We start from the raw sequence: 71,580 nt of genomic DNA on the forward strand, positions 1-71,580 counted from the left end.
TCCTGTTTTTTTTAGACATCACAATTATACCGGAGACAATCATGTTTAAATTAAATAAGATTATTATAGATAAAAAAATTCTCTCTAAATATTTAATATAATTACATAACTAAAACTTAAACTTGAGATCATAAATTAAACTAAAATAATTATATGCCAATTGATCCATGAACTCAATTGTTTAAAAAAAAAATCAGTATCAGCGAATGATTGTAAATATTTCTTGCAAATATATTCATGTAAAGAAAAACTAAATTATGATAACAAAAACATATAGAAATTTTATGTACAATCAAAATTAATCAGTTTCCACATCATTAATCTATATTATTTTGCAGTATTTGTATTGATATTTCATTTAATAAATTTTGTTTTGATACACAGTTTTGTTGGTGTTGTTTAAGAATCAATGCCAAGGATATATAGTTTATATTTTTTTTTTCTTAATCCATCAAGATATCTTTTTAAAGGCATAATCATAAAAATTCACATTGGCAAAGCAAATCATACTTTGTGAACTTGAGGTGAGAACATTTATGTTACAAGGAGAGCATATGTCAAGGATAATTTATAAACTCTTTTTTCTTTCCTTAACCTATTTAGATGCTTTTAATGGCACAATTATGATGGGTCACATAGGAGTCAAAATAGACTATAAATATAAGTCTAACAAGAGAGTGAATTAGAGGTTGAAATAAATTTAATTACTAAATGATATGATAATACATTATTAAATGAAAGTATTATCTTTTTAAAATGTTCACAGTTCATACATAAAGAAGTGAATTTTGTCTTTAAAATTGAACTGGAACATATGTATACCCTTAAAAGGATAGAGACTTTTATTTTTTGACGTCTAAGGGATCGAGTCTTAATGATGCAAAAAGAGATAGCGTTTTAATTACTTTTTTTTTTTATAAATAATCTAGTAAATCTTCACGTTGTTATAATTATTTAAGATGAAATACTTTTTTTTTGGAAGATAAAGAAGAAATACTTAAAAAGAACGCAATGGAATATATTTACACTTTTTAGTTTTCATGGTTATGTATTTATAAGAACATTGATTTATATTTCACCATCAATACTTTCATATGTAACTACACTGATAATTATTAACTTTGTATAGAAAATGAATTTTATTGATTTAACTGTTAAATTTTAATTATATATTATCTTGATTTCATTTTTGAAAAAAAAATTTGAACAAAAATAATAAAGTAATCTAACTATTCACATTTTAATGTATTTTAAAAATATTTATCATATCAATTTTTTTTATATGAATGAGATATTAAATAGTTTTTAGATGAATAAAAACTTTGGTAGATTTTGTTTAGAGTAAATTTTGAAATAAAATTATCCAATTAAAAATGATTAAATAGTGTACGATAATATAATTAATTTTATATCCATATAAAATATTTTTATATTTATTTAATAATAAGTTATTATATACAATAAGATTATTAACTTTTAGAATATTACTTAACATAAGGTGATAGTTATAGCTGATTTTTAATTGGTTAACATAAAATATAATTAAATCTTTAAGTTAATAATGTATGAAAATTAAATTTAAAAACTAATGTATTTTAATACATTTTTTAAATATTAAATATATGTGTGGATCTAACATTTCCGAATATCCCTATCGATCACTATTTTATTATTGAGACGTAAAGAAGAAATAAAATGAAAAAAAGGTTTAGAATTGGAAGGATATTCGGTTGAGAGAAAGAACGAAAGTCAATCGTGTGCATAAAGATTGATGTGCAAAGTGAGGTTTACGTGAAGAAATTTGCCGACATGCGTGCCTAAATGATAGAAGCTCATGTTGAAATGAAAGATATTTTTTTTTTAATTTTATACTAAAGTAAGTGATAAATTGCATTTTTAAGAACTGTTTTTTGAATTTTGTGAACGACAATGCCTCATACTGTCAATTGCCATTTCGAGTATTCACCCAATATTTTATTATCATTACTTTTTACTATTTTTTTCTTCATATTATCGTCATATAATTGAGTCAACAAAGAAGAAAAAAAGTACTTGGTACTTGAGTAATGTTTGATAAGCCCAAGCTCCCATAAAAGTTCTTACTATTAAACTTGGTCCTTAATGAGCAAAAATGATTCAAACATCTCCATTGGAGCGGATCTTTAAAAAAATAATGTAAAACGTGACAAATTGTGAATGGTACATGAATTAACACGTATCTCCTTATAACACGTATCTCCTTACCGTGTATCTCATGACAATGAACTTGATTTTTGACATAGTGAGTGAGGTAATTTTTATATTTAGAAAGAAAACCGGTGAACAAAATTCTCACCAGCATTTGAGCTTGGAAATATCTCAAAAACATTATAAAAAATTAAAAAGTACTGAAAACACTGTTGAGATTATAGCACATGGCTATGATCAGAACATCTTGTGGGTTCATGTGTTTGGGACCATCCTTTGATCTTGAGTGGAATTCCAAAACCGTGAGCATTGGTAGCACTAGGCTCAAAACAAACCGCGTAAGAAGAGGGAGAGAGAAATAGAGAGAGAGAGAGAGAGAGAGAGAGAGAGAGAGAGAGAGAGAGAGAGAGAGAGAGAGAGAGAGAGAGAGAGAGAGAGAGAGAGAGAGAGAGAGAGAGAGAATGAGGTGATTCCACAAAATAACTGATTACATGCTAGCTAGGTCTATGAATATTTTAGCAAATTAAATATGGGACAACTCGTACACATTGCAAACTTGTTCATCGGGACCATAGAAAATTCCTTTCCCTTCCTCAGAATAGGATTTGTGAAAGAGAAACTTAGAAGGTCGTTGAATAAGGGTCAGCATCAAAGTTGAAACCAATAATGCAACCAACCAGCTAGTGGATGAGTTCTTACGTGCCCAAATAATTATTGAGATGGCGTACCATGCACCCGAAAAGATTCTCATTTTCTATTATCATCTACATCATCCACTTTTCTCAATTCCCATAATCATATTCATATTTCTATTCTCATAAATTAGCTAGCGAGAACAGAAAGAATGATTAATTGCAAAAAACCTTCATATAGATATATATCCTACCCTCTATGACAAGCCAGGACCATTAAGTACTATAAATATGATAATATGATTGCATAATTAAATCCAGCTTAGTGATGTCGCATTACACAATCTTCATTATGATTCCATTTATATAAGAAAGCTATAGATCTATTAGTTTGTGGGCACCATCCCCTATTGCTAAATTAATTTGACATCCACAATATGTGACTCCCAATGCAAACACAAATACAATGTATTCACAAAAGTGATAGGGATTGGAGATCAGCAATGGAGTTAGCTGTGGGTTTTGGAATATAAATTTACTAGATACAGAAGCATGGAATAATTCGATCTCCACTAAAGCATGTGAGTAAAGTCATGTATGATACTTACCTAGGCAAAAAGAAGAAAAGGCCATGAATCTTATCTTACACGTACGTATGAGTGTGTGTTAACGATGAAATAGACCGATACTATATATTTATAATTAACTTATCTCTCAAGATTTGCTATTAATTATAATTTTCTACTTGAAAGGTACCTAATACTATTTTTTTATTTTTTTATTTTGAGTGTTTGACAATGTCTCGTCCGATTAGTCAACAGGAGGAATCGTACGTCTATTCTTTTGACTAAGACTTGTTTTAGTTTAAAAAGGAATTTCAATTAGTATAATCTAAAAACAATATCATAAAGTTATGAATTATGGTTAGTTTTAAAATCTCAAGTAACACAACATTCAGGTTGGAAAAAAACGATGAAAAGATTGTTTATGTGAATTTATTACGTTGCTGAAAATAAATCATCTGTGTGATTAGGTTTGGTGTGTGATTGTGAAGGTGGCATTGTTTAGCTAACTTGGCATACATACGACACAATAACTACTACTACTCATTCCCTTCCCGCGCAATAATGGAGAACGAGTGTGACCGACATCCCAATCTACCAATCATAGGGTGCCACGTGGATTCACCTGCAGGCTAAGGCTCTGACATTTTCATATATAGTTGAATGCTTAGATTTCTATACTTTTCGGTTTTAAGTACTCTTACCTACTTTGCATGTGAAACTATTGAATATCCAACAATATGAGTACTTACGATTTATTTTTTTTTAGCTCAGGAACTCAATTTTATTTACTGGAAGTTAGGATTTTCATGATAATCTAATTCAATTGATCGGACATAATCTTAAAAAGTAAATTGTGAATCTAACTCAATTTTACAAATTTAAGATGAGAATTATCTACATTTTTATTTATTAATTTAGTCTCATTATTAGTTGATGTAAGATTTTTAAAACATCTCCTTCACTTTAAAGACGAGATATCTCAAACATAAAGTTTGTAAGATTGAACATCAATGGATAATCCGATAACATCTCAATAGCGAATGGTCCAATAAATTTAACAAATCTCACTAAGATAAACTTTGTTATCATTTTAGAGGGTAAGTTATGGTTCTAACTTGTAAGGTGAGAGTTGTCCCTATTTATATACACTATTTTAGTCTCATTACTAATTAATGTAAGATCTCCAACACATCAAGGGTGTATAAGTTATTGTAAACCACTTATACATATTTTTATTATTATGGATAAAAAATATACATGATTCATAACTATAATTAATTTCATTTTATCGTACGTGATACATGTGTTTTAATATAAAACGGTTAAAATTAATTTAAACATGTGTTTTAATTATGTAGTTTTTTTTCTAGGTTGCTGAATGTTTAAATCTCTTTATTTCCTATCAACTAATATATATTAGTTAGATGTCTAATATGATATCTTTGAATATTAAAATTTAAAAAAAAATTAATTAAATTAGTAAAATAGACTATCTTCAACAAGAAAATCCTATTACATATTTGATAGGGAATTTTGATGGCGTTAGCTCTTGTAGGATCGAACAACATTAATAACAGGATCTCGAATTAGTTATTGGGCTTTCATTGGTAGGTTATTTGTTAGTATCACATTAAATTTACGTCGAGGCATATCACTTGCCCATGCCTTGAAATGAGACAACTTCTACCCCCTAAACTTTTAGTCACAAAAAAACAGAGGTCTTCTTTCAACCATCACAAAGATGTATGCAGATTTTTTTCTTCTCGTCAACAAGCAAAGTTCGACCAGCTTAACAAACAAGAACATTATTATTCGATTATTAATAGATTTTATTAAAATTTTAGAAAATCCTTATAAAATACAAATAACCATCCGAAATTACTTCATATTATCAATAAGAGTTATAGGAATATCGGGACTCATGATGACTGATCAAACAAATCCAACGAAATCTAAATTCATATGTGATTTCTAATCTATGTATTCTTTTTAGGATCTGTTACGAAATGTTGTAGAGACAACAAATAGCCGACTAATAATGTAACCAATAATTTCATGGTTCTTCTACAACAGGAACCTTTTTATTCTTCAATAGGACCTTCGAAAATTCTTCCGATGGAAAGAAAAGAGAAATTATGTGTGACGACTCGATATATTGGAATCTATAATCTTCTTATAACGTGTTAACCTAATAGGATTCTCATTATTTCATAATAGACTAAGCTCATTTAAGTCTATATCATTTTTGTCTAAAGATTCATTTAAGTTGATCACATAAAATAAAATCTACTAATAATAAATAATTAATATAATTATCTTATAATATCAACCCACATTAATAATTGGAATAGAAATTTCAACCAGCATATTTCTGTTTTTGCACGGATTAAACTGAATTTATAATTCAATATCAATGTTAGAACTTCTCTCTTATTTTAGCATATTTCTGTTTTTGCACGGATTAAACTGAATTTATAATTCAATATCAATGTTAGAACTTGTCTCTTATTTTCAAACTTCGCTTTCAGTCCATTAATTATAGGTTCTAAGATATAGATGGAGTAATTACCAATAATGCATAGCTGCAATGTAGTGCTCCCTTAATTGTTTTAAAATTCCACAATTGGTCTCTTAATTTTTATTTCATTCATAATTTTTCTATAACGATAATATCCAAGGGAGTGATCACATGCCTATCAATGAATATTTCGAATTAAGAAATCACGTACGTATTATGAAGCGCATGTTTGCATACGTGTCGGGAATCCATTTCCCATTTATGCGTCAAATGCTATAAAAGATGTAAACATTTCTCTTTGTACCTTTTTTGGATCTGCGCAAAATTATAACACAGTCGAAAATACCCACCTTTAATGACTCTAACATTCAAATTAGCAAAAGATAAAATTAAGAAGTTGGAATAGAGGGTAGGGATAGGAAGATAATATACCTTTTTTTTTCCTTGTGATATTTACATATCTTTCCATTAATCTTGAAAAAGAAAAGATAAGAGTCGTATGAAGAAGAGAAATTACCCCAGGCAAAAAGATAAGAGATGTTCAAATGTTGGAGATCTCTCAAGATTCTAATTAAGGAAGTTCCTTAACTAGGTTAACTTGTGTGAAAGTGTTAATTATTGGGTCGAATTAGACCTAAGTTGGGTCAGACCATCTATCTATTCTAAGATTAATAATAGTAATCATTGACTATATTATTTTTGTTGTGTTATTAATTCATATTCTTAACCCCACCCTATTTTAGCTTGTTGGACGTAACGAAAGTGAAGATGATCATTCTCTCACATGTAGCATATAATTAATTTGATTTCAGGGAGTGGCTAGCTACATGGTGTCTGTGCAAGACCTTCTTCTACAATCATCGCGAGATGTCAGTGTTGTCACTTTCCACTTTGCTCATTATGGCTTCTAGTATTGAAGTTTTATGGAGCCCTTTGAGGTTTCAGATTCTTGTGGCATTAAAACTTTATCCTATTTCTACGGTCATGGTGTTATTTTATTTTGCTTTTATACATTAATATCAATCATATATGGACTTGGCTGTTTTGTGGATGACTTTTCAATCATCGTGAATTGAACTATTATTGAAATCATGATATTATTATTATTATTATTATTATTATTATTATTATTATTCCTAATATTTTTAATAATAATAATAATAATAATAAGAAACAATTATTAAAATAGTACGTACGTAATGATCAGTCAAATTGATTTGTTTAAATAAGAAATTGATTTGTTTAATGAACAAGTGAAATGTAAATGTCAATTAGTACTTTCACAAAGATAAAAAGAAGAAGATCAAGAAGAAGAATATTGGAAAAAAATCAGTTAATTTAATTATAAAGGATAATATTAAAGACTTATAACTTGGTGCGTTTGTAATCACTATTTTCGTGACTGTTTTCATCCAAATTGACAACCGCCCGTAACATTTTAGTATATGAAAAATATGCAAATCCCATCTCATAATTCCAATTTTTTAATTTGTCCGTCCCTCTCAATATCAACCTCAAGCTTCTTTCATGGCTGGTGAGTGCCCCCACCATTGGATTAATTTAACCCAATATACATTGCTGACTGTCTTTGTCAATTATGACCAAAATTTCTCCATTTCTCAGAATTTTATATATTTGTCAATAATATCTATTCCTACACGAAACAAATGAAAAAAAAGATGAAATTCCAATTACAGTAATTATTAGTGCTAATTAATTACGTTTAAGTATGACTTTGCTTTAAAGAGTTAGATAATTTAGAAACGTAGAGTGTAAAAATTTAATGATGTTGACTATAAACTAAAATATACTATATACTCTTAAAAGGTAAGTGTTTACAAGTTTGATATATTCAGATTAAAAGCTAAATAATTAGTATTAGAAATAGATTGGCAGAAAGAATCAAGAAAAAAAGATTTACAATTAAACTAAAATATGACTTATATACAAAAGAGAAAAATATGAGTAACTTCTTAACATAACCTTAATTTCTAATTCCTTGTCCGTAACACAATTGTAGAATTAAGTTTAAAATGCTAAAAGTTTCCCAAGGGTGGGAACCAATATTTTCCCCCCTTCACTATGAAAGTGATGCTAAACAAACAGGCTGTACCGTGGAGTAATATATGTCATTATAAAGAAAAGAATACAAGATATTTAGAAAGAAAGGTAAGTTCGGGTAAAGTTTGACAAAATTAGTCAAGTTAGAAAAAAATAAACTCATATTTGATGGATAACATGTTATGTAAGTATCTTTATAAGTGTTTATTAAATTTTAAGATTAATTTTAATTTAAACCCTAATAAATTGTTGAAATCTAACTTATTTAAACTTTAGGTCTAAAAAAATTAGGATAACATTTGAATTAAATGTATATATAATAAAAAAAAAATGGTCCCCTCCTATGGCAAAATACGGAAGAGAGACAGATGGAGAATGTCTTGTAGATCTTGGAAAAACAAGTCAAGGCAAAATAGGATTGCATAAAAAAATATGAATAATGATGATGAAAAAATAGCAAATTGAATTGGCATGGTCCCTCACTCATCCCTAGGAGGACCCCCAACAAAGAAAGATCTTTCATATATTTAGCTTTCATTATATTTAGCTACGTCCGTCAACTGCGGGTTCTGCTACCTCTGTTCTTCTTTTCCTATTCAATCATGCCTCAATCCTTTTCACTTTTACATGCTGTTAATATACCTTTCACTTTCTTAATTTCTAAATTCAACGCAATGATGCTTATTTATTAGAACAATTATTAGAAAATTGTTACAAAACTATAAACTTGTCAAACTTTTTTTTTATATTTAGAATGGCGTGATAGATAAGTTAGCGATTTAGAATAATTGGTTCTATTTAGTATTTATTTTCCATCTCGTAATCACTGTCATTTTAAGATTTTGGTTATCTTCTTCTAATAGACATTGTTCATTTTATTATTCTTGTTTCTCTTCATCTTGAAAGTCATTTTATATTTTATAAAAAGAGTTCATTTTTTTTCTTTTATGTTTTTAATAAAGAGTTCCATGTAATAATTCCTTCTTCTAAGACAATACGTTTTAATTAATGAAAAAATATAATTCCTTAAAACTAAAAAAAAGTTAAACAACTCATATAAGCACTTTCATTCAAAATGCTTTAAACTAGTTAGTCGGTTGGGAAGAACTAAAAACATTAACTGAAACTAACAATTTAATCTCTACTAAATCACTTTTCATTTCAATTTTCATTTTTCTATCTCATACCCTTCTTTAAAGGTGGCAAATCACACTATTTGGTTTGGTTCAAGCTAGCTTGGTTTAGGTTTTAGACTCTATTAGGTTCAATAAAAAAATATTGTTTATTATTTGGACAATAACGTTATTAATTAACTTTGAAATAAACTCATATTTCATAATTGACACAATTGGATCAACCTAAACTTAATCATGGAAAAGTTCAAATTAGTTGAGTTAAAACAAAGTCTAAAATTAATTCGGTCTTAAAAAGTTAGAACTATTAAGTCAAAAAATATTTACGTATGTAGACAAATAAAAATCCTTATTCTGTATTTGGATGGAGTAATTTAGCAGGAGAATTCATTTTTTTTAGAAATTTAAAATGATTCATGATAAAATAGCTTGTTCGGATAGAGTATTTAAAAAGAGATTTAATTTCTGATATTTTTATGAATCATTTTGATTGACTAAAATAGTGAGATTTCAAATTCTCTAAAAAAATATAGAATTTGAAATTCTTTTTTCGGAGATGCTCACTCTAACTCACGTTCTTACTCGCGACTCTTTTTCGCTCAACATTCACAACTACGGGTGACCAAAGTTTTTACGGCTGATATCAACATAAGTTGTTTTTTACTGACGTTGGCCGAGGTCTTTTCGCTCAGAATTTTTTTGTATGATGTCAACCAAAGCTATTTTTTGCCGATATCGGCTAAGATTTTTTTAGATGATATTGGTTAAGGTTATTTTCTCACTGACGTCACTCATGGAAAATTTTTGCTAATGTCGGCCAAGGATTTTTTTTTGCCGTTGTCATCTAGGTTTTTTCAGTTGATGTTGACCAATGATTTTTTTGGCCAACGTTGGCTAGATTTTTTCTACTGACATCGGTCATGACTAACTTTTGAGTAAACATCTGTTAGGGTTTTTCAGCTGACGTCAGCTAGATTTTTCCAGCCAACATCAACCAAAGCTATTTTTAGTCAATATCAGTTAAGGTTATTTTTTAGCCAATGTTAGCTAGGGTGTTTTGGCTGATGTCAACTAGATTTTCTTAATCAACGTCGATTAGGATTTTTTTGCTGATATCGACTAGGGTTTTTTGGCTAACATCAGCCAGAGCTATTTCTTAACCACATTAGCTAGGTTTTTTGGTAGATGTTGGCTAGGGTTTTTTCTGCTAACACCAGCTAGGTATTTTTGACCAACATCGGACATGACTATTTTTAGTCAACATCGACTAGGTTCTTACAGTCGACATCCACTAGAGTTTTTTCGGTCGACAACGGTCATAGATATTTTTTAGCTAACATCAGCCAAGGCTATTTTATATCCGATGTTGGGTAGGGTTTTTTGCTCGACATTGGTCAGGGCTATTATTTTAGCCAACTTTGACTAGGGATTTTTCAGCCAATGTTGACCAATGATGTTTTTCGCCCGACATCGGATAAGTTCTATTGGTCGACATCGACCAAGCTACTTTTTAACCGATATTGGGTAGATTTTTTTTCAATGCCTGCTAGGATTTTTTAGGCCGACGTTGGCTAAAAATAGCCTTGGTCCGTCAATGTCGTTCGAAAAGACCCTAGCTGGTGTTGGCCAAAAAAGCCTTAGTCGACATTGGTAAAAAAAAGCTAGCCAACATTGGCTAAAAAATAGACTTAACCAATGTTAGCCAAAAAATAGCTCTAGCTGACATCAGCTGACAAATATTCCCGGCATACTTTGACAAAAAAAATCTTATTTGAAGTCGACCTAAAAATAGCCTTGGTTGATGTCGGTTGAAAAACATCACTGGTTGTGGTTAGACAAAACAACCCTAGTTAAAATTATCAATATTTTATATTTATAAAGTATTAAAAATGGAAAATATTTTTTAACTAATATTTCAAAATTAGATTGTGTTATTCTATAAATTTTAATATTAAATTTTCATCTATTTAAAATATAAAATTGAAAATTTGCATATGGAGGAAATTGAATTGCCCTATCCAAACAAAGAATTTAAAATGGAAGAAATTTGAATTGATTTATCCAAACAAAACATTTGAAAAATGAAAGAAATTAAAATCAGAGCAATTCAAATTATAGACATTTCAAATTCCTTGAAATTTTAAAATTTCTAATCCAAACACAAGGTTAATTATTTTGATTAGATGCAAATAAATACAAAGGTTTAAAGTTGTGTCTTATGAGATATCTAATCATGCTTCATACATCTACGTCTGCGTTACCAAATGATAAAAGAGTTATGACATGATCTTATAAAAGAGTCATCTTATTGCATTTAGCTCATTGTCGCAACATGTTTTATATCCACTTATTGAAATAAGTCATTTATTCAAAGATTTGTGTTCTACAACTTTAATAGAGGATGACCTGAGTAGAATGGAACAAAATATTCCATTCATTTTGTACAAGTTGGAGAAAATATTTCCCCCTAATTTTTTCGATTCAATGGAACATCTACCTATTCGTCTGGCATATGAAGCTAGACTTGGTGGATCAGTCCAATATAGATGGATGTATCCATTTGAAAGGTAATAAAATGATCATTGAATTTTATTTAAAATTCATTTGTTTAATGGTCATCAATCATGACTTGGTTTTGATTAAAATTTGTAGATTCATGGGCGATTCTAAACAAGCAGTGAAAAATAAGGCCAGGGTTGTGTTGGACAAGTGGTCTCAATAACTTAAGAGGGGGGTGAATTAAGTTTTATAATATTCCCGATTAATCAAGTTCTAATTCCCTTTTAAAATCTATATGTTCAGAATATAGAAGATAAAGATGAAGATGCAAACTATTTCAACAATATTCTTCAAGTATGAAAGAAAAAAAAATATGCGAGATAAAAATAACCAAGATAGGGAAGAGAGAAATGCAAACTCGTTTTATCCTAGTTCGACCACTTCCCGTGCCTACGTTCAGTCCTCAAGCAACCTACTGACAAACAGTCTCTTGATCACAACAATTCTTTTCATAAAGTACATAAGTTTGTCTCTCTTTTAGAGAAGATGATACAAGTTGAAGATCTTAGAAGAATAATCAATTGATTTGCAAGTGTTTGGCCAATGATTTGTTTATGAGAGAATAAGACAATAAGGTTCTGAAAAACTCTAAAGATTTTCCTAGAGAAGTCACATATTTATAGGTTGGGGGCTGTTCAAAATCGTTTTGAAGAGATGTGACCGTTCAGAGCAATTTTAAAATTTTCTCACTAGTAATCGATTACAACTTCTTGGTAATCGATTACACAATTATATATTGAGGGGTCATGACTTTTCAAATTAAATTTTTGAAGTTTCCGTTACTGGTAATCGATTATAGACAAGTGATAATCGATTACAACATTTGAAATTCAAATTTCAAACTTTTTTGAAAAAGCCTCTATAGTAATTTGTTTGTGCTAATCGATTACATATCTTGGTAATCAATTACCAGTGGAAAAATATTTATTTGTATTGATAAAAACTATTTTAAAGCTTTTATAAAATCATTTGGAAATCAAGTTTTTGAGGCCAAACCTTTTTAACCAATAAGAGATTCTTTTAACAAAAATAAACTAAGTCTTATCTTTCTCTTGATCTTGAATTTTGATTGAAGTAATCTTGTGTGGCTTACATTTTGGCATCATCAAAACCTTCATACACATACATTCACAGGTTGAAGGATCCATATGCGTGTGTTACATACATTGTGAGACAACTCATTTTTTTCTCATTATTTCAACAATTTTATGTTGTCGCTGCGCAATATTAGGAATCAAATTGCAATTGAAACTTAAAGGTGTCCACCAATGTTATCAGTGTTTGACCAGCAAGGTCGTCCTTCTGGGAATGAGTTAATTCACTGGTTAATAGATGAACAAAAAGACTCAACCCATGTTCATGTGTAGATTAACTGTGTCGAAGTTAAGCAATACCTTGAGTAAGTTGGACCATCTATGCACTTTGGGTTTCAATAATTATTTTTGTCATTTGCATTATACTCCATATATTGGCCCATCATACATGATATTTGAACAGTTCATTCCTACAATCCCAATCAAATGCCTTTACTCATAATCTACATGTAGATTTTCCTACTTGGTTCTAGGAACAAGTATGTCTGTTATAGTTTATTTTATTTTGCTATTTTATGGTAAATTAAATATAACTGTTCATACTCTTTATATTCGTATGTTATAAATGAGCCTATAAATGTGAGAAACCAACACTTAAAGGATTTATCGTATGGTCCTGAGTTACATTAAAGAATAGCACACATACTTTGTCAATGGGTACAAATTCCATACTCAAGCATGGACTGGGGGAAGAAAATGATAAATAGTGGGGTTCACATAAAGGGCCTTACAAAGGAGGTGCATATGATTTTTATGAGGTCATTCAACATATATATGAGCTAAAGTATAATACTACAAGCTATCCTAAGAGAGAAGTATTATTTTATTGTTAATGGTTTGATCCAACGAGTAGAGGAACAAAAGTTGATCCTAAATATGGCACTGTGGAAATTCGAATGGATAAAAGATATAATCTGTTTGACCCATTCACAAATGCACATAATGTAAGGCAAGTGTATTATGTGCCATATTCAGCAACATGAAGGGACAAGTGTGGTTGGTGTGTTGCAATTAAAACGAAGCCAAGGTGTTACATAGAATATGATAATGAACAACAATATGATAATGAATAAGATGATGTGTCTTACCAAGTAGAGGAAATGTCACATGTCAACGAAGTCATTGAAGTTGAAGGTATTTCTGGATTGTAAGATTTAAGAGGTGGTGTTGAAGAAGTAGATCCTGCTAATCTGTTGATAAACAAAGAAGAATCAAATCATTTGAATGGAGAATCAAACAATATTGAACGAGACAATGAAGGAGAATTAGAAGATAACTTTGAAGTTTACAATTCTGAAGAGGATTAGACATTGATGGTTGTTAGTCAGTTATAATGTTTGTTATTAGTGACATCTTTGTTTCTTGCTAATCTATTGACAAACAAAGAAGAATCAAATCATTTGAATGGAGAATCAAACAATATTGAACAAGACAATGAAAGGGAATTAGAAGATGACTTTGAAGTTTACAATTTTGAAGAGGATTAGACATTGATGGTTGCTAGTCAGTTATAATGTTTGTTATTAGTGACATCTTTGTTTTGTATTTTTGTTGTAGTACCTGAACACTTTATTAGTGTATTTTATTTTTGGTGTGAAATGGAATTCTGTTAGTTATGTAATTTTAATTCATCCTAATATTGTATTTAATTAATTATTTGTATTATTTTTCTATATACAAATATGTCATCAAGTGGTGCTGACCCTCCCTCTTCCCCCTGTCACATGACTTCTGAGGGAAAAGGACGAGTGGGAAGAAAAAATGATATGTGGTTAGACTACTACCACCTAGAGATACTCTAGCATCATCTACCCCATCTACTGTATCTATGCAGTCAGATCTTTCGATGTTGCACTTACACCACCTCCACCTCCAATTGAAGTTAGATTATCTCCATCACATCTTGATGCACGTGGATAGTCCCCGGTACCTACATCCACACCATCCCCATCCCCAATTAATGCACGTATACCATCCCCGGTACCTTACATCCATGCCATTCCCATCCCCGGCTGTAGCCAACATGCCTACAGATGAAGACATTCCAAATTTGGCCATGGAAGACCCCTCCCCCCCCCACAATGACCGTCCTATGGTTCTACTTATCAATGGAGCGTAAGTATTACAAAATTTATGTAATTATCATTATATTTGATACATCATTTGATCTTTTACTTTTCATGAATTATTTTTTCTATTTAGGTTTCATCCATCTAAGGTTACAGCAAAGACTATCACTTTGTCCATTAGGCAACAATTTGGCCACCCTTGGCCTACATGGGGAACAATTCCAAAAAGATCATCGGGAACTTTTTTTCCAACATTTTAAGGTAACTTATCCTTTTGTTAATGAATTAGTTCAATGGTTGAAATAGATAGTAATGTTGATTTTATTTTATTTGATTTAAAATTGTAAAATTGGTATTTTTCTAATTGTACCATTTTATAACTTTGTCATACTTTAGAGAAAATTTGTCTGGAGACCCGAGGAAGAGAATGAAATTAAGAAAACTTTTAACTCAAAAGTCTCTCATAGACTTTCTGAGATGTTTAGGAAAACCCAGAATGAAAATAAAAGGTCATATTGTATTGGAGTTCATGTTTGGAATGATTTGTTATCACATTGGAATGCACCTGAGTATCGTTCAAAGTATGCACATGCAAAAAAAATGCATTTGTTTAGGGTGGGTGTATACACACAAGTGACATTCTTAGTTTTTTTATCCATTGGCAGACTAACTTTGTTTGGTATGCCGTTAGAGTGTAATTTGCTTTTGGCTTTAACATCTTCCCATCAGCCCCCGACTTCAACTCCAAGTCTTTTCGCCTACAATACAAAGCTAAGTCAATCTTATCCTTCTCATTGTCTTTTGTCTTACCATTGAAATTCATCACAGTGTTAAATATGTTGTCAAAGAAAATTTTCTCTATGTGCATAACATCAAGATTGTGTCGCAACAAATTATATTTCTAATACGGAAGATCCCAAAAGATACTTTTTTTTGTCCAATGATGTCACTCCCCATATACGTGTACTAATGGTGGTGGCATACTAGTTTTTGTGACTTTTGAAAAATCCCTAACCCTACACCACACTTGTGAAGGTGTCAACATACGACAAATTTCCCCAGAAGGGGTGCTTTTACAAAGTATTTCCCCAAAAGGGGTCGTTTTAAAAAATTTAACGTGGGGGGGTTGTTTTCTACGTAATCTGCATGGGCTCTTTAGCAAACCGCCACATGCAATGGCGAGTTTGCTCTGCGAAAGCCACGTGGCCTGGAAACCGCCAGTGGTGATGGCAATTTAGGCGCAGGTGCAAGTCGCCAGCATGGCTGGCGAGTCCGTGGTTGCTTTGGGAAATCGCTAGTTTGACTAGCGGGTTGGGTTCAGACTTAGGCTTAGGGTAGGCGGTGCTGCAGGGTGGTGCAGGATGCGCAGAAGGCCAAATCGCCAGTAATGGTGGCGATTTGGCTTGTTCAAATTTTTTTTTATAAAGCAATGCAGGAGCAGGTGCTTCCTTGCTTCGTTTTTGAATATTCACTCTTCACTTCACTGCACTGCATTGCTTCTTGCTTCTGTTGCCATTGTTCTTTGCTTCCAGTGAACCCATATTATTTTTCTGTTGCTATGTTTGTATTATTGGTAAGTATGGTGTTAACTGAATTTTTTTTTTGTCTGATATATGTTTAAGTATAATTGATAAATTTTTTGTATATTGTAGGTGAAGTTTTTGTTCTTGTTTGGCCTACACTTTTTGGTTGCTTGTCTTAGTACGTATTTGAGTTAAGTTAATTTATTTTTATGTTGTTTGGTATATACTTTTATGTTATATACATATATGTTCAATTAATTGTAGTTGAGATATTAATGTTATTTAGGTTAGATTTTTGTAAGTTGTAAGTTATTAGTTGTGTTATATATATATGTTAGGTTAGTTTTAGTTAATTTATAAATATTATTTTAAGAATATTAGTTAGGTTAATATACATATGTTAAGTTAGTATTAATTGTGCTTTAGGTTAGTTTTTGATAATATTATTTTGTTTAGATTTTATAAATTAGTATGGTATTATTTGTCTTATATATGTGTAGATTTTGGTTAGTATATATATAGTACGTTTGTTTAGTTTAGGTGATAATTTTAAATTTTAAGTAGTATCCTAAAATAATAAAATTATTTGTGTTATACATACGTTGTAGTTAATTTGTTAATATGAATTGGTTTAAGTTTTTTTAATTGATATGTTATTATTATTTGGTTTAGATTTTTTACATTTGTATGATATTATTTAGGTTTTTTTTTTTTTTCTTGGAATATATGATACGTTGTTAATAATATATATATATATATATATATATATATATATATATATATATATATATATATATATATATATATATATATTGTTTAAAGTTTTGTTTCCATTGTATTTTTTGGAATTTTTTAAATTTATTTGTGTAATATATGTAATTTAATTTTAATTTTATTAATCGAAAAATAAATTGGTAATTTATTTAAATTTATGTATGTATTTAAATTTTTAATTTTGTTATTTGTATAGTATTTTAGTTAGTAATTTAGTTAGTATTTTATGTTTTTTATGTAATTTAATTTATAATTTTATTAGAATGTTAATATTATTTAGTTTATTTATTTTTAATTTTTATTGGAATATATGATACATTTTTAATTATATATATATATATATATATATTGTTTAAATTTTTGTTTCCATAGTAATTTTTGAATTTATTTTAATTTATTTGTGTAATATATGTAATTTAATTTTAATTTTATTAATCGGAAAATAAATTGGTAATTTATTTAAATTTATGTATGTATTTAAATTTTTAATTTTTTTATTTGTATAGTATTTTAGTTAGCATTTAATTTTTTTTATGTAATTTAATTTATAATTTTTTTAGAATGTTAATATTATTCAGTTTAAAGATTTTTAATTTTGTATAGTATTTTGTTGTTCAAATTTATGTATTTTGTTATTTAGTGGCATTTTAATTAATTTGTTGTAAGTCAAATAAATTTTTTTATGTTAAATTTTTGTTGTCAATTTTTTTTAATATATTTTTTTTTACAGTATCGATGGCATCTTCATCGTCGTCTTCAACAGACATACAAATTAAGTTTGGTCCAATAGAAGGAGCCGTTTTATGGATGCAACCCAAACATGTTTCAGAACATGTTTGGAATGGGGAACCAGACAGAAAATTGCATATTCGACGAGCTGTCCCCATTTATCAAGGTCAAGAAGAGATACCAGAGGAAATTATTCCTCTGCTTCGACAATCTGGCTTTTACTGGATAATGAAGATGGGCTACCTCAAAATAAATTCGTCATTAATTACTGCCTTAATTGAAAGATGGAGGCCCGAGACCCATACATTTCACATGAGATGCGGAGAGTGTACGATTACTCTTCAAGACGTCTCTGTATTATTAGGTCTGCCTGTTGATGGGGCACCATTAATTGGTCAGACTAATCTTGATTGGGGCGAATTGTGTGAAGAATTGTTGGGCGTCAGACCACAGGAGGGTGAACTACAAGGCAGTGTGGTAAAATTAAGTTGGCTCGCTCACCATTTCTCAGAAATAAATATCCATGATGGTAACGTAGAATATCTACAAAGATTTACCCGTGCATGGATCCTCAGATTCATAGGAGGTGTTCTATTTGTTGATAAAAGCAGTAGTAAAGTTTCCCTAAGGTACCTTCAATTTTTACGGGACTTTGAACAGTGCCGCACGTATGCATGAGGACCTGCCGTGCTTGCTTATTTATATAGAGAGATGTGCAGCGCCACCGATTACAAAATTAAATCAATCGGAGGTATGTGCATCTTAATCCAAATGTGGGCATGGGAACGCTGCACGACTTTGGCCCCAAAAAGGACTCCTCCTATACTAGAAAATAAACCACTGGGGCACAGGTTAGTTGTTTTAAAAAAAAATTCATTTGAAAATAATCAATAATGTAACGCGTCGCCAGTAATTATTTCATTTTTTTTTAGGTGGCTGTGACGTGGAAACCAACATATTGACAATGATGATCTAATAGTTTTTCGTCACAAATTGGATATCATGAAACGACTTGAGGTAAGAAGATCATTATGTATTTGTTAAATAATAAATAAAATGTCATGTTTAAGTCAAAACTAACAATTGTCTTATTGTATGCAGTTTCTGTGGGAGCCTTACACAACAACTGTTTTGTCGATGTTGCCTCCCATTTGTTTGGTTGGTACTGTGGCGTGGTGCGCAGTGGTGCCACTCATTTGTTTCCATGTTGTAGAGTGGCACCAACCCGATAGAGTGTTGCGACAATTTGGAATGCAACAACCTATTCCGGGGCCTCCTTTGCAACCACAGAATATCCATGGGCTAACGCTGAAAGGCAAAATGGATGAAAATTGGTTCCAGCTGTTGGCCCCATTTATCAGTCAGTGGCATAATCGAGCTGAGTTTAGGGTCGACGTTTATCCTCGACAGGAGGGCCTATTGAGTTTTAACTCGGATTACATGGTCTGGTATAGGCGAAAAACAAAGATGTTTGTCGACCAAAACAATGCAAAGACAGCTACATTGGTATTTATTTCTTTTTAAATATTTAACTTCAATTTTTTTTAAAGCATCGACATTAATTTGCCGACCCTAATAATTGCAGGGTGAAGTTGCGGAGACTTTGCAGTATATGGTGTCACCACAAGGGCGTAACACATGGACAGTGGATGATCTCGTGCCTTATGTGGAGAAGCTGAACGATTTTATCCGAAGAGCAAGAGAGGATCACTGAGCCTGTGGCACATGGTCCAGCATCAGAGCGTCGCTTTCCGCCACAACAGTTTCACATGCTTCCGTCCAGTGTGGAAACTCGAGGTTTTGACAGACGAAGGGAGATTGTTCAAGCGGAAGATTTTTCCCAACAAATGGAGCAGCGTGGCCATGGAATGTACTACACGTCACCAACATTTTCTCAGTATCATTCGCAGATGTATCAGTATCCTTTCGAAGGTCATGATACTGATATGTCTGCAAGCTCACATTCGTATGGTGGTGTTGCGGAAACACACCCTCATTTTTCATGGCCGACCATGACCCCTTCGCGGCAACATGATGCCCCAATGGCAACACCTAATGCCCCATTAGCTCCGCAATGGAATGTACCCGGAGCAATACCTGATATGGGTGATTTATTAGGTGTTGATTTGCGTCACGAGTTTTCTGCTGAGGCTGAGCAACAAGGGCGGTGACAACGGGCAAGAAGAAATCCTGATCGTGAAGCCCGAAGGTGGGATCGACCATGTGGCACAGGCTCACGCCATCACGGACACCATAATGACTGATTTTTATGTCTCTATTTAAAATTTGTGTTGTATCTTTGTAATTTGAATTTCAGACTTAATTTATGGTATCTCATAGTACTTGTTATGGAATGTGTTATGGAATTTCGTTTTGAATGACTATTTGTTATGGAATCACAATCGTGGACACCATAATGACTATTTTTATGTTGCGCATCAAACTAGAATAATAAATAAAGTCGTAAAGAAAAATTAAAGTAGACAAATGAAAATAAGTAATGGTACTGACTAACGACAAACACCATTTTCAACTTCTAAATGAAAAATTAAAGTAGGTTTACTGTTTAGGAGTTATGAGTTAGGGTTAGGGTTTATGAGTTATTGGTTAGGGTTATGAGTTAGTCTTAGGACGTAGGGTTTAGGGTTATGAGTTAGTTTTAAGGTTATGAGTTAGTCTAAGGACTTAGGGTTTAGTGTTATGAGTTAGTGTTAGGGTTATGAGTTAGTCTAAGGACTTAGTGTTAGGGTTATGAGTTATTCTTAGGACTTAGGGTTTAGGGTTATGAGTTAGGTTTAGGGTTTATTAGTTAGTTTTATGAGTTAGGCTTTAGTGTTGTGAGTTGGTGTTAGGGTTTATCAGTTAGTTTAGGACGTATGGTTTAGTGTTATGAGTTAGTGTTAGGGTTAGGATTAGGGTTTAGGGTTTAGTTTTATGAGTTGGTGTTAGGGTTATGGTTTAGGGGTAGGGTTTATTAGTTAGTTTAGGACTTAGGGTTTAGTGGTATGAGTTAGGGTTTAGGGTTATGAGATATGTTTAGGGTTTATGAGTTAGTTTTAGTACTTAGGGTTTATGAGGTAGGTTTAGGGTTTAGTAGTAAGTTTATAAGGTACGGTTAGGGTCAGTGTTTATTAGTTAGTTTAGGACTTAGGGTTTGTGAGTTAGGTTTAGGGTTATGAGTTAGGGTTTGTGAGTTAGGTTTAGGGGTTATGGGTTAGTTTTAGGACTCAGGGTTTATGAGTGGGGTTTAGGGGTTATGGGTTAGTTTTATGAGTTAGGGTTTATGAGAGGGGTTTAGGGGATATGAGTGGCGTTTAGGGGTTATGGGTTAGTTTTATGAGTGGGGCTTAAGGCTTATGGGTTACCTGCATGAGTTAGGATTAGGGACATGAGACATGTTTCGGATCCCCCACCCCCCCGCCCGACTTAGGGGGCGTGCTTTGTTGGCCCGAACTCCCCCCTGCTTCTCCCACGTAGGGGTTATGAATGGTGGTTACGCCTTCTGGGTTAGATCATCAGTTTCGGGAACGATTATGAGATATGTTTACGATTTTTAGTTACTTTTATGACTTAGGGTTTATGAGTTATGGTTAGGGATATGAGTGAGGGTTAGGGTTATGGTTAAGTAATCATAATGACTATTTTTATGTCGCGCATCAAACTAGAATAATAAATAAAATCATAAAGAAAAATTAAAGTAGATAAATCAAAATAAGTAATGGAAGTAATAAAAAATAAGGGTTTAGGGTTAGAGGTTAGTGTTTATGGGTAGGGGTTTGGGTTTAGGGTTAGAGATTAGGTTTTAGGGGGATGGGTTAGGGTTGAGGTTAAGTGGTTGAGGGTCAGGGTTTAGGGTTTAGGGGCAGTGGTTGAGGTTAAGGGTTAGTGGTTAGGGTTTAGGTTTAATGGTTCAGGGTCAAAATTAGTGGTTTAGGTTTAGGGTTTATGCTTATGGTTTTAACTAACGAATTCATTGAACCCCACAAATAAGTCATGTATGCTTATGGTTTTAACTAACGAATTCATTGAACCCCACAAATAAGTCATGTACAAAAGGCAAAATGTTTTTAACTACTGAATTCATTGAACCCCAAAAATAAAATACATTGAACAAAACGGAAACAAATACAAGTCACTCGACTAACATACATAAATCAAGGATTTGAACAACTCCCACGCTCAGATTGCATTGGACAGCGACGCCTGTTATGCCCATTCGGCTCCACATCTACTGCATTTTGTTCGGTGCTCAGATGGTTCGACCCAATCCATCTCATTTCTTATCCTTGTTGATTTTGGCCGACCTTTCGCACGAATTGTAGTTGGGTCAGGGATAAGTGTCCATGCGTCATCAGAAGGAGGAATAGCTGCTTCATTCCCAAGAGGCCACCATTGTGCGGAGTAAGCTTTTAAGATGTGCTCGTTTGTATAAACAACATCTATATATTGGTAGTAGTTCATGCTCACATAACCACAAGCTGCAATAATGTGTGAACATGGATAGTGAAGCGCAAAATACCTTCCACATTGACAATGACGACCATTCAAGTTTACTGCCCACTTTTGTCCGCCACGTTGCGTTATAGGGTTGAAGCTCTCCTCTACTTCAAACCTTGTACGTACAAGCTTATTCTTGATTTTTCCTCAGTTCTTTAACAAGCTTTGAACAATATACTTGGCCTTCATTTAACTGTCTTTGGGCTTGGCGGCCACGCTCAACAAAGTACTTTCGACACCTACTGTATGTTGATTTCATCAATGCTGTTATGGGAATGTTGCGACAATCCTTTAAAACCTTATTAATACATTCTGAGAGGTTTGTTGTCATGTGGCCATATCGACGTCCTTCTCTATCGTAAGCCATCGTCCATTTTTCCTTTGAGATGCGATCAATCCATGCTGCTATGGCTGGACTCAGTTCACGAAATTTTTCTAAATTTTGATCAAAAATGTGCTTGCAAGGAGTGTAGGCTGCATAAAATTAGTTATGAATAACAATTTTAAGTATAAATGAAAGTAAAATAAACGTGACCATCAAATATGAAATCTTACTCAATTTCTTCAACATTTCTTTTTGTTTGGCATTATTGAATTTTCGATTGAAGTTGCTTGCTATGTGTCGCACACAGTAGACATGATAACCGTGGGGAGGTTGCCACCCAAGTGCTTCGTTAGCGACAACAGACTTTATACTTGCGTGCTGATCAGATATCAGACAAATACCATTTTTATCTGTGACATGTTCACGCAAGTGTGCCAAAAACCATGACCACGCTGTCAACGTCTCAGCTTCCACCACTGCGAATGCTAGAGGAAGGACACCACCATTTCCATCTTGAGATGTGGCCATTAAGAGGGTCCCACGGTATTTGCCGTACAAATGTGTGCCGTCAACTTGTATGATTGGCTTACAGTACTTGAAAGCCTCTTTACATTGGCCAAAAGTCCAGAAAACTCTATGAAATTGGCGGTGTTCGCGACTAACTGTATTTCCAACGATAAAATCGTCATGTAGTATTTGAAAATACGATCCAGGAGAATGATTTTGCATGTGTGTTAGCCACGACGAAAGTTTCGCATATGACTCATCCCAATCGCCATATTCAATAGCAATGGCTTTCTGTTTCGCCAACCAAGCTTTTTTGTACGACACCTTGTACGCAAATTGACTGTTAATCCTCTCTTGAATCAATGAAATTTTTATCGATGGATCTTCTCTGATCATGCCTGTCAATAGAATAACAAAATTTAAATGACAATTAAGGCTAAACAATAACATAATATGAACATAAAATACGTACCTACTACACAAGTGGCAATTAAATCTGAATCAAGTTTCTCGTGATCTTGGGTCATGGTCATATTGAGACATGTGTGTGGTCCACCCCATTGAGTGACTTTCCATTAATCAGTCGTTTTAGATAGAAATGCCCTCATGTAGAAAGGGTAAGGACAATCTGCATTTCTATTCAAGCAACAAACCATATACTTGTCCCATTTGCTTTCAACCACTTTGAAACTTTGATGCACCCTCATAACATATTGTTTGACCGCATTCTTGACCGCATCTTTACTATCAAATTCCATGCCAACATATAATTCTTGGCCAACATTAAAAGTGGATGGCATCTCCAAACCACAAATGTCCTCCTCATCAGGATGGCTCCAGTTGATATTATTATAATGCAAAGCATCATTCCAAAATGGATTCTGAATTCCTTGTACACCTTATAGTCCAAAAAAAATTCAAATCATACTTATTTGACATTAAATACAATTGTCGTGAAATAATAAATGTATTGAGTGAAGTATTTTTTAAGAGAAAATCATACCTTCTGCTGGGTGAACAATTCTTACTGGTGGAATCATCTCGGGGACTTCATTGTCTGTATCTGATATACCGTCAACACTGTCATCTTCGTCTAACGACTCTTCAACATATGAGTTAGACACAAGATAATCATCATCATCATGATCATCATCTTCGTCAAGATTTAAATTGCTCATATTTGTTGGCGGTTGTGTGTCATCATTAGATACATAATTTTCACATGATGTAAGGGAATTTGCAGAATGAAACATTGAACCACCAGCCACATCCTTTTCTATGTACAATTCTAGAACTGACATTTCTTGTTGTTGTTTAAAACTTTCCAGCATCGTTTCAACGTCTTCGTCATCGCAAATTTGCAAGGCAATATATTTTCATGACACTAAAAATCTACAACTAATAGCAGAAATAATTTCATTATTTTCTAACTTTACCTTGTCTCCAATTTTTTTCTTGAAAGCATTGAAACTAATTCCACGTTTAATCTGAATCGCTTTTTTACTGCCTTCAAATATTACACCATCATTATCTTCATATACCCTTCCATTGAAATACAACACGATCATAACCGAATTCATCGTGTACCTACAAAAACAATATTTTAATTAATTATTCATAATAAATTCAAAATAGTAAAATGTAAGAAATAAAAAAATTTATAATACTATATATTTTACTGCAAACTAAGAAATAAAGAAAAATTACTTAAAAAAATTACTTGAAAGCTGAAATCTAGTTTTAATTAAAAATTACTTTAAAAAATTATAATACAAATTATTTTACTGCAAACTAACAAATAAAAAAAATTACTTGAAAGCTGAAATCTAGTTTTAATTAAAAATTACTTAAAAAAATTACGATACAAATTATTTTACTGCAAACTAAGAAATAAAAAAAATTCTTCAAAAAAATTACTTTAAAGTTGAAATCTACTTTTAATTAAAAATTACTTAAAAAAATTACGATACAAATTATTTTACTGCAAACTAAGAAATAAAAAAAAATTCTTCAAAAAAATTACTTTAAAGCTGAAATCTACTTTTAATTAAAAATTACTTAAAAAAATTATCATACAAATTATTTTACTGGAAACTAAGAAATAAAAAAAGTTACTTAAAAAAATTACTTGAAAGCTGAAATTTACTTTTAGTTAAAAATTACTTAAAAAAAATTATCATATAAATTATTTTACTGGAAACTAAGAAATAAAAAAAGTTACTTAAAAAAATTACTTGAAAGCTGAAATTTACTTTTAGTTAAAAATTACTTCAAAAAAATTATCATACAAATTATTTTACTGGAAACTAAGAAATAAAAAAAATTACTTAAAAAAATAACTTGAAAGCTGAAATCTAGTTTTAATTAAAAATTACTACAAAAAAATTATGATACAAATTATTTTACTGCAAACTAAGAAATAAAATAAATAACTTAAAAAAATTTCTTTAAAGCAAAAATCTACTTCTAATTAAAGATTATTTAATAAAAAATATCATATAAATTATTTTACTGGAAACTACAAAATAAAATATAAATCTAATTTAATTATAAAATTAATAAAAACTATACATTCAAACTGCTATAAATAATTACTTACATAAAATTATAACACAAATTATTAATTTCGAAAATGAAACGTATTATTTTGACTTCCAAAAAAGGAACGTATTATCAATTATAATTTTTTGTATATATATATAAGAACATGTCATTTTTACTTCCAAAAAAGGAACGTATTATTTTTTAACTAATAATATAAATAATTTACACCGATCATGTTTTCATATTTATTTTATTAAAAAAACTTTAGTAACCTATAAATAAAGTAGTATGTTTAAATTTAACATAATTTTAAAATGCACGTTTTTATTCTAGTCAGACATAACCTATATTAATGATACTAAAATTTGTTGTATGGTAAGTATTATTGTTTTTTTTTCCTCCTTGTGAATAACACAATAAATGAATTTATCATGAAAATTTTAAAATAATGCAAACATGAATAGTAACTGTGTGAAGTTGAGCGCAAAATCAAACAAGGGCATCTCCAAATTTCAAACAAAGGATTTATCTTTAAGCCTCAAATATCAAACCTTATGCAGATAAATCCCTAAACACTCATAGTTTTGAAAAAAAAATTATAACACAAATTATAGCCTCATTCAAATATTTAAAACTAAACAAGCAAATACAAAATTTTATACGGAATTCCTAAACACTCACAATTTTAAAAACTAAAATCTCAGTACACAGCAACCTTGAGATGAATTTCGCGTATATAAAACCCTTAAATTTGAGTACACAGCAACGTTGAAGAAGCAAATAAGCGCAATTCCTAAACAATCACAATTTTAAAAACTGAGATCTGAGCACGCAGCAACGTTGAGATGAATTTAGGAAACAATCACAATTTTAAAAACTGAGATCTGAGCACGCAACAACGTTGAGATGAATTTAGGGTATATATAGGCCCTAAATCGCCACCAGAAGTGGCTAATTCTTGTGCCCTAACTCGCTGGTGGGAGTTGCAACTCCCTTACCTGAAAAACGTGCCTTCTGGAAAAGCTTCAACCATGTGCCTCCCTCTGAAAAGTGAAACTGGAAACCTGCAAAAGCAAAACCGCCAGTCAAACTGGCGGTTTACTTACCTGTGACCAGACTCGCCAGAGAAACTGGCGACTTGCACCTGCGCTTGAATTGCCATCACCACTGGTGGTTTCCAGGCCACGTGGCTTTCGCAGAGCAAACTCGCCATTGCATGTGGCGGTTTGCTAAAGAGCCCATGCAGATTACGTAGAAAACAACCCCCCCACGTTAAATTTTTTAAAACGACCCCTTTTGGGGAAATACTTTGTAAAAGCACCCCTTCTGGGGAAATTTGCCTCAACATACATGGTGGGCTCATTCCTTTCTAATTCCCCTTTTTTGAAGGGAAAAAAAAAGAATTAGAAAGGGATGAGTTTCTACCACTATAATACAACATGCAACCATCCACACAGTCGTCAATCCTTTTTGTTTTGGCAAATCCCTAACCCTACCCCACACTTGTGTAGGTGTCAAGATACACTTGTATAGGTTACTAACCTCTTCACATCATAATTTTTTTTTTACAAACGATCTTTTATAGGTGTTACATCAAAAAGCATTTTTGAAATATACTCTAAGTATTGGTCGAGAACATTCCAATTGGACTTGCAAGCTAAAAGCCTCGCGGATATTGATAATTTTGAGTTTGATGCCCCTTCGTATAATGGCTCATTTGCCTCCACCAATAAATTGTAAAGTCTTTGAGTATTTTCATTTGGAGGTTCTTCTGTATTATTTGAGTTTAGAGCTCCAAATGTCTCGGGTTTCCTAAGAGCATCTCTTGCATTAAGATAAATTGTTCACCTTAAGCCACATATTATGTACTACTTGAAGCATCCATGTAACTGTTGTCATCATTTAAATCAACATGCGGCATCTCTTCACCATGATCAGTCCAAATCCAATAATTAGACTTAAACCCATTTTTGTAAAAGTGAATCTTCACAACTCTATCCTCCAAAATCCTAGTACAATCACATTTAACACAAGGACATCTAATCCCTCATCATTGTGATAACAATCTTGTTGACTAGCTTTGCAAAGAAACTCTTCAACCCCCTTGACAAAAGACTCTTTCAAACCGGTTCTACCACTATAACATCTATCGTACATCCAACAATGATTCGAAAGAATATAGTTCATGTTTGGTATATTTAAGAAAAAAATATGAACATTCATGAATCACATACATAATCTTAGAATGATCTTTATTATTAGTGGCAACAATTCTGATCATGTTTTAGGTGGAAAAAAATCACATGCATATAGTGTTTGTCTTTCTAAATGAACAAAGCATGGAATATAAATAACATAACCACAACCATAAATATACTTAACACATTTAGAATACAAAATTTTGAGCAACTAGAATAAAAAAAACTACAACTAACCTGAACAATGGAACGTATGTGTGAGTAAGGGAGCGATCACGTAACACAATCTCACCTATAAACCTAAGAGTAAGAGAGAAAGAAAAAAGTTTTAAAATGGTTAGAAATTTTTGCATTTAAAAATGTTTATCATGGGAAATTGCATTAAATGTGTAGGAACAATTCTGATTATGTTTTAGGTGACAATGTTATGGTAGTTTTAGGGGAATAATTTACAAGGTTCTACATGTTTAATTAATTTTATGCATTAGCAGGAATCAGAGAAGCTGGCTCTTGCAGAGTCAACACAGCTGGATCAAAAGCAAATTAATAATTGGTTTATCAATCAAAGGAAGAGGCACAGGAAGCCTTCAGAGGACATGCAATTTGTGGTTGTGGATCCAAGCCATCCACACTACTACATGGAAAATGTTCTGGGCAATCCCTTTCCCATGGATCTCTCCCACACAATGCTTTAAAAAAAAGTTTTGGTGCTTGTGTGCTATGAAAGTATATGGATTGTGTCTAAATGCAAGGCATTTATATAATATTAATAAGTATGTTACTCTAATTAGTAATGATATTTACACAGTGAAATATGTCTCAAATGCTAATTATTGCAACTTGCATGTCTTCACCTTTTCCACTTTAAATTGGAATTGAGTCTTTTAAATTTTTTTTAATTCAGCAATTAATTTCTCAAGTTTAGTGCATATCTGGGAACGATTTTGGAGATTTTTATTTTAAGTTAGAAAATGTTATTTTTATTAAAATAAATTGAACTTCACACTTCGATAAGCGTCAATGAGTTAATTTGGCCTTTTATAATTTGTCATACAAGAAGTTAATTATTTGTAAGGGATGGATCCTTTGAATAGTAGTTTTAATCTTGTACACTATTACCTTTTTATTTATATAAAGTCTAAATAATTATGCTTTTGGTGTACAAGTACATAAATAATATGCAATCTATAAATACGAGAGAAAAAAACTGCATGCAGTCCGTAAGTTTTACTTGTCCTGATTTTGAGTTGTCTTAATTCCTAGTAGTAATTGCTTTCTTTCTTAATTGTCTTAATATTTTAATTTTAAATATTAGCATATGACTAGAACCTGATAGCATATGCTTGGGTAACGTACCTATAAATTCACACACAAAAAAAAATAGTTGTCATAATGCCTTCGTTAATTAAGAATATAAACTAAAATATTTAATATAAAAATATAATTTAACTTTTAGAAAAATAATTAAAAAAATATTCATATAACTGTTGGTCCTTATAATAATTTAAAAAATAAGCTTAATTATGAATATTATATTAGGGATTCTAATTGGAATGTATGTTAGGAGACTCTTAGTCCTTATAATATTCTCTGCCTTAATTGGTCAATAGTGTTTTATATAATGAAATACTCGAGTCATTTCTAATGCAAGCGACCATATTTATAGTTGTTAATCTGGATTATCTTCAATCATTTAGTTTTGCTTATTATGAGTTATCATATTTTCAGGTTGGGCCGAATTGAGACAATCTAATAATAGGCTAGAATTTTTCTAGTCGGGCACGGCTAGCCGCACTCAGGGAAATTGCTGGTACATCTAGTAATTTTGTATTTTTCCAATTTTGCCCTTTTGTATGAGATGACCTATGGGTCTTATACAGATTATCTCATACGGATCGATATCTGTATGAGATGATCCGTATGAGGCCCACGAGTCATCTTCATACGGATCAAGATGATTCATATAAGTCCAATTCAAGTTTTTTTTTAATTTTTTTTGAAAAATATTTATGACGAATTAATTTAAAATTAATGGCTCAAGCAAGAATTGAATCTGTAACTTTTAGGTTATTAGTACAACGCTCTAACCAATTGAGTTAATGAGCCAATTATAAAATAAATAATGTTACTATACATAACACTTAAATTTCTAATGTATATTTAATGCACATGTAAATTTATATAATAAATTTTATGATAATTAATTTTGATATAACTCATACGAATTATTTAATCTATATATTTTTTATAAATAAAAAATCTTTACTATTACAAAATTTAATATATATTAAATTTTGTAATAGTAAATTTTTTTAATGCACAAATGAGTAATTTAACATATTAATAATAAAAAAATAAAACTTTAAAGAATTAAAAAAAAAACAAAAAACCAATATGGATGAAGTTCATCTATATGGTTCATACGAATGAAGTTTATCCATATGCTTTATACGGATGAACTTCATCCATATGCTTTATATGGATGAACATCATCCGTATAAATCATACGAATCAATTTGATCTGTATGCTTTATACAAATGAACTTCATACTTACGGATTAATTCATACGGATCAAGTTGATCCGTATGTGAAAAATCTGCTTACGGATCACCACTCAGCAAAAAAAAAAAACAACTTAAAAAGGAACAACAGACATTTTGGGCATTAACCAAAAATGCTGGGTGCACCAACAATACTGCTGGGTGCACCTAGCAACACCCTTTCTAGTCCTATACAGCTCTTTGCAAGCCACTAGCCCAATGGATTGACGTATTGCCTACCCACTTTTTTTAAAATATAAAAAATTATCAAAATAAATTCACCTTTATATAACAAGTTAACAAAATATTTTTAACCCCTGTAAAATAAAATATAAATATATGTTGCCATTTGTACTATAAAATAACAAAATATAATGTAATAATAAAAATAAAATAAGGTGCATCAATTGTAACAATAAACAAGTGTTAGAAATTAAAAACAAAACGCAATGTACGTAAAATATTAACTTCAAAATGGACAATGGCAACATATGTAGTATTAAATAAAATATATTGTAATTTTACCAATTATAAAATGTAGGCCAACATATAAGTAAATAAAAAAAAATCAGGCTAATGAATTTGCATAATCCATCATGAGTTGGTCCAGTTGATGTCATTCAATATTAAGGCCGATTGTGTAACTCATTCACAAAAAATTATTGGCAACTGCTTGGGGGCAGTTAGTATTTTTTGTTGGGACACCTACCAATTTATTGAAAATGTCAAAAATATTCTTATGGATATTTTTATTATAGATAGGAGGTTTAGTTTTTCATTTCTATCGTTTGCAAAATTTCACACTCTTAGTGTAAGTTGTTGTCATTAGCTTCCTTTAGTCTCCTTTTTTGAGCGTTTGTGGTCTCCTTACGTGCGTTACACGGTAGAGTTGGATGGTTATTTATTGTCAGAGAAGAATAGATATGTAAAAAAAAAATTAAAAACATACAGATTATCAATCTATACAACTCATACGGATTCACAATCCGTATGTTTATAAAATTTTTAAAAATTTTAAAATTCGCATGGCCATACAGTTATTAATAATTAAATTTTAAATATTAAATTTTGGTTACAATATTTTTTATAATTACCAAATTTAATATATTTTTAAATTTGATTTCAATCATTATCTTAACTAACAATCTTATCATATTTTAAAATTTAAATTTTGGTTTCAATATTTTTTATAACTATCAAATTTAATATATTTTTAAATTTGATTTCAATCATTATCTTAAACTAACAATTTTATCCTATTTTAAATTTTAAATTTTAGTTTCAATATTTTTTATAATTATCAAATTAAATATATTTTTAAATTTGATTTCAATCATTATCTGAAACTAACAATCTTATCATAATTTAAAGTTCGGTTTCATGATTTTTTATAACTACCAGATTTATTGTACAATTAAAAATTATGTTTCAATAATTTTATACCAAATTTTAATTATTTAAAATTTTTGTTTAAATATTCTTTGTAACTAACAAATTTAAATTATTTTTAATTATGATTTCAATATTTTTCATAAGTAACAAATTCCATATCTTTTAAATATTTGTTTCAATTTTTTTTAAAAGTTAAACAAATATAATATAACAATATTGAAAATTAATTGTTTCATCAATCTAATCTTAATTTTAGCAATCTAATCTAATCTTAGTTTTGACAATCTAATCTAATCTTAGTAATAACTAATATATTTTTTTATAAATAAAATAAATACTTAACATATAAATCATAAAAAATTATAAAATTTCACTATCATTACAAAACAACATTACACTATAAAACAATTTAAATAATAATTGACAAATATATATTTACAATGTAAACAAAAATTTCTAAAAAACCAATTTAGAAGAAAGAAAATTGAAAAAAATTATTCAACAAAAAAAAAACTCATACAGATTAGCAATTCGTATGAGATTTTTTTTCCAGAAAAATGGCATTTTTGTTTGCGACATTGCTTCAAACAACAACATCCAAAACAACAACATCCAGCACCCACGAAGGAAGAAGAAGAAGCACCAATGGAGTGAAACGACATAGGGAAGAGGAAGAAGAAGAACCACAGCGGCACGGGAAGTGGAGGAAGAAGGAAAGAAGAAGAACCATAGCGGCACGGGAAGTGGAGGAAGAAAAAGGAAAGAAGAAGAATCACAACGGCATGGGAAGTTGAGGAAGAACAAGGATAGAAGAAGAACGAAAATGGCGCATGAACAGTGACTTGTACGAACAAGACACTCTTGTTCTTTATTGGCAAAAGGTGAAGGGCATTTTGGCCCTTTCACCTTCGTTGCTGGAAGTCCCAGCAAAAATGCTGGGTGCCCAAAGCAACGACGAAAATTATTTGATTATCTCACGGCTTGTATGTTGAGAGGTCCACTTCAGGTTAATAGTTTTTTCTACATTCTATAAATCTCATAGAAATAGCCATCACCATTGACATTTAACAATCTCGTAATCTAGAACACAATGTATGTATGTTGGACATCAACAAAGCAAGCTAGGCTTAGACAATTCATTGAATAACATGTAAGGTCTTATTGCAAGCTAGGTCTTCCATAAGAATTCATCATAGTCTCAAATAAGCAACAGGCAACATAAGAATGTTCTCTGAATCTCAGAAAAATAACAATATATTCATCACAAAATTAAGCAACAGTAAAACCTCAAATCCCAAATTTGAATTAAAAAAAAATCACCAATCACCATCGTGTCCACTACATCGACACAGAAAATCTGAAAGCCATAACAAACATGCACCGAGTCTTTTTATTATCACCTTGAATATAGGAAGCTATATCTAGGTACATCATATTTCTAATCTATAAATCCAAAATGAAAATTTCGAAAAGAAAACAGGAGAGAATTAAAAGAAATGTATTTTCTTCTTGTAAGATGAAAAATGCAAATGAGTTTCCAATGCTGGAAAATTGAGGATTCCAAACAAGAAGAATTATGGTAGAGGAATTTGAAATTCCAATGAGCTCGAAGCCATTACCAAATGTTGTTTAAGAAATATAAATAGAATTTGCGTTAAACTCAAAAAATGAACACCAGAAAAAGGCCATAGTTTGTAATGGGACTTTCCTAAGTTGCATAAAACACGAAGCTCACTTACTCGCTCCCTCACACACCTCACCTCTCTCACGGTCACACACACACACACGGCAACACACATACAGTGTGGTCACTTGATATAAGATGTAAGAGCACTAACCAGCTGGCGTGGGCGCGACGGTGTGTGCAACGACAGTCACTGCTTAACGGTGGCGCTGCGATGTGTGATAGCGGCTTCGAAAACTCTTCCATGAGTGGCATAACGATGGTGGAGCTCGTGCGGTGGCAACGTGACGGTGGTGGACCTTGTGTGTGGTGGCGTGACGGTGTTGGACTCATGCGCAACGACGCAATGATGAGTGTGAAGGATTTTGAAAATCACCAAATGCAAATTCGTTGAGTCCCTCGTTAGGGTTGGGATCTTTTATTTTGGGTATACTTTTAATTTCTGATGGAAACATAATCTGTCAAAAAAATCCATTGGTAACTTTTATGTTTCCAACAGAAACATAATCTATTGGAAAAATTTGTCGGTAATTTATATTTTTCGATGGAAAACTTGTCCGTGGGTAAATTCCATTGGAAGTTCTCTTTTTTCCCCCACGAACTATGGTCCGTCGATAAATTTTGTCAGTAATGTAATCATTTCCAGTAGAAAACATTCCATGGGAAATATTCCATCGGTAATAACGATTTTTCTTGTAGTGATTTCTGCTAGATCGTGTGCATGTGATTTAGCCTCTTCGAACTTAACCACCTTATCATCAACATGTTCTTCTGATTTGATTTTGAAAACCTTGTCCATCAAGCGTTGGTATGTGGCTCCTGGAATTTTCAAGGCAAAAGGCATGACCCTATAGCAATAATTTATAGACTCTGTTATGAAAGTTGTCTTCTCTTCTCTTCGTCATGGGTAGGGGTGCTCGCGGCTTTGTTTGGTTTGGTTTTTCATCATAATGTCACCCAAACCAAACTTATAAAACATATGCGGCAACATGACCCTATTTTGCAGTTTTTACTAAAATATTGTTTCATTAAAATTTATATACTTTCTTTTCATCTTTTCAATTAAATTACATTAAAAATTGATAATAAAAATCTACCAAACTTATTAATATGTTAAACTTTCTACAATAAAAATTTATCAAACTTTCATATTTTAAACAAAACATATCTTAAAAAAGTTGTCTAAAAAAGAAAATGGTACACATTGTTTAAGTTTCATATACATAACACTACAAAACACTTTGAGACTCAAGTAATATACACATAAAATGCATGGCACTAAAGTAATATAAGTATTGCGGTTTGGTTCAATTTCAAAAAAAAAAAACCGCAAACTGAACCAAACCAATTGGTTCGAGAAAAAAATCATCCAAACAAATCCAAAAAGAACCGATTTGGTTTGGTTTTCGGTTTTTTTAGTGGTTTCGATTTTCATTTTGGATTGGTTTGAATTTGAAACCCTTAATCTTAGGGGTGCATTTGAATTTGGTTGTACCCTGAATACACATCCAGAAAGTTGTGTAGGCGATGCCATGCTGCCCTGTCCACTAGTCGGTTTATAGTGGGTAAGGGATAAACATCTTTTGGGCATGCCTTGTTGAGATCGGTGTAATTGGTGCACATCCTCCATTTTTCACTTAATTTCTTGACCATGACAATATTTGACAACCAAGTTGTGTACTCGATCTCCCAAATAAACCGAGCAGTGAGTAACTTTGTAACCTATTTTTGTATAACCTTTCTTCATTCTTCTCCTACTTTTCTCTTCTTTTGTGCTATTGGTTGGCATCTCGGCATATTTCTAGGTGGTGGCAATGATAGTTTGGGTCAATACCTGACATGTTACATGTTGACCATGTGAATATATCAACATTCGCATTCAACATATAAGTTATGAGTAGTTGTTCTCTTTTTTCTAGCTGTGTGTTAAGGTAGGTCACCTGTCCCTCTCTTCGGCCTAATTGATGAGGTTAAGTTTCCATATTTAATTTCACCCTCAGTTCCTCTTTAGTTCTCAAAGAATCAATACGATCTTTATAAGGTTCCTCTTCGGAATGAAATTCAATAGGATCCAGAGAAACCATGTCTTCATCCATAGGATTCCAAGTACCCGAATCAATCGAAAGTTTGATTCTATCTGAACTGCCCATTTTCAAATGATATCCACAGTATTCACAAATATTCATTTTTGATTTAATTTTTTTTTATAATTTAATCCATAACAATTTTCGCATTCAAGCCACAAATGCTTATATTTTTTACTTTCATCGAGATTATTAGAACTTTCTCCTATAGTGGAATCACTATCATTTGTATCATTCGTACTAGTTATTATACTAGTACTAGAATTATCACTTTCACTACAATTTCTGCCCTTAAAAAAATGTAACTATAAAAATAAATATCATTGTATTTGTCAATATCACCTAAATTGAAACTCTCAATGCAACTATCAATGAAACTAGTAATATTATTGTTAAAACTAAATTGAGTCTCATACATGTAATGATCATCATCATTCTTAGAAACAGTATTCAGATCGCTAGAAAAAAAACCTTCCATTTCTAAATAATCCAAATCCTTGTGAATTTTTTTTTCTATATCGGTTAAAATTTTAGGGTCTTCCCTTAGACTGGTATTTTCAATAGGACCAAGACTATCCATTGATTTACTTAATTCACACCTGTATTCTAACTTCCTATTAAACAACATAGAATTAAACCACCATTTTCCATCGAGTTTTTCCTCTATTTACACCAAAATATAATGAATGTATAGTCATTGGATGAAGAATAAAATAATAGAAATATTCCATTTTGAATATTCTATCTCATGTATTTACTATAAAAAAGTATATAAATCAAATAACTAGGATTAGTAACTGAAAATAATGAAGAGCGAGTTGGTATTAAAAAGAAATGATAATAAAAAAAAATAATAAGAAACATTAAAAAAAAAGCACCTCAATAGGGGTAATCTATTTATCTATTTATAAGTCCAATTACTTCATTTAGTGACTATTTTTTTTTCTTTTTCCTATATTCTATCTTTTATCTCTATACATTTTTTCATTTTGTTTTGAAGATCGATGCAAATTTCATTTCTTTTTCTGGCTATAGAAAACTACATCCTATCATTCTTTATAAACAACAAGAAATAAGAAAAATTAGGTATGAATAGACCAAGAGAGCGGGGGGATAAAAGAGAAAAGAGTTTTAGAAATCTATATACAAGTCATCCACACCCCCCTTTTTTTATTTCATTAATGAAATTTCGTTTGTTGATTCGAGCTAAGTTCCATAAAAACACCAGCCCTTTTTGAAATATCCTGAACAGTTCCTGTAGGTTAAGCGCCTCGTTCAAGGAAATATAGAATAACATGAATATTTAAATAGGTTTGATTCTTTATTGGATCATAAAAACCCACTTTCCGAAGATCTCTTCCCTCTCTTCGAGATCGAACATCGATTGCAACGATTCGATAAACGGCTCATTGGGATAGAGATAGATAAATAATGCACCCCCCTAGAAACGTATAAGAACTTTTATCCTTACGGCTCGAGAAAATAAAAAATTATAATGTATGTAGAAAATTATGATGTCAAATAGATCAATAAAATCATCAAATCAATTAAACTATGACTTAAGTATTTTTCTTTCGTATTTTCTTTTTGAAAAAAAACTCCTCATATTTATAACTCCATAACTCAAATTGGATAATTATCAAATAACTAAAAAGAGAACAAAGCCTTTAGTAGCTATTTCATTTATTGAGTGGTCTCTACTCCCCTTTCTTGCCCGTGTTTCGTTTCTTTATAATTTTTGATAATAGAATTGATGAGACAATTTGAAAATGGTATTTACTTGTTCCATGATCTTTTAGCTTTTCTTTGAATCATTGGGTTTAGGCATTACTTCGGGAATCTTCAATCTTTTCAAAAATGGCAGCAACATACCATTTTTTCTTTCTATGAAAGAATCATACAAATAGAAGGTTAATTCCTGCGGCTACACTTTTGATCAAAACAGTTTTACTAATTCCAACCATTTTTTTGAACCTTGCTCAAATTGGATCCTTTCTATTTTTCTATCAAAAATAAACTTACAAAGTTTTTCTAACTTATTAATTTTTACTAACCTTAGATACTTGCCCCTGATAAATGAATAAACTCGAGCTCCATCATGTACTATTTACATCATCAACTTACATCATCAACTGCTTTCCTGTCCCCAAAACAATAAGTTCTAGTGGAACAGAACAAATGATGTCGAGTCAAGAGCATGTTCATTTCTATATACTAGAAAAAATGGCAGATGTAAGAATCCACAGCTAATCTAATCATGTCTTTCAAGTCGCACGTTGCTTTTTACCACATCGTTTCAAACGAAGTTTTACCATAACATTCCTTTAGCTTGGATCCAGTATGTAATTGATTCAATTATGGAATCATGAATAGTCATTGATTCAATTGATACATACTAATCTATCCTTTTTAGGTCAGGGTTTTTCTTCTATATAACGAAAACTTTTTTTAAAGTAAAGACGTAAATGAAAATTAACTCGGTATTTTATCAATCTATTTTCTACTCTCTTTTTAGAATTTGTAAAGTAGAAAAATGGGAATTTAAAAATATTAGAAAAAAAGAAAAAAATTATAAAATTGAAAAAATTATAAAATTATAATAGATATATATAATGAAATGATTACATTAAAACAATTTTTATACAAAAAAGAAAGTAACAAAAACTCGACTTGTTTTTGAATCCACATATTCGAAAGCAAGTCGATTTAGATTAGAGACGAATAATTCAAAAAGGGGGATAATTTTAATTCTGATATACAATTTGTATTCCAATATGATATACATCATGAATGGATATGCTCTGGGACGGAAGGATTCGAACCTCCGAATAGTGGGACCAAAACCCGTTGCCTTACCACTTGGTCACGCCCCATTTTCGATTTTATACTAATAAACACTATTATTTATATTGGTTGTTCGTCAATTCCAGTTCAAAAATTTCTATAGAAAAATTTGTTGCTAGTATTTTTATATGTGTATCTACATATCTATCTATATCTATCTAGATATAGATAGGATAAGACTCAATTTATTGATCATTACGTACAATTCTATTAAGATATTGTATAGAAGTGTGATTTATTCAATTTTTTTTATTTCAGAATAAAAAAAGATTTTGAACTAGATAAGTTCAAATCAAAGAAGGATTTTGGAGGGTTTTATCTTATTTTATTCATTTTTTTTAGTTTTATTCATAAATTAATATTAATTTCTTTTCCTTTTTATTGTATTATATATATATATATATATATATATATATATATATATATATATATATATATAAAATACAATAAAAATGAAAATTCTAATTAAAAAAACAAAAATAATTTATATTTTCTTAAAGAACAAAATGTTTGTTATGCTTAATATCTTTAATTTGGTCTGTATTTGTATTCACTCCATCCTTTATTCAAGTAGTTTTTTCTCGGCGAAATTGCCTGAAGCCTACGCTTTCTTGAATCCAATTGTGGATATTATGCCAGTAATACCCTTACTCTTTTTTCTTTTAGCTTTTGTTTGGCAAGCTGCTGTAAGTTTTCGATGAGATCTGTAATTTGAGTAATGTCTTAAAAAAATTAAGAATTTATCAGAAAACTAAAATTCGAACATTTTAACAATTTAAAAGATCAAATAAGTCTTACAGTGTGAATTATCGATTCCAATATTGAAATTTTTGGATATATACAAAAAAATACGGACCATCTCATCATCTACATTTTGCCAATTGAGAAGTCCTAATCCTATTATTCAATTTGAACCCATCACCAATAGAATACCTAGATTATAGATATGAAAGAATATTTTTGGTAAAAGTAATTATTGATAATTTTTAATAAAAGATTCGACTCTTACTACAAATCCATTTTCGAAACTTATCTTATATATCTCCTCACAAAAATTTAATTTTTTAGAAACTTAATATCAAAAGAAACAAAATTTGTTGTAATATAAGAGAATTTATTCTCTTTCTTTGTCGTTTTTTAATTATCTTGGAGATTTTATAATGCTTACTCTAAAACTATTTGTTTACACGGTAGTGATATTCTTCGTTTCTCTTTTCATCTTCGGATTCCTATCTAACGATCCAGGACGTAATCCAGGGCGTGAAGAATAAGAAAAAGATGGATTCTGTGTTTTTCTTGCTTGTGCTGGATTTAAAAAAAATTTAGGATTTTCTTTATTTTAACATCTTTAACCAGTAAATAAAAAAATCAAACAAACAAGGAAAACAAAGAAGTCAACAAAAAATATCAAATTATCAACGGAAAGAGAGGGATTCGAACCCTCGGTACAAAAATTTGTACAACGGATTAGCAATCCGACGCTTTAGTCCACTCAGCCATCTCTCCCCAATTGAAAAATAGAATTACTTTGTTTATGTTATATCACATAAACAAGAAGCGCAAAAAATGGAGCTTGAAAAAAAAAAGACTTCTCTTTATCTTATTTTTTTTATCTTATCTCTTTTTTTTCTATTTGATTTCGATTCATTATTATATTCTTTATTCTTCTATTTTTTAGTTTCCTTTTTTCTTTTTCTACAGCCAAAGAGTCCGGCTAGTACCTAGTCGGGCTCTTTTTATTCCCATGAATATTGAATAACAATGATTTATTTGAATTGAATGTACTTTATTAAAAAAAAATACCTTCAACAAAAACAAAATCCAAAAATGTAATTCACCCCGTTTTTCAAATTTCATTAGAAGATACTCTAATTAAACATGTCAATACTCGAATTATTAGAATATTGAATATTATGCCCCTCTATTTCTTTATTGATTTTGTCTGATTGCTTTGTTCGACAAAAGATACAATAATTGTATTGTAGCGGGTATAGTTTAGTGGTAAAAGTGTGATTCGTTCCATGGACCCCTAAATAGTTAAGGGATCCCCCGTTTGATTCATATTCCGATCAAAAACTTTATTTCTTACTTAAAGGGAATCCTTTATACCCTCAATGAATGATTTGCGGTATAATATACATTATCGTAATTTGTATACAAGAAGAATCAATTCTAAATTGACAACTTGAGTTCTAAAATTATGAAACATAAGTTTTTGGAATTGGATCTATAATCCGAATTTTTTTTAGTATGACGAAAGGATCTATGGAGAGATATATAGAAAGTTTATTTCTAATCGTAACTAAATCTTCCATTTTTTTGTATAGTAGATATTGAAGCAAAATAGCTATTAAACGATTCTTTTAGTTTACTAGAGACATCTACATTTTTTTAGCTCGACAGAAATTTTATACTTTTCCTAAAGATTCTATTAAATAGAAATAGAGAACGAAGTAACTAGAAAAAAACAGATTATTATAATACTGCTCTTCTAGAGGGATCATCTAAAAAGCAAGATGTTTTAAACTTATTCATACAAAACAAAAAGGCTGACATAGATGTTATGGGTCAATATTTTGATTTTCCATCTCTTAATTTTTTCTGTAAAGGAGCCGAATGAAACAAAAGTTTCATGTTCGGTTTTGAATTAGAGATGTTAAATTGAAATCAAAATGATGAATCAACGTCGACTATAACCCCTAGCCTTCCAAGCTAACGATGCGGGTTCGATTCCCGCTACCCGCTACCCGCTACCCGCTTATATTCTCTATTTATTCTATTTGAATCTATCTTTTTTCTTATAGAATGAATCTAGAATTTTAAATGAATTTGTCAATTCTTTTTTTTAATTTCTTAATTTAGTTTTAGGTATTTATTTTAGGTATTTATAACAAATTGAATTTTATTTATTTTCTATAAATTTTCTATATATAGAATATAGAATTCTTTTATTCTTTAACCTTTTTTAGTTAATAAGGTTAAAGAATAAAAGAAAAAAAATAGAAGCGTCCATTGTCTAATGGATAGGACAGAGGTCTTCTAAACCTTAGGTATAGGTTCAAATCCTATTGGACGCAAATTGTTTGCATATATTTGCATATATATGCAAATATATGCAATTTATACCTCTACATCTTCCATGTCGACCAAAGATACCATGTTGATTGCTTTGAATTCATCAAACTCAGACATAGGGGCGAGTTTTAGGCTTGCCATGTAGCAATCTCGAGCTACTTTTAAGTTTTCATGGATTGCTATGATTGACCCTTGATAAGAAAGGAACTTCATTGCGACATGTGGGGTGGATACTATAGCCCCAAGAGCATTGACTGATAGTTGATCGAGTAATATATTATACGAGGTGCTAGCGTGCACAACAATGTACCATACTTTGACTTCTTTATGTCAAGTCTCTCCACTATCAAACTTTGTGGGTAACTTTATGCAGCCTCTGGTTCTCACCTTTTCACCAGCAAACCCAAAGAGTGGATCATCATGGGCTTACAGTGTTGACTTAGGTATTTCTAGTTGCTTGAAGGTTTTCCAAAACAAGATGTCAATTGAGTTTCCTTGGTCTACGAGTGTCTTCCTCACAAGACAATTGGCTATCTCCACGGTGATGACCATGAGATCATCTTGATTCGGATCCAAGCCCTTAATATCCAAACTTGTGAATGTTATGTCTAGCATCTTCATTGTGTTTTAAGTGACCACCATATTCACATATCGTACATTTTGCAAGTGTTTTTTCCTTGCCGAAGAGGTGTTTTCTCCATCCGTGAAGCCTCCAGCAACTGTGTTTATCACTCATTAAGGCTGCTGATCAACCTTCTCGATTCAGCCTATCACGATCTGTTCCCGGACCTTTTTTGTAATCTCGATACCTGGAGTTTTGGTATTGAGATGATGATGGTTTATGAAAATGTCTTTTAAACATCCTCGCTAGATGAGGTCTTCAATCTTGTCTTTGAGTGTCATGCACTCCTCCGTTGAGTATTCTCAGTTCTTGCGATACTAACAATGTTTAGAGGGGGCAACTCTTGGTGGAGTGTTAGGGCATTTTGGCATTACCATGACTTTGGTAGCGAGGGCTTGTTCAAGAATCCTCGCCCTACTAGCATTGACTGAAGTGTAGTAGTTGTATCAAGGTCCACGGATTTTGCATGACCACTTTTTTTCTTTTTGAGTGTCTCTCTCCATCTTTTTCTTAGGGTTGGACGCTTCATTTCTTAGTTTTCGGTTGTATTTAGTGAGCTCTTCCAACTGCATGTACTTGGTTGCTCAAGAACATAGGTCATCAAGGTCTGCCCTTGGATCCTTAGGCCTTCATGTCTTATTACCTCATTAGGTAATATGCCCTTGATTAGAAGGGTTTAAAGGGATTGTAATGTTTGTTACTAAAATAATCTTGATAATTTACTAAGTGAGATATTTTCTAGTTGTTTTGAGTTAGGAAAGTACTCAGGTATTTGGCATAGCTGAGTACTTGATTACATGAGGATCATCATTGTTGGTTGGGGGAGAATATTCAGGTATTCAACTTAGCCAAGTACCTGAATGCTTTGAGAGTTACCTTTGGTGTCTAGGTGGGGAGAGTACTCAGGTACTCGGTCTAACTGAGTACCTCAATACTTTTAGAGTTACCTTTGGTGTCTAGGTGGGGAGAGTACTCTGATATTCGGCCTAGCCGAGTACCTAAGTACTTTGAGAGTTATTTTTTATGGTTAGATAAATCGAATACTCGAACAAATGTAAGCCTTATTTGGTCGCACGTGGAGTGTTTTGGCCAATGAATGCTTCAATATTTTAAAGGTGTTATTGAGGGGTGTTCTCAGGTATTTAGTTTGGTCCAAATATGTGTACAATATAATAAGTTTGTCAATTTTTTACACTAATTACTTTAAACATCATATTAACAATGATCTTTTAATTGATTAATAATGTAATTTTTTTATAATGATTGTATATAATCATTAAACTCAGTCTTTTTAAATATGAAGGTGTTCGTTCATGATCTCACATTAAAAATCACTTTCTCTTTATCTCTTGATGCTTCAATACTTATATTGCTATTCAATACTTTTGTTATAATTGAATTACATTTTTGAGATGGACTAAAGCAATATGTGAAATTCATATTCCCCTGTCCCATTATAATATGTCAATTTTGATTTATGTTGCCCATATTACCTATCCATCTATCTATATCTATACACTATATGTAAAGAAAGCTTGAAGCTTTCTTAGCCGTAGGATCAAAATTCCAATTTAACATCAACACCGTGGATTTGATCCAATAAATGTCTAGCATACTTTAACATTTGTGAGTCTTTGGATCGAAATTCTAATTTGACAACAATTGTTGATTTGATTCAATAAATGTCTAACATTTGTGAGTCTTTGGATCAAAATTCTAACTTGAATACTTGTGGACATTAAATCAAGATTTAAAATTCATAACAACCATTGATTTGGCTATGGGCAAATATTTTGTGGAAAAAAGATGCTTAGATGTTTTAGAACCATTAAATGTTTTTTATATTAATTTGACAACATCCATTTATTTTATTTAATGCAAATCCATTAATTTTATTAAATGCATTTCTTTTAAAACAATATTAAAAAATTTAGAATAATTTTTTTATAATCTTACAACTCCAATTGATTTCATGTTATTATATTTTTAAAATACTGCTACTAATAATAATTATTTATAATATATTATTAAATAATATGTGAATATATATTTTTTTAAAAATGGTGTATATATATATATATATATATATATATATATATATATATATATAAATATTTAATAAGAGTTAACGTTAATAGAAGTTTAATTATTTACATTAAAATATATTTTTTGCACCATTTAGTATTTAAATGTTGTAAAATAATTTTTTTACACATATTTGTAATGTTTACTCACTAATTAAATTTGATTTAGTAGAAATTAATGAAAGGAATCTCAAAACTTTTAATAGAAATTAAAAATTATCATTTTAAAACAATGATTAATATAAACTGTTTGCAAAAATCATTGAATTAAATCTCAAATATGAATCTAAGGTTAACTTATGATGAATATAACATGTATATAAAACAATAGTCATTAATCACAAAGTCAAAAAGTTATAAAAGCATTGGTAACAAAAAAAAAACATTAAAAGTTTATGAAAATCATTCGTACTTGTGATAATGGTCACTCTAATGTCCAACAAGAAACGTCGTGATGACGATACAAACAAGAAAACGAAAAATGTCTACAAATTACATTCAACATTGGATATGTTATACTCAAATCTTCAGGAAACTTGTGGTGACATGATATAATTGTACTCTTTTCACTACTAGAAAGAGAACCTTCTACAACGGTTTTGGGACCCATTTAAAGATAATTTTGAATCGTCTTTGAATACGTCGTGAAAAATTAAGACTTTTTGTGATGGTTGTTAAAACACCGTATTAGAAAAATTATCATTCTAAGATGGTTTTTAGACAAATAACCGTCTTAGAATGTATTTTCTTTAAAGAAAATTGAGAATTCTGAGAAGGTTTTTCTAAAAACCGTCTTAGAATGTTTATAATCTAAGATGGTTCCTTAAAATGTCTTTTTTCATAAAAAAATTTAAAAAATTGATAATTCTAAAACGGTTTTTGGGAAAAACCGTCTTAGAATGTATTATTTTTTAAACAAAATAATTTAATAAAATTGAGAATTCTAAGACAGTTTTTCAATGAACCGTCTTAGATTGTCTTTTTACAAAACAAATAGAATGTCTTTTTTTTTTTCTTTCTAAAAGAAGTTCCTCTTTCACCCATATTGGTAATTATGCAAGTTCTTCTTTCCAAAGCCAAAGGCAACAGCAAGGCAAAATCAGGGTTACCATTCTAGCACCAACAAGAATGAACCAACTCAAAACATATATAAAGCAAGGCAAAATAAGGGTAAATTTTGAAGATGGACAAAAGGAAACAAACTCTAGCACCAATGAGACTGAACTAACTTACCTGAACAATTGACAAGAGTGAATCAATCCCATCTAAGGTAGAAGCATGCAAAGGAATGCCAATAACAGGCAAGGGAGTAAAAGAAGCAACCATACCTAAGATTTGAGGCTTAATTAATGGCAAAAAGGCACTACCTTAGGATAATTATATAAAGCAGAATTTAAATAATTTACCAGGCAAGTGAATTGCACCACTTGCACTAGCAATAATGACTTGTAAAAAGGACTCAATACAACGTCAAGAAAAAAAAACATTGAGGCATATCCAGAGTTGATGGAGAAAAAAGTCAGAACCTGTCCATCCTTAGTCAAGAACAATTCAACTGCAAACACACCAGCACTTTCAAGAGAGTTAACATTGGGTGTCTGTAAAATTATTATTGTGAATCGTGTTTGATTATATTTGTCCATGAGACTAAAGAGTCTTCCAAAACATAAAACAAAAAAAATAGTATGACTTATAATTAATATGTGGAACCTTTAATATTAATCTTTTGAGAGCTATTTTTTGTGTTAGCGGCAAAATAGGGGACAAATAAGATACAATCCATGATAAAGCTTGGTGTATTTATGTTTTATGGAGTTTTAAAATGTTGTGCACATGCTCGATGTACTAAAAAATAGTTTTTTTTACTACTATACTATGTAGTTATTAAACTAATTAACAAAATTATAAGCAAATAAAAAACATAAATATCCATTCAAACAATGCAATAAATCTATACTATGTAGATTTTTTTACTGCTATACTTTGTAGTTATTAAACTAATTAACAAAATTATAAGTAAATAAAAAACATAAATATCCATACAAACAATGCAGTAAATCTATACTATGTAGATTGTTCTTTACTGTTATACCATGTAGATATTAAAATAATTACCAAAATTTTAAGAAATAATTATTACACATGTAGATCAATAATTACTCTTTCAAAAGTTATTATTTGTCAAATAGCTAGTTATTTGTTAAAAGTTAAATATTTAAATAATTGTTGAAAAAATAAATCAATCCCTTTCTCATATGTTTTTGAATCAGTTCTTGCCTATAAACAAAACACTTTGGTAATAATAGTGTTATATTGACAAATGATGAAAATAATAGTGTTGAAGTGTAGGGCCACACCCAAGTTTTAATATAGCCCCCCCTCCCCCAGAACAATAACTATATAACTGAAATTCTTATTAGAATTAAAAATGTATGAAATTTCAGTTCAGGACAACAAATTCAACATCATATTGAGCAATAAATGTATTTGTTTACTTTAAGTTTCAATTTTCCTTCTTCATCCAACCCAAATGTGTAACTAACAATGCTTGTGAATAAGCCAAGATTTGTTGCAGCAGCTAGATACATCACACATAAAATCAAATATTTTTTTTATCATCATCCCTGAAAGCTTAAGACAAGATGAAAAACAAAACATATAATGAAATTCTTGTCGTAAAAAATAGATATATATACTTTGTGTTAGTCGGTTGCGCCCAGACCTCAAGCCTATTAACCTCATGCTGGCATAGCATTAAGTGTGTTCGGATGTAGCAATTTAATAGGAGAATTCATTTTTTCAAGGAATTTAAAATGATTCATGATAAAATAGCTTGTTTGAATAGAGTATTTGAAAAGAGATTTAATTTTTGGTATTTTATTAATCATTTTGATGGACTAAAACAGTGGGATTTCAAATTCTCTCAAAAAATATAGAATTTGAAATTCTTTTTATGGAGATGCTCACTCTAACTCATGTTCTTGCTCGCGACTCTTTCTCGCTCAACACTCACAACTATGGGTGACTAAAGTTTTTACAAACGATATCGACATAAGTTGTTTTTCACTGACGTTGGCTGATGTTTTTTCAGTCAGAAATTTTTTGTATGATGTCAACCAAAGCTATTTTTTGCCATATCGACTAAGATTTTCTTTAGATGATGTTGGTTAAGGTTATTTTCTCACTGACGTCAGTCATGGCAAATTTTTGCTAACGTCGGCCAAGGATTTTTTTGGCCATTGTCATCCAGGTTTTTTCAGTTAATGTTGACCAATGATTTTTTTTGCCGACGTTGGCTAGATTTTTTCTACTAACATCGGTCATGACTAAATTTTGAGTAGACACCTTTTAGGGTTTTTCAGCCGACGTCAGCTAGGTTTTTCTAGCCAACATCAGCCAAAGTTATTTTTAGCCAATATCGGCTAGGGTTATTTTTTAGCCGATGTTAGCTAGGGTGTTTTGGCTGATGTCAACTAGATTTTCTTAGCCGACATCGGTTATGATTTTTTTGCTGACATCGACTAGGGTTTTTTGGCTGACATCAGCCAGAGCTATTTCTTAACCACATTAGCTAGGCTTTTTGGTTGATCTTGGCTAGGATTTTTTCTGCTAACACCACCTAGGTATTTTTGACCGACACCGGGCATGACTATTTTTAGTCGACATCGACTAGGTTCTTATAGTCGACATCCACTAGAGTTTTTTCGGTCGACATCGGTCAAAGCTATTTTTTAGCCAACATCAGCCAAGGCTATTTTATAGTTGATGTAGGGTTGGGTTTTTTGTCCGACATTGGTCAAGGCTATTTTTTAGCCAAATTCAACTAGGGAATTTTAGGTCAACGTTGACCAATGATGTTTTTTAGCCGACATCGGATAAGTTCTATTGGTCGGCATCAACCAAGCTATTTTTTAGTCGATATTAGGTAGATTTTTTTCTCAACGCTTGCTAGGATTTTTTAGGCTGATGTTGGCTAAAAATACCATTGGTCAATGTCGTTCAAAAAGATCCTAGCCAGTGTCGGCCAAACAAAACCCTAGCCGATGTTGGTAAAAAAATCTAGCCAACATCAGCTGAAAAATAGACTTAACTAACGTTAGCCAAAAAATAGCCCCAACTGACGTCAGCTGACAAATATTCCCGGCATACTTTGACAAAAAAAAAAAACCATATTTGATGTCGACTGAAAAATAGCCTTGGTTGGTGTTGATTTAAAAACATCACTGTTTGTGGTCAGACAAAACAACCCTAGTTAAAATTATCAATATTTTGTATTTATAAATTATTAAAAATTGAAAATGTTTATTAATTAATACTTCAAAATTAGATTGTGTTTATTTTCTATAAATTTTAATATTAAAATTTCATCTATTTAAAATATAAAATTGAAATTTTGCATATGGAGGAAATTGAATTGCCCTATCCAAACAAAGAATTTAAAATGAAAGAAATTTGAATTGACTTATCCAAACAAAGTTTGAAAAATGAAGGAAATTAAAATCAAAGCAATTCAAATTCTAGACATTTCAAATTCCTTGAAATTTTGAAATTAGCCAAACACAAGGTAAAAGTATTGCCTCTGTTTTTCTCTTCCTACATCATAGTTCTCCATTTGACCCCAAACAGGATTATAGTGATCACTCTATCACAAATGTAGGAATTAGCCTTAGGATATTTTAAGTCCATTAGGAAAGTTAAAACCATTTTCATAGAGAAAGATGAACAAATAAGTACATGATAATGATTTTAAGATTTAAAGTCAACAATTTAATGTTCCAAAGTCCCCAGTGTAAGCACTAAGCAGATGTTAATGCTAGACACAGTATTATTACCGCATCAGCCAAAGCCTTTCCATTTTCTTGTCCATTTCCTTTTGAACCAACTTGGACGATATCTCATTTCATATTTGAAAGGTATTGAACAAGTAGAGAAAAAGACTGAGCCTCAAACTGAGCAAAGTTTGTATAGTTTGTGTCATACCATTCAGGCTCAAAAGCAAACCAACCCAAAGATGCCCTACAAATGCAGCAAAAAAATTCAATTAGTAAGAAAGGTGAACATGATGAATCCAATTTTGGTCCCTATCTTTGCAAGAAATTATTGCTCTAGCAGAATATCCCATGACAATATTTATAAAAGCCTAAAAATCTACTTTACTGTAGAGCTAACATGAAATACCAGACAAGTCCTTCCCTCCTTAGTATCCTAATATGCATAGTTATATCATGAGTAACTGGAAATTAGCTTCAAGATTTCTAGGTTAAAGATACAAATATGAAAAAAAGGATGAAAGTGAGATAGAAGAGAAAATGACAATATGAATATGAAAACTTAACTACAAAATAATCATAACTTAAAAAGAGTAAAAAGAAGAAGAAGGGAGCTATATGTGTCTTGTACCTAGAGTTAGTGACTACTCCACCCCTGAACATAGTGACTATAGGCAAAAAGAACATAATGTAGTTATAGTAATTATAAGTTCTTACCAATTCCAATTTTTGTAAATTTAGTCGAGAAAACCTGTTCCATGTAAGGGTGAAGTTATTATAAAAAAAATATATAAAGGGTGTACTTTCCATGAGGTTGGTCAATTCCTCAACAAACTTATGCTCATACTGAACTTCTTCCTCCCAATGCCTCCACTTCATTGCAGCATAACCCGTGCCATGAGCATGTAGCATCTTCTCCTTTTCAGCAACAAAGTTCTCCATTTCTTTATCTTGGACCTCAACAAATTTCAAATACGCTTCCACCCTACATCCAGAGAAGTCAAATTCACTCAAAAGCCATTGAAAAATATAAATACCACTATCCAAATAACTAGATAATAATTTTTTAACCTACTACGGTCAACCAGGGGTTTGAATAGTTTGCACAAAGTTATAAGTTCAAACCTCAAATCCATTATTGTACACACACAAAACAGGATATAATTTTTCTACACATGTACATAATAGGGAGACTGGACCAAGAATCTTTATCAGTTCCTTGCTCTACAAAATGCTTGCGGAGACGCTTCGCCTCTAGATAGCCACTAGTTGAGGCTTCAAATCAAAACACTCATCCCTGTTCTCTTTGCACAACTCTTCCCTCCTCCTCCTCCTCCGCCACGCACACCACCACCCTAAGCTCCTCCGATAGCATAAGCGTGTTCATTTACTGCTTTGCGTAAAGCGGCCACATCACCATGGGAACCCCATTTAGAATGCTCTCCAAAAAGAATTCCAAAACATAATGGCATGCTGGAGGTCGAGCATCTCGTCGTAGAGCTTGTTGATGTTGATGTCAACAAGGACGAGCTCGTCAGTAAGGTCCCGAGTAAGGATGGTATGCGCAATGGCCATTCCCACGTTGCCGACGCTAATCATGGAGATTTTGTTGTGGCGCTTGGTTGGAAAGGGAGGAGCCGCGTTGGTTACTCATTTAGGGTTTCACTATGAACAAAGAAAGCGAGAATAAGAGAGAGAGAGAGAGGGTCAGTGCACACACTGCCTGATAAGAGAGAAAGAAAGCGCGAATTGAAAAGACAACCATTCAAAGACGGTTTTGTAAAACCATCTTTGTATGAGGTTAAATTATGAAAGTTTTTTTAATAACCGTCCTTAAATTCACAATTCTAAGATGATTATTCAAAAAAACGTCTTCATTATTAATGAATTCAATTATAACTCTGCCAATGCATTATTTTCAAAGACGATTTTTGTCAATCATCTTTGTTGGCACGTCATAGTAAACTGTTTATGCTGTAGTGCTTTAGTCAATGAAAAGATACAAGTAGAAGTGGTATATTCATATAATTGTTATCAGTTATTCATGTTGCTACAGTTGCTATAGTTGCAAAAAATGGTTAGTGGACCAAACTAATGTATAATTTATGTTTCAATTTCAAATCCTTTTTTCTCTTCTTTCCATTTTCCTATTTGCTCTATTTATTTGCACATTTTTGTGACCAGGAGCTCATCATGTAGACCGAAGGTACTCGAGTAAGGAAAATCCACAGTGGCCTAAAGATGTAAGGAAACAAGAGGTAAATATCCACAGTGACCTATTTTAGTGTTTAAATGAAGGTTGCTAAATATTCTCAATATTGCAATGACATCATAAGCTTATCCGATTACAATATTTAACTAACACCTAATGTCACGTGGATAAAGTTTTCAAGATTTGTTATAATTAAGTTTAAATGCTCTTTATACTAACCAAATAGTAATCAATGTCAAAACAAATAAAAATAATAATTCAAACCAATATGCATTTATTTCTCACGAGTATGATGCATATACAATTATACTAAAATCTATTTGTATGACAGAATATTAATTACAAACATGATTAGAGAATAAACAAACTTCCTACTTGCACCCACCCTTTAATGTTACAATAGCCACAATTTTTTTTTCTACTGAAATAAAAGGTAAACAACACGTAAATGGTGATGGTCATATAGTTGAACCTACTTGGCAAGTCTACTAAAGTTGGAAATCAGGGAATAAATGACCCAGGTGATATCAAGCCCATAAAGGCTTTCAAAAATAGTTTCTCTAATCTTCAAGAGTATACAGAAAATAGTTAGTCAATATCCCCTGTCTATTAGCTAGGTAGATTGCTACAAAAAAAAAATGAGAATTACACTCCAACCACATGCACCAAAGAGTCACATACACAACGCATTGCCACAAAAATCTGGCTTATCTATGTTAACCAAAAGCCAACAAAGTAGTTGTCAAAACCTGGTCCAAGGACCAAGGGCACCGTAATGACAAAAATGAAAAACAAAGACTTCCATGAAGAAACAGTTACATGGCACCGTAATATTTGATTCCATTCAACATAATAGTTATAGACAATGCTCAATCTTCAAAATTCTTGCTTCCGGTAACTAAAATCATAGCAGTGTCCATAATTTATTCTAAAACAAATATTTTACACTATTAAACAATTAGACAATGCTCAATCATTTATAATATTCCTCTCGAAACAATTTCTTTGCCACTTTAAAGGTTTAAATAACTGCATGAGTATCAAAACGGGAACCAGATCTTCCAGCAACAACATAATCAATAGCATTAACATTCTTATCGTTAATATTCTTCCTTAATTTCAAGCTCCTAAGCAATAACTTCATTTTTAACTTCCATAATTCCTTTCTTCTTCCTAAAATTGTGTTACACAATCATCCATGCACCAAAAAGGCTCTCATCCTCATTATTGCCTTGTGAAGCATTAATGGAAACATTAGGGTTGGCAGATGTGGATATAATGTCAGCCCTAATGGTATGTTGCACAACCACCGTGTTCACCACTAACTCAATTCTTGCCTCCGACGAATTCTCCACCGGACTTTCGGTTGGCACTGCTACCCTATCCATGGAGGGATCCTTCTTATGCCCCACATGCCCACCACAAAGCTAATGGAGTGGAGTCCATAATGCTACAAATTCAGTTTATGGACTCTAACATAGATATGTGATTCCAAAGGTTTATACAAATCTAACTCCATGCAAATCCTCGCATACTTCCCTCTCGATTGGATAGATGTCAGTTTATCTGCCTTAAGGGATTTCCTCAGACTCATTCCAATTCTTTTCAAAAATACATCATTATAGAGTTCAATAGGTAAACATTGAACCTTAAGCCAAACTGCTACATTTTTCATTTTCTCCACATTTGTCAAGAAAAAAGGAAGCCAACGCTGAACTATAAGGTAGTGATCAACCACCATCCACGGACCTTCAAACAGAGCAAAATTGTAATCATCATGAGTTGTAAAGACAACTTGATAATAACCATCGTGGAGATTTATTATCTGAATGATGCCATTCCGAGCCTAATTCCTTTGAATCTTTGTTTCTATCATGCGAAAGTTGATTCTTCTTCCGAGAACATTTACCACCAGCATATTAATCCATGGTGAAGCCCATCGAAAAAGTTCTACATCCATCAACGAAGTAATAAGTCAATCAAATTTCGGCACCTCAGCCAACACATCCCCTTCCATAGTATTTTCCAACTCCATAAGAGCACCGTCCCCTCCTCCTATCAATTTAAGCAAATTTATCCACAAAGGAGAAACCTTCTAAACCTGTCTTCTCACCCTCCTTAATTTTCTTTGTACTCCTATGAAGTAAATCCTCCTCTTCAAGAGATGAGGAAGAGCCATTTTTTTCACAAATCCTAACAGATTGGAATGGTATGCTCTGGTTGCTAATGTCAAGTTTAAACATATTTTTTTCACTTTAGTATCTGATGTTGATGCTATACGTGTTTTATTTCTACATATTTTCTTCAATGTTAATGCATCCCAACAAAGTGTTATTGAAAAAGAGACTTCTTAATTTGGTGTGTATTTTTTATTTATTAATTTTTTTATAGAATTAAATTATTGTAGTTAATAACTCATTTAATAGTTTAAAAACAACCAAAGGATATAATTATAAATTGGCTATTGCTATTTTACACCTGCCCTTTATGTTAATGTACTCCCTTCTTATCTTTTATTCTCAAACTACCCACAAAACACACTCCCCTCATCTCTTTCTCCTTCTCATATAATTTTGTTCCAAATTTTTCTTTTAAAAAAAAAAACCTACACACTCTCCATATAAAGCATCACGTTTAACAAAATAATTGACGTCACAATGCTCTTCAATGTCACAAATTAATCGTCCACTCTGGCAGTCGTTCTCAATGTTGCTAACATGAATCCCACTGAGATTCATTATTTGTGTGTATGAGCTCAATTGGATACTTGAATTGAAGATTAAATATTTAAATTGTACTATATCAAGATTATAAAAAAATGAATTCAATAATGACAATAAATATATCTCAAATAGTGATGTTTACAATAGAGTCAAAACTGGAGACACATTAAAATAGTGAAAGAAGCTCTCACAAGGTTTGACATTTAGAGGTTCAACATTCACTAATGTATAATCAAGATTTTAAAAAAGAAACAATTGAATCTTCAAATAATGAATATCTAGAATCAATTAATGTTGATTTAAATTATTTTATTGGATAATCAATTAAAGTTGAAGAATAAAAAAATGATTTAAATCGGACAATCAATTAATGTTGATTTTTGTAATGACCTACATTTGTTACATGCTCATTTAGGTAATACATATTTAAAACTATTATCATAATATGAAAATGCCTATGATTTTTTTTCCTTTTTCACTTAACACATGTAGGTTTAATTCATCACATAATATACATCATCAAAACATAAAGATATTAAGTCTTATGACTTTACAAAACATAAATTTATAAGGCATACATTACCAAAAAGGTCCTCTTTTAAAGGACATCCACAACAAACCTAAGTATTTATACATATGTCCTAAGTTGGTCCCCACACTATATATAAATATACAAGAATAGGTCAAAAGTGGGATATAAATCCATCTTCAACATCTAAACCCGCTTTAGTCATGAGCGGTCTAAAAACATGCAACATCACCACTATCTACTTCCTGCAAACCACACGATCATCATAGTCATACAACACAAACACAACACAAAGTGTAGGGCTAAATTTATTTATAAAATAAAACATAATTTATTTAACAAGATAAGGATAGGAATATATATTAACTCAAGATAATTCTAATGGAACAATCTCAATTCCAACAACATTCATTAAACACTCAAATGATACTTTAATTTCATATGCAACTACACCATGAAATGTCATGTAGACTCAACTCCCAAAAGATTTTCACCTTTGGGCGATCAACATAGATACATCCTTTAACATAGTCTCACTCTCTTATCATTCAAGGATGACCTACAATTGATCCTGTAAAGGAATTGTGGTTTTATTGAATATAGACAAATGTGAGTATTGACTTACCTCTATAAGATTTGCAAGACTTTACATCTATAGGGATTTACACACTCGTCTATTCTATAGGCTCATTCTCATTAGCCACCACAAAACCCCAAGCACTAGATTGAGAACCCACCAAGCACCTTCTACTTATGTGCCTACTCATATGCAATGTCATGCGCACATCCACAATCTTGATTCCACGTGTTTCCTCTATGTTATAAATTCATCATTTTCCCCATATTATGCTAATGAACCCATCTAGTATTTCACTAAGCACTAGTAAGCCATGTTAGGAAATTCATTTTTTTGTAAAGAAAAATGTTATGATGAGGGTAAGGATTTAAGGTGTGAGAATTCCTTAAACTCTAGTGTAGCATCTTTTAATCCTCATGTCATGTTATGAATGAAGGAACACACTTGACCAATGATATCACATTTCTCATATCATTGATTCACCACTCATATACTCGTCAAATTCATCAACATGCATGTGAGTTTTGCTTATAGATAGTCATCAAACTATCACAAATATCCCAAAGCAAATAAAGAGGCAAGACAATAAAACAATCATAGCAATTGAGTCATTTTACAAACAACTTGTGAAATAGAAATCAGATGAATTAAGAGGCATGTCATACGTTGTTAGAAAGCTTAAGATGTCTTCTTTCTAACCATTTAATTATTTCTTAAAATACCAATTCTTTGTGAATACAGAATTAAACACGAAGGTGTCATGTTCTGTCCTATTTTTTCTGACAACACACTCAACTTTGAACAAAAATATCTCTTTCAATTCTCAATATTTTGACCAAATGTGTATTTTCATGTCCAATAAATAGAATTCAATTTCATTTACTACAGACCAAGTTATCACAAAAATACCAACTAATGTTCTGCCAAAAATGCACTAACCAGCAAGTGTTTCATTTTCATTCCATCATATACTCAATATAAATACCTCAACAATGATTCCTTACACTTTCTAATCAATCAATATACCCAATAACATCCTCAATCAAACTTAATTTTGAAAATCCCTAAATATCCAATCTTAGGTTTCAAAAGGGGAAGAGGAAAAATCAACACATAATCATCCAACACAATATAGCATAGGTTTGAAATCCCTTGATGAAAGCTAGAGGGGGAAATTTGAGGGTTCTAGAAGAAAATTGATTTTTCCCAACTTTTGCTATGAAATCTAATAAAGGAGACTTAGAACAATATCAACATGAGCTTCAATCAAAATTTTAGACATTCCCTAAAAAAACTTAAACATCCCATCTTGGGTTTTTTTTCGAGGAATGATGGAAAAGAACAAATGGATCAAGAAGATGAAAGAGATAGACTAACCACTTGTATCTAGTCAAAGAAGCTTCTAGATTTGGAAGACAAAGTCTCTTGGAATAAATCTTACAATCCAAGCTCTTGTGGAGGAGAAGAAGAAAAGGTTTAGGAAATTTTAGAATGTTGTTGTTTGTAACCTTATTTTCTCTAAACACACCTCATTTTCTCTTCTTTTTTTTTAAACCAAGCTCATTTACACAGATCCAAGAACTTAACTCATATCATCTATATCCACTAAAACAAATCAAGCACGAAAAGCATCATATTTTTTATTAGATATATCAAATAACAATTTAAATTTAATTTCTCTTACATTATTAATCAAAAACTTAGTCACGGAATTAACAAAAATACAATAGTATCATTTTAATTTATTATTAGGCTCATAGAAAAGTGCTTCGAAATGCATTGAGCAAGAAGAAAACATGTGTAAAAATACATAGGAATTGACATGTGGCAAAATTTTCCCCAAAAGTGAGTAAGAAATGTATAGTACTAGATTTGGACCCATGCAATGCACAAGGATCATAATTATTATTTCATTAAATTTAATTACCATTCATTTAAATTAGATTTAATTATTTACTATTAAAATATAATTATATATTTAACATGCTATATACACCAGAGACAGATCATATCCATTAACCCATAATGATCATAAAAAACTTTTGTAGCTACATATTGTTTGCAAACATATTAGTAATTACGGGTGAACATAGGCTAGGCCAAACAAGTCCTTCGTTAAATAGGCCTAGCCTGTTTAAAAAACTTAAGGCCTAAGTCTGGCTTGTCGTCTGGCTTGTCACCGATCATTGGCTTTATTTTTAGGCCTTACCTAACCTATTTGAAAGTCTAAGTTGTCCTATTTCATATTAAATTTTAATTTCTATTTACGTGGATAATAGGCTGATAAACCATTGAGAAAACTCTATGTGAATCTAGCTATAATCTATAAAAGAAAATTGTTACTCAACACATAAGACAAAAGTGGAAAAAGTCGAACTAAGTTTTATAAGAGTTGAGTCTAACATGTTAATTTTGTGAAGTGTCATATAGATGTTGCAATCTTCCAAGAAGATAGAAGATTTGGAATGTCGGCTTGCTTGAGAGATTCAAATGGCCAATTTATTTCTGCCATGACTTCTTGTTATTCAGGTATCCCTTCACCCTTAGAGGTGGAATCTAGAGCTCTCCATCTCACCTAAATTGGTTATCTTTGACAAATCACAACAACATAATTGTAGAGACTGCTTGTAAGCAAACCACGGATAGCATCAAGTCTAGAAAATTTTAGAATAATGAAGCTTATGATATTATAAGGAATTGTGTTGCTAAAGTATCATGTTTTCAAAACTGCCATGTTAAGTTTGGGAATAAACAAGCCAATCAAGTTGTCCACACCTTAGATACGACATCTAGATCCTTTTCTTGTCCGCATTATTTGATCATAGCCCTACATGTATTGACTCTCTTATTATTGGTGATTTAATATAATTATATTGCTTTCAAAAAAAGTTTAAAACGTTAATTAATATGATATAAGTTTATCACATTTAAGATAACTTAATTAAAAAGCCTATTTTGTAACAAGCTCTAAGTAAAACATAAATTTATCATTCAATAGGCTTATATGTTTGACTCTTATTGTAGTCAACATTTGAAATATTTTTAAAAGGTAAAAAAATGTATAATTTTGATACATTATAATAATTTTAATATGATGATGATGATGATGATAAAAATATGTGATAATCATTTATACTTACTTAAATAGGCCGACCTGTTGGGCCCAAGAGACTTTTTAAATGGCCCAAAGCCTGACATTTTTAATCAAATAGGTTTTTATAAAAGCCTAAGCCTAGCCTATTTTTGAAAGGTCTGGCTTAGCCTGATGTAGGCTAGGCCAAAGACTTATGTCGGGGGCTTGGACCTATTTGTACTCCTATTAGTAATTGAAGCATTCAGACAAAAAAAAGTAGTTCAAGCTACATGATTGTTATAAAAAGAAAGTCTTGAAAGATCTCATATGACTAATGTATTAGTCACATTGCTTTATGAACTTGTCTTGAAATTTTCATCTGAATTCATGTCATGTTGATCCATCAATCCTTCATCCATATCTGTAAAAATAGGCATCTTTGAAGTTGTTGTAGACGAAGAATTTTTCCTAGAAGGTGAACCATTTTGTTGGTTTTTAATCTTTGGAATTAATGAAGAAGTTGTTTTAGTAGGTGTAACCAACAAAATTCCATCTTCCTTTGAAGAATTTTCAATACTAGACTTGACATAGACCTGATGAGCAAAGTTAAACTATTAATTATAGTTGAATTTGTTTTTTTTTTCAATATACAATGCATATGAATTAATACATAATGTTCAAGTTATAAAAAAATGTTGATTTACCTCATCAATTACATATAGGTATTTTTCAGAATGGAACATCTTCAAGATTTCCTTTTGATTGCATATATCAAATGCACAAAAAGTATTATCATTTAAAACAGATAATCTTGAACCCTTGTCTACTAAGAACAACAACTCTCTGCCAATGATTGATTTAAGGATAGTAGGAATCTTATTTGTAGTTGGTTCTTGTTACCAAAAAATTTGAATACAAAAAGTAATCACCCTTGTTGCAAAGCCAATATGCATACCACCAATCTTCATCTTCAATTATGTTGTTGACAGTAGCAAAAACAACATAGGAATCACCCTTTTATTATACAATAGTAATAGCCATATGAATTAGTTCCTTTAATCAAAAGTCATTTAAAAAGTCATTTAAAAATTGCAAATCTTGAAACAAACATCACCTCTTTGCAATCTTCAAGACCTTGAAGTGTCTTTTTTGGTGTAAGTCCAAAAAAATCCTCTTTCATGGTATCTTTAAGACTCCATGTTTTCAAGAATCCTACATATAGAAAATCAAATCTTTTTGCAAGAGTTGTGGCAAGTATACATGTAGAAAGGTTCAAAAGTAAGAATACATCTTTGCAAGTTTTAGAGTCTCCTCACATTTTGGTTTAAAACTAAGGTTTGTACAGGTGAGACTATTTTGAAGGTGGATTTTGCCTATATTTGATTGGCAAAATTAAAAGTTCAGGTTTAAGCATTCCAATAATGAGTATATACATATACATTAAAATAATAAGTTACTATGAAATCAATGGTTTCAAAGAAAGAACCTTAAAACGTTTGACTTTGGCTAGCTGAACAATGACAACAATATTGTTCATTTCTCCAAAAACAAGGAATGTGTTAAGCTCATCCATATAGTTCCTAAAGAGAATACACTCTATCTTTTTAGTGAATCACAGTTAAAAGGAAAAAAAATCAAAACTTAGCACATAAAAATATGACAAAGAGTCAAAGTATGAAAAACAATATGCAGCCATTTGCCTTTATTTGAGCCACATTAATCTTTATGGTGCTTCCATTTTTAGATTACTCTTTCTAAGTTTTGACCCTTGTTAGAACCCCATGACATTTGTTGGAGCTTGTTAAGATTGTAGTTAGTGCATATATCAATATCAATTGTGGTAACCAATTTATGCAAATTGAATATGGATACATATTCATTTACATACTTACCCACTAAGTAATCACCATCTCGTTCTCCATAAGTGATATTAGGAATAGCCACAAATTCATATTTTTTTTGTCAGGTACAAAACCATTCTCCAATTCTACTACCAAATAATCTTGTACTTTTGAGTTGTAGTTCTAAACGTACCACTATTGGCAGCCACCCCAAAAAATTGAATGGAGTACACACCCTTTCTCGCAACAAATTCTTATATTTGTAGATGATGGTTTGTTTCGAGGGAAGCATGGATTCTATGTCCCTTTAACAAATTAAAGGTTGATAAGTTTTCAACTAAAAAATAGTTTCATTAGAAATAAAAATACTAATATACTAATAAAACAATAGCATCTGAATGAAGAAAGGTATCTTAGACAACGACAAATCATTTACTACCTACAGATGAATTACCCTCACCATGAACTTCCAAGTCTTCTTCTCTAGACATATATCAATGACTGGTTGAAAGTTGTCCATTATTATTTTGCACCAAATTGAAAAAAGAGTAAGAGAAAAAAGCTTTCAAAAAAGAGAGGGAATGAAAAGAGGGTGAAAACATTAAGATCTACAACCATGGTGAAAACCTAAATATAGAATTTCAGCTTGAAACACCGCTCATGCCTGCTTAAATTCCTAAATTTGAATTTGAATTTTAAATAGTTAACCTGGTTAGTGTTAAAGTGAAGATAAAAGACATGAGATTTCCTCCTTTAAACTGAAACATTACCATTTTGATGAAGCACAAAGACCATTGTGTTTTGCTTTATTTGAAACATTACCATTTTCATGAAGCACAAAGACCTAATGAGAGTCTCATACACTTTTGGCCAATCTGTTGTGCATGCTTGATACATAGGTTTTATGCAATTGTTGATGCTTATTTACCTCTAAAAAATAAAAAACGATTTGTAAAGGTTTTCTTTTTTACTTTCATTCATTTTTAACCTTGTTCATTGCTTTTATTTTTGTCATATTTTCCATTGTGGTGGTTTATTGATAAGGATTGGTGTTAGGTAGTCACATAAGGGCTGGTTGATATTTATTTCTCTCTTTGAGTTAAATTTTGAATTGTGTTTTTTTGTAGTTGTTATTGAGACTGAGAGTGTGCCATGTGTAAAAAGTTGTTGTTTGTAGGGCTTTTACTTGATTTTTATTGATAAAGTATTTTAAAATACATTGAGTTAGAAGACGCATGTGACAAAACATTCTCTAAAAGTGAGTGGGAAATGTATAGTATAAAGAAAACAAATAGATTATTTTAGAAGATAGAGATAAAGATTATTAATCATTGCATGCCATGTGTGAACCCGATTTTATATAATAGTCCATATTGATTGATGAGTGATACTAATGATTGATTGATATTGATTTTAAAAGTAATTTTTAAAATAATTTCTAAACACTTTTTAAAGTATAAAATTTCTCACCTTCAAGTGGATAAAGGTAAATATCAAGTTAGGAGTTGTTGTTCGCCCTATCAAGATTACTTTTGGCCCTTACCACCATTTAAAATTCCAAACTTACCCTCCCCCATAATGCACAATGGAATCATGATTCCACTGCACTAGGGGGTGCAAAAAACTATGTACTATGGAATCAAGACTTGGTTGTGCAATATACAATGGAATCGTGATTCTGTCGCTTTTTTTTTTGCACCCCCACTAATGCAACATAATCGTGATTCTGTAGTTCATCTTGGTTTGTGAAAAAAGTGCACAACAGAATAGAGGGTAAATACAACACGTACAATGAAAGTATGATTTTGTTGTACAATGTATAATGGAATTGGAGTTCCATTGTACATTTTTTTTACATATAGGAATAACTTATGTATTAAATCAAATTTCATAGAAATGTCTACTACATATTGAGATATACATCCATAAAATTAATTGGATACACATTCAATGTTCAAAATTATTTCAATCCTTTGAAATTTCTATTACATATTGAGATCCTCTAGCTTATTGAAATCATGTTGAGTTGAAAGCTTGCGTGCATTTCATGTAAGGATTTTGCCATCAACGGGCTTCAAGTGTACAATATCTTCTCCATTGTGGTACAACAGGAGGTAAGGGACAATTATCCTTTAAAAAAGCTACATTATCATACAAAAGACAAAGTTAGTGAATAAATCAATATTAGCTTATAAAAGTAAATGGTATCTTTCGTGGATAATATACATGTACAAAGTGATTTCTACTGACAAATCCAATTGAAATGAGACCAGATGTACCTAGCACATGACTTCTAAGAGGAAAGAAGATCCAACTTTGCAGCCTGGATAAGTGGATCAATATAACATTATAGCAACTAGCAATGACATAACTCATGTCGAGAATGGTCATCAACTTTGCTTTGGGTACTGGGCCACATTCAACATATAAAAAGGTTATTAATTCCAATAACTCATTTCAGCCAAATAATTTAACATAGAGAGAGTGACATGTTTAAAGTTACCAAATCAAATCTTGGAAAACTAGAGACCAGGACTCCTTAGCCTGACCTAGCAAAGTTGCAACTGCCCTGTAACCACAATTTTCATCCGGTGTGACATCAACAATGTTCATAATTTATTGTTTCAATTCATTGGAAAATTCATCCATATAATGATCCATTTTTTTCTTGTTGCCACGGCCACCCTTGCATGCCACACTTAGAGTTCCCAAACTACCAACCAGTGTGTTCATTTCATCGACGTGCACTCCCATTGAAGGTTCACTTTTGGTACATTACACAAACTTTGGTGCACCCTTTGTTTGAGGGGGACACATCAAAATGGTATCCAAAAATATAAGTTCGCGGACTTTAGTCTTTAAGGTAATTTTATCGCACACATCTAGTTGTGAATCTCTTAAACAATGCATCAACCTCATGTGTCAGAGTTAAGTCCCAGAAGAGTCACCCATGTCGCCTGAACTACGAATGGATAACATCTTCCAGTGGACATGAATGGACTTCAAGGGAATGGAACCATATATACTAATAAATTCAACAAGTTCACAAGCACATGGTAGACTATGAGTAACTCTAAGTGTGCAGCCACAAGCAGAACTGTTAGTACCTACGGTGTCAACCCGTTGCAAATCATGGAAAATGATGTCTTATGCTTATCTTGATAAAATGTTGCATAACTTATACGCTGGGGTATTAAACCTATGCTCAACCACATTTATTCTTTTTTGAAACGAAGTCTTAATCATCATATGTTGAAAGGCAAGCATGTTATTCATTGCATCCTAACAACCATGCAAATCTCCCTATCACGAAGCAATATCTTCAATCTTCTATGTGCACCTTCAACCTTATTATGTAACAAAATGAAATGTAAAAAAAAAAATATATCAAATAATTTATGTACCTATTTATTAACCTCTTCAATCTTGCATGTGCACCTTTAACCCTATTATATAACAAAATGAAATTTTTTTTAAAAAAACCAATGTCAAATAATTTATGTACCTATTTGTTGTTCTGTTCCCAAGATGCATGAATCGATCAACCTATGTTTATACAAACTTCTCCTTAAAAGGTGTCACCATGTATTTTGGACATAGTCAACAAATACTTTATAATGTGCACACCAATTTGTAAAATTTTTCAAGCGTTCATTATATGAATCTTCATTAGGAGACTGCAATAATAGTACCCAAGTATCCATGATATTTAGCCACTCTTCGGCCTTATCCACGAGGATTTTGCATTTTGCATTAACATTCTTTGTAATGTGGAACAAACATAACAAGTTGGTTGAAGAAGGAAACAAAGTTTCCAATGCATTCATGAAAGCAAGATCCCTATTACTAACAATAACCTCAGGCAATACATCATTTTTCATAAATAATCATTTGACCTTACTTAAAGCCCATTCAAAATTATTTGTTATCTCATAACTTAAATAAGCAAAGGCAACAACGAAAGTCATGTTTGTTGAAGTGATACCAATAATTTCCAACAACGGAAAATGATACTTGTTTGTCTTGTAAGTTGTATCACAAATCAACATTGTCGGAAATGAATTTAGGAGTTTTATGGAATCTGGATGTGCCCACAATATATCTCTAACGACATCTTCATTGTCCAACTATCAAAATCAGTAAACATATTCATTGCGTTCTACCAACTTTATTAGATGTTGTATTTCTATTCTTGGATCCTTTTGTTTGTGACAATATTTCTGATGTTCATTATATATGGTTTTGATGGTGTTGACATTTATTTGATCTTTATCTTTGATTGTCAACAAAATTTTACCAGGCTTCACCATGTTTTTGGTCAATTAGTTAACCATAATTTTTTGTGCATTGCTTAAATGACCAACATATGAATGACCCAACTATGTTGCCATCACTTTATGGTTATGGAAATCACATTCTACAGTAAGTCTTCAACATGTGGTGGCAAATTTCCCCATTTGGGGTAGTTTTAAAAACTATTTCCCTAGATGGGGTCGTTTCCAAATTATTTGCAACATGGGGCAGTTTTTTACGTGAAATGCATGGGGACATGCAGCCAAACCGCCATTGCCAATGGCGAGTTTGGTCTCAGTGAAGGACTCGCCACTGCCAGTGGCGATATGTCCATGCAAGACACAAATCGCCAATACGAATGGCGATATACACAGCGCAAGGGAACCGCCAGTCAAACTGGCGAGTTCCATGGTCTGATGGTGCAGGCCTACGTCGCAGGCAATTGCACTTTTCAGTGGCTAGATTGCAGGAGCTTTTTCAGGGAAAGGGGAGTTGCAACTGCCATTGGCGAGTTGCCTGCAAGTTGCAACTCCCATTGGCGATTTAGGCAGAAAAATAGCCATCACGAATGGTGATTTTGTGCTTATAAATACTCTTCTTTCACTTGTGTGCTCACTCACGTTTTTAGTTGTTCTTCAAATCAGAAATTCTTACCTCTTTCAGCTGTAGTTGTGTGTGCTCACAATCAGTAGGTTTAAGTTTTCTGAATGCACAAAGAGCTTTGAATTTTCTGAGTGTGTAGGGATTTTTATCCGCATAAAGTTTTAAGTTTGTTTGCTTGAACTTAAATATTTGAATCAGGTTTGTAATTTTGAAATTAATAATTTGTGTTATAATTTTTTTAACCTATATTTTTATAGCAGTTAGAAGGTATAGTTTTTAGTAATTCTTTAATTAAATTAGTTTTATATTTTTATTTCGTAATGTCCCGTAAAATAATTTGTATTATTATTTTTTTAAGTAATTTTTTATAGCAGTTTCAATGTATAGTTTTTATGAAATTTTTAATTAAATTAGTTTTATATTTTATATGATTGTTTGTGTGTATAAAATAGAAGAAATTTGTCATCAAATTTTTAATTGGTTTGAAATTTGGTTCTTGAGGGTTAAATTTGTGAATGAGGTTCGTAAGTGTCTGTCAAATAAATTATATTATAAAGTATTTTTGAAGTAATTTTTTATACCAGTTTGAATTTATAGTTGTTAATAATTTTTTAATTAAATTAATTTTATATTTTTTTATCCTTGTTTGAGTGTATAAAATAGAAGAAATATGTCATGATATTTATTTAAAGAAAAAATATTTGAGTCCTGAAAAAAGTTGGTAAATATGAAATTTTTAGTATATTTTTAATTAGATTAGGTTGGTGTAGATAGTTTATTAAAAATAACATGTTCTTATATATATTAAAAAAATTGTAATTGATAATACGTTCCTTTTTTGGAAGTCAAAATAATATGTTCCTTTTTCGAAATTAATAATTTTTGTTATAATTTTATGTAAGTAATTATTTATAGCAGTTTGAATGTATAGGTTTTATTAATTTTATAATTAAATTAGATTTATAGTTTATTTTGTAGTTTCCAGTAAAATAATTTATATGATAATTTTTTTTAAGTAATCTTTAATTAGAAGTAGAATTTTGCTTTAAAGTAATTTTTTTAAGTAATTTTTTTTATTTCTTAGTTTGCAGTAAAATAATTTGTATCATAATTTTCTTGTAGTAATTTTTAATTAAAACTAGATTTCAGCTTTAAGAAATTTTTTTTAAGTAATTTTTTTTATTTCTTTGTTTCCATTAAAATAATTTGTATTTGTATTATAATTTTTTTAAATTAATTTTTAATTAAAACTAGATTTCAGCTTTCAAGTTATTTTTTGTAAGTAATTTTTTTTATTTCTTAGTTTCCAGTAAAATAATTTGTATGATAAACTTTTTAAGTAATTTTTAATTAAAAGTGAATTTCAGCTTTCAAGTAATTTTTTTAAGTAATTTTTTAATTAAAAGTAGATTTCAGCTTTAAAGTAATATTTTTGAAGATTTTTATTTATTTCTTAGTTTGCAGTAAAATAAATTGTATCATATTTTAAGTAATTTTTAATTAAAACTAGATTTCAGCTTTCAAGTAATTTTTTTTATTTGTTAGTTTGCAATAAAATAATTTGTATTATAAATTTTTTAAGTAATTTTTAATTAAAACTAGATTTCAACTTTCAAGTAATTTTTTTAAGTAATTTTTTTTATTTCTTAGTTTGCAGTAAAATAATTTGTATTATCATTTTTTTTATTTCTTACATTTTACTATTTTGAATTTATTATGAATAATTAATTAAAATATTGTTTTTGTAGGTACATGATGAATTCGGTTATAACAGTGTTGTATTTCAATGGAAGGGTATATGAAGATAATGATGGTGTAATATTTGAAGGCAGTAAAAAAACGATTCAGATTAAACGTGGAATTAGTTTCAATGCTTTGAAGAAAAAAATTGGAGACAAGGTAAAGTTAGAAAATAATGAAATTATTTCTGCTATCAGTTGTAGATTTTTAGTGTCAGGAAAATATATTGCCTTGCAAATTTGCGATGACGAAAACGTTGAAACGATGCTGGAAAGTTTTAAACAACAACAAGAAATGTCAGTTCTAGAATTGTATATAGAAAAGGATGTGGCTGGTGGTTCAATGTTTCATTCTGCAAATTCCCTTACATCATGTGGAAATTATGTATCTAATGATTACACACAACCGCCAACAAATATGAGCAATTTAAATCTTGACAAAGATGATGATCATGATGATGATGATTATCTTGTGTCTAACTCATACGTTGAAGAGTCGTTAGACGAAGATGACAGTGTTGACGGTATATCAGATACAAACAATGAAGTCCCCGACATGATTCCACCAGTAAGAATTGTTCACCCAGTAGAAGGTATGATTTCCTCTTAAAAAATATTTCACTCAATACATTTATTATTTCACGACAATTGTATTTAATGCCAAATAAGTATGATTTGAATTTTTTTTGGACTATAAGGTGTACAAGGAATTGAGAATCCATTTTGGAATGATGCTTTGCATTATAATCATATCAACTGGAGCCATCCTGATGAGGAGGACATTTGTGGTTTGGAGATGCCATCCACTTTTAATGTTGGCCAAGAATTATATGTTGGCATGGAATTTGATACTAAAGATGCGGTCAAGAATGCGATCAAACAATATGTTATGAGGGTGCATCAAAGTTTCAAAGTGGTTGAAAGCAAATGGGACAAGTATGTGGTTTGTTGCTTGAATAGAAATGCAGATTGTCCTTGCCCTTTCTACATGAGGGCAATTCTATCTAAAAAGACTGATTCATGGAAAGTCACTCAATGGGGTGGACCACACACATGTCTCAATATGACCATGACCCAAGATCACGAGAAACTTGATTCAGATTTAATTGCCACTTGTGTAGTAGGTACGTATTTTATGTTCATATTATGTTATTGTTTAGCCTTAATTGTCATTTAAATTTTGTTATTCTATTGACAGGCATGATCAGAGAAGATCCATCGATAAAAATTTCATTGATTCAAGAGAGGATTAACAGTCAATTTGCGTACAAGGTGTCGTACAAAAAAGCTTGGTTGGCGAAACAGAAAGCCATTGCTATTGAATATGGCGATTGGGATGAGTCATATGCGAAACTTTCGTCGTGGCTAACACACATGCAAAATCATTCTCCTGGATCGTATTTTCAAATACTACATGACGATTTTATCATTAGAAATACAGTTAGTCACGAACACCGCCAATTTCATAGAGTTTTCTGGACTTTTGTTCAATGTAAAGAGGCTTTCAAGTACTGTAAGCCAATCATACAAGTTGACGGCACACATTTGTACGGCAAATACCGTGGGACCATCTTAATGGCCACATCTCAAGATGGAAATGGTGGTGTCCTTCCTCTAGCATTCGCAGTGGTGGAAGCTGAGACGTTGACAGCGTGGTCATGGTTTTTGGCACACTTGCGTGAACATGTCACAGATAAAAATGGTATTTGTCTGATATCTGATCGACATGCGAGTATAAAGTCTGTTGTCGCTAACGAAGCACTTGGGTGGCAACCTCCCCATGGTTATCATGTCTACTGTGTGCGACACATAGCAAGCAACTTCAATCGAAAATTCAATAATGCCAAACAAAAAGAAATGTTGAAGAAATTGAATAAGATTTCATATTTGATGGTCACGTTTATTTTACTTTCATTTATACTTAAAATTGTTATTCATAACTAATTTTATGCAGCCTACACTCCATGCAAGCACATTTTTTTATCAAAGTTTAGAAAAATTTCGTGAACTGAGTCCAGCCATAGCAACATGGATTGATCGCATCTCAAAGGAAAAATGGACGATGGCTTACGATAGAGAAGGACGTCGATATGGCCACATGACAAAGAACCTCTCAGAATGTATCAATAAGGTTTTAAAGGATTGTCGCAACATTCCCATAACAGCATTGGTGAAATCAACGTACAGTAGGTGTCGAAAGTACTTTGTTGAGCGTGGCCGCCAAGCCCAAAGACATTTAAATGAAGGCCAAGTATATTGTTCAAAGCTTGTTAAAGAACTGAGGAAAAATCAAGAACAAGCTTGTACGCACATCGTTCGCGTGTATGATATCCACTCCACAAGGTTTGAAGTAAAGGAGAGCTTCAACCCTATAACGCAACGCGGCGGACAAAAGTGGGCAGTAAACTTGAATGGTCGTCATTGTCAATGCGGAAGGTATTCTGCGCTTCACTATCCATGTTCACACATTATTGCAGCTTGTGGTTACGTGAGCATGAACTACTACCAATATATAGATGTTGTTTATACAAACGAGCACATCTTAAAAGCTTACTCCGCACAATGGTGGCCTCTTGGGAATGAAGCGGCTATTCCTCCTTCTGATGACGCATGGACACTTATCCCTGACCCAACTACAATTCGTGCGAAAGGTCGGCCAAAATCAACAAGGATAAGAAATGAGATGGATTGGGTCGAACCATCTGAGCACCGAACAAAATGCAGTAGATGTGGAGCCGAAGGGCATAATAGGCGTTGTTGTCCAATGTAATCTGAGCGTGGGAGTTGTTCAAATCGTTGATTTATGTATGTTAGTCGAGTGATTTGTATTTGTTTACGTTCTATTCAATGTATTGAATTTTTGGGGTTCAATGAATTCGGTAGTTTAAAACATTTTGCCTTTTGTACATTACTTATTTGTGGGCTAACCTTAAATCGTATCCCTTACCACAAACCATTTCCACTAACCTTAAACCCTAACAAATAACCCTAAACCCTAACCCCTACCCCTAAACCCTAACCACTAACCCTAACAAATAAACCACTAACCTTAAACCCTAACCACTAACCCTAAACATAAACCACTCACCCTAAATCCCAACCACTAACCCTAAAAATAAATCACTCACCCTAAATCCCAACCACTAACCCTAAAAATAAACAACTAACCTTAAACCCTAACCACTAACCCTAAAAATAAACCACTCACCCTAAATCCCAACCACTAACCCTAAAAATAAACCACTAACCCTAAAAATAAACAACTAACCTTAAACCCTAACCACTAACCCTAAAAATAAACCACTCACCCTAAATCCCAACCACTAACCCTAAAAATAAACAACTAACCTTAAACCCTAACCACTCACCCTAAATCCCAACCACTAATCCTAAAAATAAACCACTAACCCTAAACCCTAACCACTAACCCTAAAAATTAACCACTATCCCTAAACCCTAACCACTAACCCTGAAAATAAACCACTAACCCTAAACCCTAACCACTAACCCTAAAAATAAACCACTAACCCTAAAAATAAACCACTAACCCTAACCCTAACCCATAACCATAACCCTAACTCATAACCCCTAACCCTAACCCTTACTCATAACACTAACCCCTAACCTTAACCCATAACCCATAACCCTAACTCAAAACCTTAAACCTAACCCTTCACTAATAACCCTGACCCTAACTCATAACCCTAACACTAACTCATAACCCCTAAGTCCTAAAACTAACTCATAAACCCTAACCCTAACTCTGTATTTGTCAACTTTAATTTTGCTGTATGACTTTATTTATTATTCTAGTTTGATGCGCGACATAAAAATAGTCATTATGGTGTCCGCGATGGTGATTCAATAACAAATGGTGATAAAAAACGCAATTCCATAACAAATTCCATAACAAGTACAATGAGATACCATAAATTAAGTCTGAAATTCAAATTACAAAGATACAAAACAAAATTCAAATAGAGACATCAAAATCAGTCATTATGGTGTCCGTGATGGCGCGAGGATGTGCCACATGATCGATCCCACCTTCGGGCTTGACGATCCGGATTTCTTCTTGCGCGCTGTCTCCGCCCTTGTTCCTCAGCCTCTGCAGAAAACTCGTGACGCAAATCAACACCTAATAAGTCACCCATATCAGGGATTGCTCCGGGTACATCCCATTGCTGACCTAATGGGGCATTAGGTGTTGCCATTGGGGCATCATGTTGCTGCGAAGGGGTCATGGTCGGCCATGAAAAATGAGCCTGGGTTTCCGCAACACCACCAAACGAATGTTCGCTTGCAAACATATCAGTATCATGGCCTTCGAAAGGATACTGATACATCTGCGAAGGATACTGAGCAAATGTTGGTGGCGTGTAATACATTCCATGGCCACGTTGCTCCATATGTTGGGAAAAATCTTCCGCTTGAACAATCTCCCTTCGTCTGTCATAACCTGGAGTTTCAACACTTGACTGAAGCATGTGAAACTGTTGTGGGGGAAATCGACGCTCTGATGCTGGACCATGTGCCACAGGCTCAGTGATCCTCTCTTGCTCTTGGGATAAAATCGCTAACTTTTCCACATATGGCACAAGATCATCAACTGTCCATGTGTTTCGCCCTTGTGGTGACACCATATACTGCAATGTCTCGGTAACTTCACCCTGCAATTATTAGGGTAAGGAAATTAATGTCGATGCTTTAAAAAGTAAATTGAAGTTAAATAATTAAAAAGAAATAAATACCAATGTAGTCGTGTTTGCATTGTTTGGGTCGATAAACATTTTTGTTTTGCGCCTATACCACACCATGTAATCCGAGTTAAACTCAATAGGCCCTCTTGTCGAGCATAAACGTCGACCCTAAACTCAGCTCGATTATTCCACTGACTGATAAATGGGGCCAACAGCTGGAACCAATTTTCATCCATTTTGCCTTTCAGTGTAGCCCGTGACATTCCATGGTGCGAAGGA

General features: G+C 31.6%; 2 non-coding genes and 1 pseudogene across 3 annotated transcripts; 1 reads left to right on the forward strand and 2 right to left on the reverse strand.

The window, feature by feature from the left end:
* Window positions 1-35,503: 35,503 nt before the first annotated feature.
* Window positions 35,504-38,868, reverse strand: LOC121173565 (acetyl-coenzyme A carboxylase carboxyl transferase subunit beta, chloroplastic-like; annotated as a pseudogene). The gene has a single exon (XR_005888609.1). The product of XR_005888609.1 is annotated as an acetyl-coenzyme A carboxylase carboxyl transferase subunit beta, chloroplastic-like (transcript).
* Window positions 38,869-39,880: 1,012 nt separating this feature from the next.
* TRNAS-GCU (transfer RNA serine (anticodon GCU)) lies at window positions 39,881-39,967 on the reverse strand. Its single transcript has one exon. It is a non-coding gene; the product is annotated as a tRNA-Ser (tRNA).
* Window positions 39,968-41,466: 1,499 nt separating this feature from the next.
* On the forward strand, window positions 41,467-41,538 carry TRNAR-UCU (transfer RNA arginine (anticodon UCU)). Its single transcript has one exon. It is a non-coding gene; the product is annotated as a tRNA-Arg (tRNA).
* Window positions 41,539-71,580: the final 30,042 nt, after the last annotated feature.

The sequence above is a fragment of the Glycine max genome, chromosome 15, assembly GCF_000004515.6.
Source record: "Glycine max cultivar Williams 82 chromosome 15, Glycine_max_v4.0, whole genome shotgun sequence".
NCBI classification, from domain to species: Eukaryota; Viridiplantae; Streptophyta; class Magnoliopsida; order Fabales; family Fabaceae; genus Glycine; species Glycine max.